Below are 72,089 nucleotides of genomic sequence, written 5' to 3' on the forward strand. Positions count from 1 at the left end.
CTCTGTTTCTTTCATCACCTCCCACTCCTGCTCCCAGAGAGTCACCACTACAAAACCAAGTCTTTTCACATAGTCAGTCTTGAGCTGCGTCTTGTAATAAAGAAACCCAAAAGTTGTCCCCATCATAGGATTTTGTGCTTTTTCACAATAATAGGTGACACTACCGCAGACAAAACACCCATGAAACTCAAAGGCCACGCTTACCCCATCAACATTGGCATAACCGTCTAAAAAGTAGGGGCCTACCTGTAGTTCCCCACCCTGTAAAGCCTGCCGAATCTGTATATTTTCTTTGTGAGAGGTATACAACAGCCACTGAATAGATGGGGTTGAATATCTCTTTTTCTACCTGTGATCATTGTCTGGAGGGAGAAGAGCTACCGTGTTAGGCTCCAAAACCAAAATCCTGTACATAGCCATGGAGACAGATGCCAGCGTTATGTACCGAAATGGATCTATACACAGTTTTATCTCGGTGAATTTACCAGGTTCTTTCTCTACTATATCTCCCATTTCCGTCATTTTCATAATCTCTTTTCCATATAGGATACAAGCCTGTCTCAAAATTTTGACATCCTGCTGACAGGAATACGCGAGCTCATTCTGCAAGTCAAACGTCTCATATCTGTGGTCCCGATACCAGTCAAGAAACTCTGCTTTCTCCCTGGGCATCATGCTTTCCACACCAGAGTGCTCCACACCGGGCATAGGCCCCGTGTAATTTTGATTTTCTAAAGTGTTAAAAAAGGTGGAAAATACACTTTGCACCCTTCAAACCCCGTCGCCTGCAGGAGCTTGCTGAGCTTCATGGGCAAGAAGTTTGAAAAGAGTCTATCAAATGAATGCCCAGGGCTTTCACTTCCACACACATTAGTTTACTACCCTGAGTGATCAGTTCTATGCACATCTTTTCCCTCAGTAACTGTCTCGCGATGAAGTATGCATCGTAACCTTTGGAACTGTGCGCTAGGAACGTGTAATCCCAGAACTATTTGCCAACAAAGGTCTAAACAAACAGAGAAAGACACTTGTTGCCCTTAAATTCCCAGGATTTCTCAGGCTTTAGGGACATAGCAAAAATGTAACTGGGCGTGTGAAACCCAATCTCCTGCGTACATTCAAAATCATAAAAAAAAAATATACTTTTCCGAGGATTCAGGCTTTCTAATGCTCTCCAGAAAACACAGGTGACTGTCTACATCACCAGCGATCAAACCCTGACCTTGCTTACAGTGCCTCCCTTCACACCTGTGCCGCTTGTCCACACAAGACTGACATTTATCACACAAAGTTTTAGACAGGCATTCGACTCGCTTTTTCGATGCACAGTCGACATGTCTGTCTAAACGCCCTTTGGACCAACAATACAGTCTACAGCTAGGAGACCTCAGCTGCACGCCCATGCTGTCCAAGCACAGTACGCTCAAACAGAGATGGCAACGATACCTGCAAGAGTGGTCCTGACTGTACCCTGTGCGGCAAAACTCACAATAATTTTTCGCACCAAACAACTTTTTCACGTCCAGAACCCCATAGTAATGCTCATCATGCAAGAGGATGAAAAAAGTCTTGGGGTACATGTGTCCCCCCGTTTTAAAGAAGCCCCATCTGCCTTTTGCCGCAGACAGCACCACCTGTATGGTGACTCCTCAACGCTCTTCCAACGTTGCTACGGCACTGAGCAGAACCGTTTTTGGATCTGACCAGCCCAGTTTCCCATGCAACTTTCTCGCCCCCGCTAACGATTCCGCGTCCGTACATTCACAGTCGGACAAACCAGCCAAGAGCCCACCCGCAAAACCGGTGTAAGTCACGTCTACACTAAGCATTGTCTCTTTATATGCATGATTTGACTACTGAGGATAGAATTTAAAACTCTACGAGCGCCACCACCTCTGTTAGTTCCAACTGTCACAACGTCCCATCGAGATGCAACTCTGTTTTGCTCTGTAGCAGCTTTGAGGCCTGATTTAAGAAATCCTCAGCAGACAGCTCATCCCTAGTTCTTCTGACCGCAAACAAAGGGTTAGTTAAATTTCGCCTCTCTAAATGTAACTGAACAGAATCATCAGGGCCTACCCGACCATCAACGTCGTCCAAAACGAACTGTATTCCCCTGTGTATGGCTTCAACAACCTGCTGAGCTGAATTTATTTGCTCATGATTGACAAAACGAAATTCCTCACAATATACCGACTCCCCAAATCTAGGTAATTCACGTTGCCAACTTCTCACTCTCTCCATATACACCTCTGCATTTTCAGAGTTACTTGGGGGTTCCTCTATGGGATCATCAGCGGCATCTTCTACATCAGAGGCTATTTGAGAGTCAGAGTCCAAGGGGCCTCCGTGAGGGTCATCAGGAGTAGATCGGGACTCTTCTAGAAAGCCCCCTGGGGTATTTTCTAAATCAGACTCTGCGTGAGAGTCGGGTTCTGCTTCCCCATTTTCAGGCAAGCCAGTTAGAGAGCCTCCAGTAGGGGGCATCTCTTTTTGTTTTTTTTCCTCATTGCCTCTTTAGCCTTTTCAAAAAATTTTACAGCAATTCTGGCCTGGAACTTTTTGGCAGCCCTTTGTTTGTCCACCAAGAGTTGTCCCCGCTTTTGTTTACACCTGAGCTGATGTGTATCCGTGAGGGTGCCCTTTTTACCCAGGCCCCTTTCCACGGCTAGTCACGCCTGCTCAGAGCCACCTTTTGGAAAAATTGAAGTATTTTTCAAAAGTCACCCGCCAGACCTTTTCCATTTTTGATGTCGTTTCCAGCCCTCCTTTCTTTTAGGCCCCCTGAGGATAGAGCAGTCACCAGTATACTGAACAAAGCGTCATATTTCCCCCAAATCTTCATCAGTTTTCTGAATGCAGCATAATTCTTTTCCCAAATACTAGAATATGGGGGAGCTGTGACGAGCTTATGGTGTTGGGAGAATGGTTTGTCAGCCTTGGTTTTTTATTCACAGCCATGGTGCTGTTGGGCTGGTGCAACCATGATACAGCCCTCACAATCTTCAAACAGCTTTTCCCGAAGGCAGCAATTAAGGACAGCAGAAACAGCAACGCGTACAATAGTCCGCATGACTTTTTTACGCTCACGACGTGGCACTGGCTCAGTGGGTTCCATGTCAAACCTCCTCCTAAACTCCTCCTAGCCCTCATCTTCGGAGTCCTCTTCAACAATTTGGATCGGCTCTGAGCAAAAACAAGGTGGACCCGGTTCACCTTCGCTGCTTGATGCGACGCTGTCTGGGGCCTCCGGGGCCTCTGGAAAGGCATCTTCGAGCTGTTGAGAGATTTACAGAAAAGAAACAGTGTAAGTTCCCACTGCTTGTTTTTAAGTTTACAAAACTCCACTCCCCACCCTCCAGTTCCTAACCCCATTTCACCCCATCATCAACCGCCACTTCATTCATTTACCTGAGCGACGTCTTTTCCATTCACCTTGTTCTCCGGTGACTCCCCCAAGCTTCGTTCACCTTCCTCCTCCAGGGGGGTGGACGTCAAGAGGCCACCATGCTCATCGGGGTGTCTCCACACAAGTCCAAAGGCCCTCAGGGCTAAAACAAAGTCCAAATTCTCACGGGGGTGCTGAAGGAGTCCATCTTTCCACGATTTCTAAAGCACGCGTTCTGGGTAAATGATGGCCTCTTCTGCCCTGGTGCTGGGACTTATGCAGTGATGGTGCTACACTCTGGTTGGCAGAGGGCACTGGGAGTAGTTCTTAGAGGGGTCACACAACCCTCTTCTGGGTGGGTCACCCCACCACGGAACACCCCCGATGGGTCAAATCTGCTCTCAGAGCGGTCCTATGCATCCAAAACCCATTGCGATTGGTAGAGGGAGGTGGGAGGAAGTCTTAGAGGGGTCACATGAACCACTTCCGGATGGGTCACCGCGCCCTAGAACACCCCTGATTGGTCAAATCTCCTCACTGGGCAGTCCTATGTGGCTGAAACCCCTCCTCATTGGCAGAAGGGAGGTGGGTGGAGTTCTTAGAAGGCTCCGATGAACCACTTCCAGAGGGTCACCCTTCCCTGGAACTCCCCCGGATTAGTCAGATCTCCTGTCGGGGAGGCCTACGGAGGTGAAACTGAGCCTGATTAGTAGAAGGCAGTGGGAGGAGTTCTTCAAGGGGGTCACATGACACACTTTGCTTCCAGTCATGTGTCCGCCTTGACTCTGGAAGTAATACCCCCATGAGTGGGACTTCCGGTGACAGGTGGTCGGGGTTGAAAGGGTCAAGGGGTGGGATTTAAGGGGTAAAGAGGAGGGGTGAGGGTTTGATTGACGGTAGGTCCCTTATACTACTACCAGACACCCTTAGAGGCCCTTGCCTTTCGAAAGGCTAGCTTTGTAAATTTAGGACCAGTTGTTCTTGAACGAGAGTCCTTGGACATTTGGGACTTCACTTTGTTTTGAAGCTTGGAGAAGGTTTGCTTCAGGCACATTAAGATCCGTTTGAGAACTGGAACTTTGTTCCTTGAAGGGGATGATGTCCTAGCTCTGGAGGCCTTTGGTGGCTTTGGAGGAGAAGCGTCAGGACTCCCAGTTGCTTTCTCCCCTGCTTGCAAAAGCCCTGTTGTACTTGTCGCAATGGACACCATCTTCGGTTGCTTGGGGGGAGCCCTTTTCCCCATTCCATCCTGCCTCTTGCTCCTGTCTGCTGGAAGGAGCCACACCACTGGCATCTTGTTGTGGTTGGATGATGCTGCAGAGTCTCCTGGAGTCCATCGCTGGGGAATTCCATGGGACGTTCTGGGCAAGTCAGCACCTGCAGAGCCAGCTGGTCTCTTCTGTAGAACCTTTCCACACTTCTTGCAGACTCTGATTGGTGGCTGATCCCTGAAGAGCTTTGAATTCACAGTTCCTTCGAACCCATGTGGAGCCGGGATGTCTCGAAGACCATGCAGCTCAGCAGATTCTTGTGTCTCCTCCCGAGTTTTCTTACCCTTCATTTTTCCTGGCTGTGTCTTGCAGCAGAGCTGGCATACTGAGATATGGCCTGCCAAGGGGCGGGAGCTGCTCAAAATTTCCATCACGTCCTTGATCTGCTTGTCATGTGCAGACTGCCCAGCAATGAGAGAGTCAAGAATGGATCTTGGTAACTGCCCAGAGCCTGGTGCCTCTGGGGCAACCTGATGGCATTGGGTCCTGGGAAGATCTGCCCTGCTCTCACCAGCCTGTGCCCCTGGCCTCAGGCAGGAGCCTTCTCCGGAGATAACCTTCCTCTCCATGTGCAGCTCCAGCTTCTCTTCAGTCCCTTTGGTGTCACACAAACTGGGAAGGGGCTTTCTCAGCTCGCTTCTATCAATGAGGAGTGTCACAGCGAGCGTCTTCTCTGTTATTACGGTTCCTGGAGGTGGCGATGTCAGATCCACCCCTGCTGGCAGAGTGCAGCGATCCGGGTTAGTCTGCTTTCCTGCCGTGCCATCACTCCTGCCCATCTCCATGGTGGTATCTTCCACTGGCGTTTGAGGACGTGTGGAAAAAGAGGAGCTTGTGCTTTGCTTCCCTGTCTCTGATGCGCTGCGATGGTCTGGGCTTTCTTTCCCTTTTGATGCTACTGCTCCGGGATGCTTCAAGGAGTAAGACCTGGCCATTTGCTGCCTTCTGTCTGTGGGTAGGGCATGTCCATCCTCCAGCCATCTCTTACTGGGGGCCCTTAGAGGCAACAGAAGAGCTGTGTGAGGTTTCTGCGGGGAGAGGGGTAAGCCCTGCTCATGCTGCAGTCTCTTTGTGTGCAAGTGACAGTCCAACTCCTCCCGGACATCATGGCTTAGGAAAGGGACCCTGCTTATGTTGAACTTCACCCTGGGGTCTCTGTCTGGTGGGCGCAGAGCAGGGGCATTAGGGATCATCTTGGCCAGTGACTCTGTGTATGGGGTAGGTGCCCCCAGTTGGCTCTGCAGATGCTTCTGTCGGATGTTGAAGTCTAAGCCATGGGCTGACATCTGGTCCAGACCCATGATCTGCTCTCGCCGGTCTCGTCTGCTGTGGACAGCAGGCCTGGGGAGAAGATGGTCTTGGATGGTATGAGTGGATCCTTCCCAGCCCGTGACACCCATGATCTCCCTTGTGTGGTAGAGGGGCTCTGACCGAGCCACGGAGGCTTCTCTCAGGGAAAAGGAGCTGGAATTCCAGGGGAAAGAGGTGATGGATTCCATGGAGGAATCAGAGAACCGGCTCATGGCAAATGTCATCACACTCGGCCTGTGGGAGAGAGCAGACAGGGACAGACGGGACATGGCCCTGCTGAGCAAAGGCAAGCCTTGGGAACAGCCTTCCAACTGTACTGCAATGGGGCAGTGCCTAGGCATGCATGGCACACCACGCTCTGACACAAGGACATCAACTGGATAATGAAGGACTGTGAGGGGGAGCTGGCACCCATTTTATCTTTAACGATAACCCCTTTGTCACACGCACAGGTGCAGCACCTAGCACAATGGGGCCTTGAGCATGATTGGGGACTGAGTGCTATTTTAATAGACAGATTAGCTAACAAAAATTGGTTTGGGTGAGGAAGATGTGAGCATGTGTATGTAACCCTTGTCAGAGGATGTTGTGAAGGCCAAGACCAGAAACAGGGTTCAAAAAAGAACTAGATAAATTCATCAATGACTATTAGCCAGGATGGGCAGGGATGGTGTCCCTAGTCTCTGCCTGAAGCTGGGAATGGGCGACAGGGGATGCATCACTTGATAATTACCTGTTCTGTTCATTCCCTCTGAAGCACCTGGCATTGGTCACTGTCGGAAGACAGGATACTGAGCGAGATGGATGTTTGGTCTGACCCAGTATGGCCGTCCTTAAGTTCTTATGTTCTAACCCACTGGAAAACTGTGCTCTTCTTGTGTCTGATGCACTAGAGGATAACCACCTACTACTGCTACCAGTTAATGGAGTTTCTTCTTTAGCTCCAGTGGTGGAGGTCTGTGCTCTGGTCCTGAAAGTCCTGGGTTTGAACCCAGCTGATGACTCATATTTGGGGTGTATCACTCCATGCACCTCTCACTGCTTGTCTGGTACCTCCTCCTGGTGACTCCGGGAATTAGCATTTGAGGTTAATGCCCCTTCCCATTGTCACACGTGGTCACATCGTCTCTCTCTCGGGTCTGCAACTCCTCTCTCGTTCCGGGAACTGTAGTGTCCTCTTCTTGACTCAGCCCCGTGGCTCGGCCACTCAGCGTTTCCCCCTCTTCCAGAGTACAGCCCTTCAATTATCTCTCACTCCCACAGTGACCCAGACCGTCTTCCTTTTCACTGCCCCACCCATATATGCCGTGCCCTCGGTGGCCGGTCGGGAAACCCAAGCCCGCAATTTACACCTGATTCCAGGCCAGGGACCCTCAACGCAGGAGTTTTGGGCTTTCCTCTCCCAGCCTTCACTGCTACTTCCCTGGACTGCTTCCTACTACTCCTGGTTCCCCTCCTTGCTCTGGGTGTACCAGCTCCAAACTGGGTGTACCAGCTCCAAGCTGGTACTTCCCCCTCTTCCCAGGGAGGGACTGGCCTTTCCCAGCAGTAGCCCCTATCTCTTGCCAGCTTCCTGGCTCTATAGGCCCCACCTATTCCTGCACAGCTGAGTCTGCTTGCAATCAATTCCCTGCTCCCTGACTCTTCCTCCGGGTGCACCCTGTAGGGTTCACACGTCTGCCTGGCCACCTTAGCCCCTTCCAGTCCTGGTGGGGTGGACAGCTCATCACAGAGCCTCCCACTCAAGACTGCTCCTCATAGGGGGAGGAGAGGAAGGTAGTACCTCCCCTGCCTCTCATGCAGCCAAGTGTACAGACTTTCCCTCTCTTTCTTTATGTCACCTACCATGAGTAGTTTCCCTTTCTCCCCCGTGCTGTCTCTCCGTCTCTGCTGCTGAGATTCCAGGTCTTGCACAACCTCTTGCAGGGTCTGCGCTGCAGCTACTAGCCTCCCCTACAGCTGCTTCATCTGCCCCACCGAGTCCTCCAGCACCCTCGCTCTCAGGGTCTCAGTCCCCACTGTCTTGTGGGTCACCTCGGCATTAATTCCTACCTGCTTCAGCTTCCTCCTCTGGGGGGTGTCTCTGCTCCCCCCAGTCTCACCTGCCTTTTGGCTTTCACCACAACATCTACAGGTTCACTAGGGGCCTCTCTTTCTCCTTTTCTTTTCTTTCTTCAGGCCTTTGCCTTTTTCTTGACTGTCTTTCTTTCCCCTTGGGGTCCGTTCCCAAAATACGGACCCTTTTGGCAGCGTTCAGCTGCTTTACAGTCTCGTTCTAGCCCCCTTGGGGTACTCATCCTGCATAATCTAGATCTGATCCCTTACATCAGGGCTGACCGTTAGGTACAGTCTCTCTCACAGTCCCCTGACATCAGGGTGACTGTCTCATAAAACGCTTCACTCGGTCTACAGTCCTCTGCACAATCCCTTTCCCACAGAGGTGACTGAGTACCCGCATTTCCCACCACATTGTCATGGAGGGCACCCCTCATTGCTTCTCTGGTGCCTCCTCCTGGTCACTCCGTGGATGGGCTCTTCAGGTCAATACCCCTTCCCATGTCGCACACCATCACTCCGTCTCTCTCTTGGGAGTGCAGCTCCTCTCTTGTTTCAGGAACCTCAGTCTTCATGACTCAGCCCGCTGGCCCTGTCACTCAGCGTTTCTCCCCTTTGGGATACAGTCCTTCAATTCTCTATGATTCTTCCAGTGACCCAGGCAGGCTTCCCGTTCATTGTCCTTCCGGTCTGTGCCATGCCCTCAGTAGCTGGTAGGGGAACCTGGGCCTGCCCTCTACTCCTGGTTCCAGTCCAGGGACACTACAGCCAGGAGTTCTGGGCTTTCCTCTCCCAGCCGTCTCCGCTTCTTCCCTGGACTGCTTCCTGATACTCCTCGTTCCCCTGCTGGGTGTACAACCTCCAAACACTCCCCCTTCTTCCCAGGGAGGGACTGCCCTTTCCCAGCGGCAGCCTCCGTCTGTTGCCAGTTTCCTGGATTTATAGGCCTGGCCAACTGATCCTGCTTGCAATCAATTCCCTGCTCCCTCACCTCACTTTCACTGGTGTCTCACCTTGGAAGCTAAAGCCTCTTAGAGGCTTTTTCCCTGTTATTTTAGGATCCTGGAGTGTCTGGTTTTCTCTGCTCCCTCCTTTCTACATTCACTATCCCCTCCCACACAGACCCCAGTCTGGTGCCCCCCATTCAGTTGCCTTACGGTATCAGAACTTCATCCAGGTATCTGGCCACGTACTGTGTCCTCCTCTCAACCAGCCTGAGGCTGTCAGCCAAGGTGAGCTTCTCCAGGGGCACACGGCAGCTGTGGAACAGAGAGAGCAGATAGTTGAGGGCAGGCCCTGCCCTCAGGCCCTCTTTCACCCAGGGGTGCGGCACTGAAAGGCTCCCTGTCCCATTCTGCACTGAGGCAACCTCCTCCCCTGCAATACCCAGGCCTTGGATGTTCTGGTTTGGGGTTAGCTGGATTGTTCGGTGATCCCTGTGCAGTGCTGAGAAGGTGGGAGTGTGTCCTGCTGGCAGCGTGTGGGTCATGTGCCTTCCGCACAAGCAAATCAACAAACAGGAGAATGGCCTACTCCAGCTACCAACTAATGCACCTACCTCCTTCGCTCGAAGAGGTGCTTTATGCTGCAGAGCTGAAGGTCCAAGGTTGAAGTCCAACTGGGAACCCATGCTGGGAGACTGGAGGTGGGGGTGGTGGAGGGGCCATTACAGAAGTGCTGCCGGATCCCTTTCACCCTACTCACCCTCCCAGAAAGGCCAGCCTTCCTCCCTGAACTCTCCACCTCACCTCCCAGGTGAGCACGGGGCTGCTCCCAGAAAACGTTTTCTCCCGCTCTTGCAGGGGAGGATGGTCCAGTCCAGTCGACACAATCTACCGCCCCTCCCCCACTCCAGATTAAATGAGCCACATGATGCTTGAAGAAGGGAATGACCCACTGTATGATGCATGGGGGTGGATAAGAGATGGCAGCTTCTGCTGGGTGAGAATGAATTTCATGATTCTAAAGGAGAATAGGTGCTTGCCTGGTATATAGGTCGGGGCAGGGGAGGGATTACTAGGGCTACTACCCCTGAGTGGGGATGAATTGCATGACGCTAAAGGAGGGGACTGACCCACTGCAGATTTATGGAGGGGGGCATTGCTTACCATGTCTCTACGGATGCACAAGCCTCCTCCATCTCTTCCTCACGGCATCCTAAAGCTGCCAGAAGTAGACAGAAAGGAGACATTGAGCTGCTTGGGCACCCTTTGCTTCCTAGCACCCCAGAGCCCCAGATTTCAGGGGCAGCATGTGAACGGAGCCCCAGCCAGTGCCTCTGCACGACTCTGGGCATGTCTGTGCCTTCGCAGGAAGAGGGGAGGCGAGTGCGGGAATAGACTTCTCTGCTTTGCATGGGGCCCGAGTCTGCCACCACAGCTGTGGGGTCAGGGACTGCTTACCTTTCTTTTTCTTCTTTTTGTGTCTGTGCCTTGTCTTCCTCTCAGAAGCCTGCCACACACAGAAAAAGCAGCAGGGTTAGAGAGAACTCCTCAATAAAACTGGGATAACAAGGAGCCAGAGGGGATTGCCATGTGGGGCCAGAGGGAAGTTTTTCCTTGTGGGAGAGTATTGCACTCTGAGGCATCATGGGTAGGCATTGTGCTTTCCTATGATTCAGCCCATATAGGGCACACAGCACAACCCATGACAGGGGTCAATGGAATAATCCAGGTTTCAGAGTAGCAGCCGTGAGCTGTAGCTCATGAAAGCTTATGCTCAAATAAATTTGTTAGTCTCTAAGGTGCCACAAGTACTCCTTTTCTTTTTGGAATAATCCAGGAGTTGGAGAAACAGGGATTGCTGGTACCAGGAGCCTGCAGAGTTGATCAGCGTTGAAGGAGAGAGCCTGCAAAGTTCTCCCTCCTGCAGAGATTCTAAAACTCTGCAGGTTTAAGGACTGCAGGGTATGCAACGAACCACAGATACCAGCCCCCGAATTCAGATCTTGGGGGAGAAATCTGACATCTGGACAACAGTGTTTCCTATTTCCATATTTAGGGAATGCATGAAATAGGGGTTTTATCTGCATGCATTTGCGATCACCATGCTCCTCCTGAGTGGTGAAGCCAGGAATGGGTTATGCAAATTCTCCCAAACAAGTGTGGATATAACCCCTATACCATCCTTAACAGCAGCTGTTTTACACCAAAAGAAAACAGTTTGGCATGAGTTCAGCCCACTTGCCTGGGAGCTGCTGAGCTCTCATGGGCTCTTCATGGTGACCTTAGGATCATTATCAGGACCACGTGGGTCAGTGGTGCTGGTTCTGGTGGCCAGTCCTAGGCTAGTCCTGCAGGTAGGGGTGTCATCTGACCCGGAGGCTGGAGAAAGCTGCTATCTCACATTTGAGGCTGCTGCTTCTTCTTCTTAGCGTATGCACAACGTGCCTCAAGTGGCACGTGACCAGGATTCATCAATGAATTTGGTCTGTTGGATCATTGGCTCATTGGATCATTGGCTTCCCCGGCCCGGCCTGGGTACTGCTGGGGTCAGGGAGTGCAATGTGAACATTGATCCATGCCCCTCGAGGCTGCTGAGATGCCATTTGTCAAAGGAATAGCAGTGCTGTTGCTGGGTCTGGTTCTCTGCCCACCACAGCAGCAGTCATTGGGATATGGTGCCTTGTAGATCCCACTCTTGGCACCACACCTGCCAGCCCCCATGGGGCTGATGAAGGTCTGCCAACTTCAGGCTTCAAACACTTCGCTACCTACCCACTGCAGGTCTTATTTCACCCTCTTGAGGCATTAACTCACAACAAAGTGTCCCTGGTTGACCGGGGACTGTTATGACAGTGCTAAGAGGACCAAGCACCCTGACTTCAGAGAGCATCACTCTGCTCAGCTCTGGGTCCTTTCTGTAGCACAAGTATTCTCAACCCAGGCCCAGACTGAGTGTGCTCCTTTCTGTGAGCAAGGACTTCTCCCCTGGCTCAAAATCTTCCTTTTAAGGATCTTCTGACCCAGACCCAGCTGTCATCAGGGACCATCCCTTTGGGGTGTGGAAGATACTCTCCCTGCATTCCAAAGCACTTTAACCTCCTCTTCTGGAGGCAGTGGGGAAGGGTGGGGCACCCTGTCATGAATTGAAATGGGAGGGTCCAAAATGATGAAAGGCCTGGAAAGACTCCTCTATACAGAGAGAGATTGAAAAGACTGGGACTATTTCAAGAGGGAACATGCTAGAGGTGTAAAATCATTCATAGATTCATAGCATTTAAGGCTAGAAGGGACCATTCGATCATCTAGTCTGACCTTTTGAATCACTCAGGCCAGAATATTTCATCCTGTATGGAGTCCTATCACTTGAGTTGGGCTCAAAGAATGGTTTCGAGAAGGCACTCCCTATTCACCCTCGAGTACTGCAGGAATTCGGATATGAAATTGCAGAACTACTAACTGTGGTATTTAAGCTATTGCTTAAATCATCCTCTGTCTGAGATGTCTGAAGGGTAGCTAATGTAACCCTGATTTATAAAAAAGGTTCCAGAGACGATCATGGCAATTGCAGGCCAGTGAGCTTAGTTTCAATACAAGGCAAATTGGTCGAAACTCTAGTAAAGAACAGAATTATCAGATACATCGATGAACACGATTTGTTGGGGAAGAGTCAACACGGCTTTTGAAAAGGGAAATCCTGCCTCACTAATCTCCTGGAATTCTTTGAGGGGGGTGTGATGGGTTGGACCCCCCATTGCGGGATGCCACCTGATGTACTGGGGTCCCACTGAGCCCATCTCTTCCACCAGCCTGGTCTCCCTCACCCTGTCCTGTTGCACACACACACTGGCAGGGACACACCCAGCTGTAGGATCACGCAGAGTATGCAATCAGCTCTCTTTGGGAAGACTCAGCTCGGTGATTGCCCAGCACTCAGGTGCAGGCACCCTCGGGAGTGTAAACCCAAAATTATATTCTCTTGCGCTGTACAGAGATCTATACAACGTAAGCTCATGACATTCTCTCCCTCCCTCAATGTGCAGGAAGATATGCATAGCTGCCCCCAACACCACCAGTTATGAATTGCACAAACTGACTTTTAGAAGAAACCAAAAATAAGTTTATTAACTACAAAAGGTAAATGTTAAGAGATTAGAAGGGATAGCAAACAGATCGAAGCAGATTACTGAGCAAATAAAACAAAACACACCACCTAAACTTAATACGCGAAATTAACTGCTTAATAGAAAGTACATTCTCACCCTAAATGTTGTTTTGTGCAGTTGCAAAGTTTCTTGAAGGTAAACTGCACTGCTTGCAGCTTAAATATCCAGCTATTCCTTTCACAGGCTAGATCTTTCTCACCTGGGCTCAGCCCCTGCCCTCCTCCCCCACAGTTTAGTTTCTTTCTTTCTCCAGGTGTTTTCAGCAGTCTTCCTTTTTGAGCAGGGAGGTGGTGGACAAGAACCCAGATTAACTCCAGTCCAAAAGCCTTAAATAGGATTTGGATAGGACAGGAATCCTTTGTCTTCCAGTTTGACCCCCCACTCCCTCCTAGTGGACAAATACCACCAGTCCATAATGATGCTCAGTACCGGGTGACATGATCACATGACCCTGCAGTGTCAAAGCAGCATCCCAGGAAACTTCTCAGGAAGGAGGAAGATTCGTATCTTCCAAGTCCTATTGTCCTTCCTAATGGCCCATCCAGGCTGTCTGCCTACTGTTTGGTGGGCATTCCCCTGGTGCAAGCACTTCTGTAATTGATACATAGCTCATATTCCTGACTTCAGATACAGAAATGATACATCCACACAAAAAGGATAATCACATTCAGTAAATCATAACCTTTCCAATGATATCTCACACGACCCATATTGCATAAAACATACCTTAGTTATGCCACATTCATCTAACAATATTTCTATGAAGAATATGGGGCATCGCAGGGGTGAACAAGCATGTGGACAAGGGAGATCCAGTGGATCTAGTGGACCTCAACTTTCAGAAAGTTTTTAAGCAAAATAAGTTGTTATGGGAGAAGAGGGAAGGTCTTCTCATGGACCAGTAACTGGTTTAAAGATAGGAAACAAAAGGTAGGAAGAAATTTTGAGTTTATAAAGAGAGATGAATAGCAAGGTCCCCCAAGGATCTGTACTGAGACCAGAGTTGTTCAACATATTCATATGTGATCTAGAAAAGGGGGGAAACAGGAAAGTGGCCAGATTGGCAGATGATACAAAACTAAAAGCTAGTTCAATCCAAAGCTGAATATGCCCTCCCTTTTCTAGATGTATAACTCTGTTTTGGGCTGTGTGAACATTCATTTTGTTTGAATGGGCCCCATTTGCCAAACAAACTCTCCAAAACTCTCTGTGTGACTGCCCTGTCCTCATCGTTATTCACCATTCTGCCAATCTTCGGGTCATAAGCAAATTTTTATCAGCAGCAGTTTTATAGTTACTTCCAAGTCATTGAAAAAAATAGTGACTAGCATCAGACCGAGTACTGATCCCTGCAGAGCCCCATTAGAAACACCCACATTCGAGGAGCCCGTTGACAATTACTTTTTGAGATCTGTCAGTTGGCCATTAGCCTGTACTCAGTCCATTTAACCTGTGCTCCATTGATATTGTATAGTTCTAATTTTTTAATCCAAATGTCCTGTGGTACTTGAATGCATAAACAGGGGAATCTCAAGTTGGAGGAGAGAGGTTAGAATCCTGTGTCCAGTTCCAGTATCTAACATTCAGAAAGGATGTTGCTAAATTGCAGAGGGATCACAGAAGAGCCAAAAGACTGATTAAAGGATTAGAAAACATGACTTGTAGTGATAGACTCTAGGAGCTCAGTCAATGTCGCTTAAAGAGGTTAAGGGTGGTTTGATTAAAAGGCTATAAATACCGACATGGGGAACAAATAATTACAAATGGGCTCTTCAATCTAGCAGAGAAAGGTCTAACATGGTCCAACGGCTGGAACTTGAAACTAGACAAATTCAGACTGGAAATAAGGCATATATTTTTAACGGAGAGTGTAATTACCCATTGGAACAATTTCCCAAGGTCCTGGTGGATTGATTCTCCATCGCTGGCAATTTTTAAAATCAAGATTGGATATTTTGATAAAAGGTATGCTCTAGGAATGACGGTGGGGAAGATCTTTGGCCTGTGCTATGCAGGAGGGTTAGAACTAGAAGATCACAATGGACCCATCTTGCCTTGGAATCTGTGAAAAACAACACCTTACAAAAGTCTAAGTTTGTCACATCTGTGTTTGACATGACCCATTTTCCATAAAACATTGTTCACCTGCTTTAAATATATTCCGGTCCTTTAATTCTTTAGCGATTGAATCCTATATCGCTTTGCCCATTATTTCAGGCTAACTGGCCTATAATAAGCCGGGTCAACCTCCCGTACCTTTTTGAATATTGACAAAACATGAGCACACTTCTAGCCTTCTGGAATTCCCTCAGTAATCCTAAATTTGTTCAAAATTAATGTCACTGGGCCAATAACCTCGTGAACCAGCTCTTTGAGGACTCTTTGGTGTAGATGATCCAAGCCTGCTGATTTAAAAATACTTATGTTTGGTTCTGCATTCAGCTGGCATCAGTCCAGCCTTTCCCTCTCTCGAGGATTCTCACTTACCTCCGATGTGGCGAGGCTCATCACAGCATGAAAGGCAAGAAACAGCACCGTGCATCTCAGGATCGTTAGGCAGGAGGCCCAGTTGAGATATAGGAGGAGTGAACTCATTTCCCAGGGCTCAGACACTAAGAACCACAGATACTCTCAAACCAGCAACAAGTACCCAGGCTACACCTGACTGCAGCTTGCTGCTCTGGCATCAGGCAGGCGCTGATGTCGTCTCTAGGTCAGAATGGGGCTGCCCTCCTGTAATCTCCCTCTCGCCTGTGAGCTGTCAATGCCGTACTTACATCAGGAGATAGGATGGGGCAACCGCCCCAGGGGGCTGAGCTGCTGAGGTCAGAATAAGGCAGGAGAGAGGGCATCCGATTTCCCAGGATAACCCCGGCTCTTTTCCGAGCTTTACGACTCTCAAGCCCCTAGGCAAGGGACGATTTCCCCCTCCTTGTGGGAACTCATAAAACCCCTGTGACTGAGGCAGAATCTCCCAGCCTGAAGTGAGAAGCAGCCCGGAAGTGATTATCTAGCGCTACGAGTGCAGACAAACTTTCACAGTATCGCCAGCCCAAGCATTCCAAAACCATGAATTGGGCCCCACCAAAATCATGAGAATGGCTTCAAAATAATGAGCTCTTCCAAACAAATTCCTCTGCGGAACTCTTCATTTGCCTGCTGGTGTCTAAGCCGGTAGGGTGCATTCAATTCACGTCCTCCAGCTTCTCTTTGCAGCCATGAGGGCTTGAAAATGGTTAACAAATAAAATAAAAAGCAGAGATTCTCAAATAATTCACTTGACTCCAGGCCTGGAAGCTTTAGGAAAAGCACCCTCTATCATAAGAAAATAAAGAGCCCTAGCTCTTATCTAACATGTTCAATCAGTAGATCTCAAAGCACTTTACAAAGGAGGCGTGGAACATTAGCCCCCTTTTAGAGATGGGAAACTGAGCCACAGAGAAGAGCAGTGACTTGCCCAAGATCACCCAGCAAGACAGTAGCAGAGCCAGGACTAGCACTTAAGCCTTCTGAGTTCCATCTAGTGCTCTATCCACGAGGCCACAGTGCATTTGAAGTAAGGGGTCATAGTCAGTACATTCCTGTGGTGCTTAGTTTGGGCTCTTCCAATCACCATTGTTATTGAAGTTATACGTTTTGACCTGTGACCTGTCCTGGCACAGGGGCATCATTATTAAAACGAGTTTCTCACAGCAGGTTGCATCTGAGTTCTTGTTCTGCCTGAACACAAGTTAACTGGACCATGTCTCCGATGTCCCCATGAGAAAGTTTAGAAGCCATTGAAGGCCTTGCAGTGCACTGACATACTGGGATTTTCAGAAAGCCTTTGACAAGGTCCCTCACCAAAGGCTCTTAAGCAATGGAAGCTGTCATGGGACAAGGGAGAGGGACTGTGAAGGGATCTCACAAAACTGGATGACTGGGCAAGAAAATGGCAGATGAAATTCAAGGTTGATAAATGTAAAGTAATGCACATTGGAAAGCATAATCCCAACAATACAGCTAAAATGATGGGGCTCAACAAGAGATCTTGGAGGCATTGTGGGTAGTTCTCTGAAAACATCTACTCAATGTGCAGCGGCAGTGAAAAAAGGAAACAAAAAGTTGGGAATCATTAGGAAAAGGATAGATAACAAGACAGAAAATATCATTTTGCCCCTCTAAGAATGCATGGTACAGCCACTTCTTGACTACTGCATGCAGATGTGGTCTCCCCACCTCCAAAAAGATATATTGGCATTGGAAAAGGTTCAGAAAAGAGCTACACAAATGAGTAGGGGTATGGAACAGCTTGCATATGAGGAGAGATTAATCAGACTGGGACTTTTCATCTTCGAAAAGACAAGTACAGGGGATATGACAGAGGTCTACCAAATCATGATTCGTGTGGAAAAAGTAAAGAAGGAAGTGATATTTTCTCCTTCTCATAACACAAGAACTCAGGGTCACCACATGAAATTAAGAGGCAGCAGGTTGAAAACAAACAAAAGGAAGTATTTCTTCACACAATGCACAGTCAAGCCAAGGAACTCTTTGCCAGAGGCTCTTGGGACAGCCAAGACTATAACAGGGTTCAAAAAAGAATGAGATAATTTCATGAAAGATAGGTCCATCAATGGCTCTTAGCCAAGATGGGCAGGGATGCCACACCACGCTCTGAGTGTCCCTAGGTTCTGTTTGCCAGAAGCTGGGAATGGGCGACAGGGGATGGATCACTTGATGATTCCCTGTTCTGTCCATTCCCTCTGAAACACCTGGCATTGGCCACTGTCGGAAGACCGGAGACTGGGCTCGATGGACCTTTGGTCTGACCCAGCGTGGCCGTTCTTCTGTTACAGCTCTTCAGTCTCCTTGATACCTGTGATGTCATAATCCTGCTCAGTTCTCCAGCCTTCCATGGAGTCTGGGTGGAAAGACAGGGGAGATGTCACCTCGTGAGCTGGGCCTGTAAGAGCAACCTGTGTTCAGGCAGAGAGGGGCTCCTGGGAGAGCAGAGTCAGTGCTCCGTTAAAGAGCCGGAGACAAGGGCCTGGCCTCAGTGTAACCCACCAAACTTTGATTACACCCGTACCCATAATAATTCCACTTTAGTGCAGGGCTAGTGAGCAGGTTCAGTCTGTTCTGACCGCGGAACTCCCACCTGTGGAGAACAACACAAATATGCCAATTGGGACAGTTGGGGATGCCAGTCACCTGAGTTGCTCCGATTTGGAGGAAAGACACCACAGTGTAGTAAAGCTGCTCAGACTAAACAAAAAAATCCTTCCCTTTATAAGAAGAAAATCTGTGGGTTAACTAAGACGCCTCATAAATCTAAACATGCTCTTATCATTACAGCAATACAGCACCTAGCGGTCAAAGAAAAATAATCGTGTCCAACAAACAGATTTCTTCACTACTGAAAGGCACATGGGCCACTAAGCCTATGCATTTGAAGCATGCGCTGCTTATTTGGCATTTATGTCCTCACACCCTCCTGAGCTGAGCAAGCAGCAAGCACCCTGTTCTTTGAATGGGCTGGGATCCTTCTCCTGGCAGTTCTCTGCTTGCTGCAGGTAGTCAAAGCAGGCCTGTGAACATCAGTCCTCAGGGCAGGGATCTTCACCGCCCCTCCGATACGGCTGTCTCCCTCTGGCGCTGGCTGAACTGGTGGAACAGGTTGGCACTCCCCTTTTTTTCAATTTGGGAGTGGAATTGGCCCTCCACCCTTCGAGATGCCCTACTGAGCATGTGTGACCCAAAGCAGCCCTCTATTCACACCCTACATGCTATGGTAAGAATCTTTGTACGAAATATGCCTTGTGAGGTACCATTTGAAAAGGAACGACTCTCTGGTCAATAAGATCATGTTGCAACGTCACATATAGAGTTAGGAGTTCCCCCTCTACGACATTACTTGGGAAAACCTGACAGCCCCTCCTAGGCAAACGTTGTTAAAGAGGTCTATCCTAAACAAAGGAATGGGGGTTTACATCAGCAGCAAACAGGGTCCTCAAGACAGCAGGGGAAGGAGACGGTAGCCAACAGAGCAATTTACTTTTCAGCAAACACAAGGGGGGGGGAAAGAAGAGCATGCGTCATGTTGACAGACCCTGGTTGTTGGCAGAGCAGCATCAAACCTGGGACCTCTGGAGCTTTGTGCATGAGGTGCTACCGCATGAGCTCAGAGCCGACTGGCTGTTAGCTAAGGCTGTAGAGCAGATTCATTTCACTGTCTCTAAATGGTCTCGGTGCCACTCGATAGGACAGAACACCACACCCAGGATGTATGCGGGTTTCACCTTACTTAGAAACTACTTGTTTACAAAATCAGACATAAAATACACTCAGCACACTCGTACTGAAAAATTGCTGACTTTCTCCTTTTGTCTGCATGAAATGTTAGTTTGTACTTCTTTTGCTCATGATTTTTATGTAGCCTGCTGGAAAACTAGGCAAATATCTACAGGAGTTGATGTACTCCCTGGAAGACCTCTGTGTACCCCATACCCCTGGTTGACAACCTCTGCTTTAGAAGAATCAACTTCCAAGACTCAATGGACTATAAAAGAAAGGGGCAGACAACCCCACATTCTTTCACTTAAGAAACCAAAAACACCAGCACCTTTGGGCCCCTGGAAGAGAGCCTGAGCAAGGAGAGAGACAGTCCCCATTTTGCCGCGAGACTGTGGATGAGAAAAACCATCTTCAACAGAGCCTGTGTCTTGCTAGATTAAGTTTTAGACCTTGAAAAGTGTACTTTGTTTTGTTTTACCTGCAACTCTTTCTATCTGCATTCCTTATACTTGACTTCAATGACTCCTATGTAGGTTTTGTTAATAGATTCATTTCAGTTTTACCCTAAACTAAGGCTGCGTTTCAAGGGAAGCGTCTAGTAACCCCCAGTTAAGTTAATAAGCTGTGAAGGGCTTTGGTGTCTTTAAAGGAAGAAACAAACCATATGATTTCTCTGGACTGTCCACGGGTTGAGGAAAATCCAGGACTGGGCGCTTGATTTGGAGCCCTGCAGCACAAAACACCACCCCTTAAGCTAGAGCAGAACCTCCGTCAGCTGGCACCAGGACAACACCCACACTTGTCTGCTTTGCCCATGGTGGAGAAATAATATTTATTGCTATGTTAAAAGAGTAATAGGTAAAGCAAAGCGTCACTCCCCGAACTCCTGCTTTTAATACACTCCTCTGGAAACGACTAACCCTCTTTTAATTGGATTTGATTTTTGCAGAGACAGAATGAATACAAGAGCGAAGGGGGACGCGGGGAGCTGCAAACAAACTCAGCTGAAAGGATCCGTTCCCATGACTCTGAACAACCTTCGTCCTATGAATTACCGGGTTTTAACCCCATTTGATGGCTCCTCCCCAATCTCAGATCTCAACCGTATGTTGCTTTTTATTAAACCCCACACCTGGGGCTGGATATTTAGGTAGCCACATGAAGTGGGTTGGAGGGTTTGGGGGACCAGGGAACCAGGGCCCCACTGTCCCCTCCCAGGTATTTGTGGGCTGAAGCCAGCCCCTGCAATCACAGGTCTCCCATCCTCAGAGCAGGAGCTCGGGGCAGAAGCACCAGGACGATGGTGGGGGAGGCATCTTCACAGCCTCCTGGTCCCAAAAGGATGGCACCAAATTCTGCTTTCTACCTATACACTCTGGAGACTCTTTCCTCTCTACTAATTGGCTTTTTGTGGCAACATCCTCTGAACCATCTCCCGGTGCCAGCCTCACTCTCCTGCCCTCCCTGCTCCTCCCTCCTTCCTTCCCGCCTCATCATTCCCCCCTCCCCACGCTGCCATGTCCCTTTCTTCCAGGGCTGGATTAACTTTTTGTGGGCCCAACGCCAAACATATTTGTGGGCCCCCCTGTTGACCGAAATAGGAGCTGAAATGAAAAGTGGCCCAGATTTTTTGGTTTTAGGTGTGTTTTTTACCCGTATTTATTACCGTATTTATTACCAGGGGCTTGTAAATTTTACATAAAACTTAAACCAAGAAAGGTACAACAGAATTTATTAAAGGGGGTGGCAAAAACTCCCGGGATAAACAAGGTAAACAGGTAACGATTAGGCAAATCACAAAATGAGGCAAGCTGTACCAATAAAGGACCTGTGAACACAATCGAGTGATGGTGACAGGACCATTTTTGGCAGCTTGATTTACAGATGTTTTTTCCCAAGGGTAGCACAGGACAGCAGGACTGCTGGATCCCTCCGATGGAACCAGGGAACCCAGGACAGGGTCAGGCGAGTGCTTTTTTAGGTAAGTTGCTAAAACCCTTCCACTCCTATTCTGCGTTGCTGTGCGTGTGGTGAGTGAATTCTAGACAGGTGGATTAGGTGTGTGGAGGTCAGTATGACAAGTAACCCTTGTGGGGTGAATGGCCTATCCTTAATTACCAAGTTTGTCTTCACCAGACACTACCACTCAGATGGGCCGCCCCGATCTGATTTGAACGCTGCCTTACCTAGACTTTTGGTCACTAGGCAGATTAGGAGATTGACAGCTCCTGTCATTTTCCGCCAAAAGAGAAAAAACACCAAACTGCAGGTAGGAGGGGACGAGAAGGGCTTACAAGATGGATGCTCAGTTGTTCTTTAGAGGAATTCGAGATGGCCTTATGATTTTATCTTTACACCCCTGGGGAATGAAGAGGCAAGGGGCAAGAGCACAGGGGGCAGGGTGGATTTGATTTAAATCACGAGTTAGGAAGACTCGATTTAATCATGGGTTTCGAGATAAAAGTGCCTTCTTGTTGGTTGTTATAACCTGAATACATATTCTTCACAACTCAGAGATACATGTAGGTTTCAGTTTTACAATGTACACACTACACACTTTTAAACCGTGCAGGAAGAGGCTGGGGTCAGGGTCTGGCAAGGAGCTAGAATGAGGGAGGGGGCTCAGGGTTGGGGCAGGAGGTTGGGGTGTGGAGAGCTTACCTGGGGCAGCTCCCATTTGGGGCAAGGGGTGCAGGTGGGTATGTGGGGGGAAAGGTGGAGGAGCTCCGTTTGGTGCTCAGGGTGGGGGTGGGAATGTCGGGGGGGGGTTGCAGGAGTCAGGACTGGGGTCTTGGTGTGTGTGAGGGGGTGCAGGCATCAGGGCAGGGGGCTGGGGGGGCATGAGGGTGGTGTGGGAGTCAGGGGAGAGGCAGGGCAGGGGATATGCCCCAATTCCACCCCCTTCCCCAAGGCCCCGCCCCCTTCTCCGTCCTCCCCACCTCGCGTGGGCATACAGCTGACTGGCGGTGGGGGGGGTCGCAGTGCGCTGGGGGCAGAGGCGGGGGAGGGGGAACTTGGCGGCTGTGGAGCCAGCCCGGCTGCAGCAGGACAGAGCCCGGGGAGCCGCAGCACCACAGGCCCCCCCGCCCCGGCCCCGCCCCCATTCCAACCCCTTCCCCAGATCCCCTGCCTGGCCTCCTCCCCCGGGCACGCCGCATTCCCCCCCCCCCCGCAAAGCTGGGAGGGAGGGGGGAGGAGCAGAGCGGCGGCGCGCCTCGGGGAGGAGGCGGAACAGAGGTGAGCGGGGCAGGGGCTCAGGAAGTAACCCTGGGGGGGGCAGAGGAACCGCTCCCCGCCCCAGCTCGCCTCCGCTCCGCCTCCGCCCCCGAGCGCGCCGCTCCCTCTCCGCTTCTCCCCCTCCCTCCCTCCCTCTCCAGCCCCGGAGCACCCCGGAGTCGGCGCCTGTCCACAGCACCAAGCTGAGCGAGCCGGGGAGCGCGGGGGACGGAGCAGAGCGGCTGCCGGGGCCCCTTAGGAGCGTGGGCCCGGCGCAGGGCTGGCGCCATGGTAAATCCGCTCCTGCTTCCTTCGTCTATGTGTAAACACTCTGCACACACAGCTAGAATAGATGGTCATTCATGATCCCCCTAAGTGCCTCTTATCGGAACTACAGGGGTTTCAAACGCATTGCCCCAGGTTTTTCCTCTCATTTCAGGAATAGGGGCCATATCCCTTGTCCTCAGTCACCTTTACAGGCTTCTCCAAATCCTAGCCCCTGCAGATCCAATTCAAAATTGTTCTCGTTGTTTTCCAAACTCATTTGACCACGAATATGACAGCCACCGATTCTCCCATTTGGTTGCTCTCCCTTTCTCCACTCTTGTTCTCTGCTCTCCAGCTCCACATAACTTTCCAGAGTTGGGGAGGGTCGCTCTTTTCACTTCGTCCCAGATTTATAGGGCATTCTCCCTTCCTTCAAGCTACTTCCTCTCTTCAGATCTTGCCTAAGGACCATCTTGGTTGTGTTAGTTTGACTCAGAATCCCATTCATCTTTCCCTTCCCTCCCATTATTTCCTACTCCCATTCTTCTCCAATTGAAACTAATGTGCAGTGATAATTACCTTTTAGTTTGACCAGGACTGCTCTTAAATTTCAGTTTCCTTTTCTTTTACTTTCCTCCATCTTTGCACATTAGCACTTCTATAGCACCTACCAGCCAAGGATTTCAAACCACTTTACAAACAGTTTTGCCTCTATACCCCTCAGAGGTATTAGCCTCATTTTACTGAAAGGGGAATGAGGTAGAGATAGGACTAATCATTCTAGGTCTCACAAATCCATGGCAGAGCCAGGAGCTGTGTTCCCTCAAAGCTGCACGGTCACCCAGGAGTGAATCAGGTACCGTGCACATCCGGGGGTGTGTGTTCAGGCACCCTCCCCCTGCTGCTCTGCAGTCACGTTGCTCCTGCCCTCTGCCTTGGAGCCCCTGGCGAGCTGCTCCTGGGACCCTCCTGCTTGCTGTGCAGAGCACGGCAAGGGCGGGAGAGAGAAGGGGGTACTGATGCACACGCACGCACACACACACCCACACCCACCTCCCAACACATACTTGTGTTATTGTTGTTACTTCTTGGTACTTCCTGCAATGCACATATATTCTTGGTAATTTTATTCTTTCAAAGTGCTGTTATTTGTGGTTTTATTTCTCTTTTATGCTTAAATTTAATTCTTTGAGTAGTGAGTTCTAAAATGCTTAACCTGTCCTGACTGGAGTAATTATCCCTATGGTAACATTTTAAAAATATATATATTATAGTGAGGTTTTTTGTTTCTACTGGTGGCGCACATCACCTCGATATTAGTGCATGTGGATGGAAAAAATTAGAGGGAATATTGATCAGGCGCTGTACTCAGATGAGGAGACTTCCAGCTTTGTCCTAGATTTTGGTTGCACCGTTTCCCCTGCCCTTCCTAGGTTGCATACTAACAGATGCCCAAGTTCTGCTACACACCTGCGCCCTTGCAGACCGCCATTAACATCAGAGGCGCCATGTGTGAGCAGCTGGGTCTGTGCATTCAGAGCTCATAGTGGAATGGGAGCCTCAGATTGTAAGATCTTCAGGGCAGGTATCGTGACTTCCTATGTGTGTGAATAATGCCTAGCATATTATGCGCATCATCAGAACACAAATTCCCCCACATTTAGGTGTATAATCTCAATAAACATTGGAGGCAACAAACCCTCCTTAACCAGGGAGAACGAGACTTAACATTTCTGAAAGTTCTAGGGTTCAAAATAAGCAGAGAAAGCCAACTCCTGAAAAAATATTTTCTGGAAATGAGAGGATACAAACCCAATTTTTAAGCAATCCTTTGCAGGTCACTGTTATATCAGTACATATTTGTTTAACTGCACCGGGATGCTGTGATCACCTTGTGTAATCGGAGGTACACATGTGCAGAGGAGAGCTTATCCACATGAAACCTACAGAATAAAAAGGCACATTTAGCAGAGGGTCGCTTGCTCTGAAATAAATGCTACAATACAGCTTGGCATAACAGACTAGGAGGCCCATGGGTAAAAGCATTAAAATAAATTCTGAACATGCATATTTGACAGCATGCAACGGAATTGTTACACCTTATCAGGTGTTTCAATCTTTGAGCAAATATTCACCCACCTGTAAGAGGAGGAAATTGAAAAGCTAAATATTTTCTCTGAAACATAATATACTTAGACATTAACAGAAAGATCTTATGAATAAGATATTGCTATTTGCTCCCTCTAGTGATTCCTATGGAAATGACATAGATCTCTACCCTTTCTAAAAAAAGAAAAGGAGTACTTGTGGCACCTTGGAGACTAACAAATTTATTAGAGCATAAGCTTTCGTGAGCTACAGCTCACTTCATCGGATGCATAGAATGGCTTTCTAACTAACTAATGATGTGAGAGAAACAAATTAGTATATCACTATAGCAAAGCATGTTATGAAAAGCGACGGTTACTCTAACAAGACCCAAGGATCTTCCATCATAGGGTATGTCTATATTGCAATAAAACACTCACAGCTGGCCCATGTCAGCTGACTTGGACTCATGGAACTTGGGTGCCCGGGTTATAAAATTTCAGTGTCGATGTCCGGGCTCGGGCGGGAGCCTAGGCTCTGGAGCCCGGCGATATCTACACTGCAATTTTATAACCCTGCAGTCCAAGACCCGCAAGCCCAAGACAGCTGACACAGGCCAACCGCAGGTGTTTTACGGCAGGGTATACATACTCCCAGAGTCTTACATCCTCAATTTGCAGAGCTGGTGCAAGACAAGCAGAGGCAGGGCACACTTCTTATACACTAGCTCCACCAATATGCCTCAGTCCACCCGCAAAAAGACCATCTCTAGGAATGGGAAGGGAGGACAGTCTATATGGCCCACTCAGTCGTTAGCCTCTCAGCTGAAATGGCTAACAAGGAAGCAAGTATCAATTAAGATGATGGGGTTTGTATGTGGAAGCCTGTCTACTGAAACAACTGGCCCGTTCCATTGATCATCTAACAGCTTTACAAGGCCCCAGGCAAATTTGGCCACTGCCAACATAGAAAATCTGGCGAGGATTAACACAAAGAGCAATCGATAGCATATCTGCAGCTAACAGTGAGTTGTCCTAACTGCCCTCTCTGATTATTTCCTTTTCCATGTAGGGGGACCAAACCTACGTCAACATGTGTGGTAGAGAGCAGTGCCCACAGCCAGCCCTGTGCGTGCGACCAGTTAGGTCTGCTTAGGTCAAGCACAGCTTTTGCCTCTCAGGATTCTGAGAGTCGCTCAAGCTCAACTCATGGAGCCAGAACAAAGGCAAGAGCTGAGACAAGAAGACAGGGAATACTTCACTCTGCCAGGCAGCGTGTGTATACAGTAGACATGATGGTGACATTGTGTATATACAAGTACAAGAAGAAATCAGACAAAGGGATTGGGTTGAAGACCCAGCATGCTCCTGCAGAGAGGATACTGATCTGGGGGTCAGGAGACCTCAGTTCTATTCCCATCACTGTTGCTGATCTGCCATGTGACCTGAGACATGTTATTTCACCTCTGTGCCCGTCTCCCCTATCACTGAGGCCCTACCAAAGTCTTGGCCATGAAAAACACATCACGAACCATGAAATCTGGTCTCCGCCCACGAAATCTGGTGTTTTATGTGCTTGTATCCTACATTATATAGATTTCATGGGGGAAACCAGCGTTTCTCAAATTGGGGGTCCTAACCCAAAAGGGAGTTTAGGGGGGTCGCAAGGTTATTTTAGGCAGGTCATGGTATTGCCACCCTTCCTTCTGCGCTGACTTCAGAGCTGGGCAGCCGGAGAGCAGCAGCTCTTGGCCAGGCCCCCAGCTTTGAAGGCAACGCCCCTCCAGCAGCAGCGCCGAAGTAAGGGTGGCAATACCATACCATGCCACCCTTCCCTGCTGCTGCCTTCAGAGCTGGGCGGCCGGAGAGTGGCGGCTGCTGACGGAGGGCCCAGCTCTGCAGCAGCAGCGCAGAAGTAAGGGTAGCAAGACCACACCAGGCCATCCTTACTTCTGCGCTGCTGTTGGCAGAGGTTCTGCCTTCAGAGCTCAGATCCCGGCCAGCAGCTGCCGCTCTCTGGCTGCCCAGCTCGGAAGGCAGCGCCGCTGCCAGCAGCGCAGAAGTAAGAATAGCAGAACTGCAACCTCCCCGACAATAACCTTGTGACCCCCCCCCACACACACACACACACACAATTCCTTTTTGAGTCAGGACCTCTACAATTACAACGCTGTGAAATTTCAGATTTAAATAGCTGAAATCATGAAATTTACAATTTTTTAAATCCTATGACTGTGAAATTGACCAGAATGGACCTATTCCTGAATAGCTCCATGTGTGGGCACACCTATTCCATGTGCACACAAGCCATGTGGATAGCTCAGTGGTTTGAGCTTTGGCCTGCTAAACCCAGGCTTGTGAGTTCAATCCTTGAGGGGGCCATTTAGGGATATGGGGCAAAAATTGGGGATTGGGCAGGGGGTTGGACTAGATGACCTCCTGAGGTCCCTTCCAACCCTGATATTCTATGATTCTATGACAAACGCTTCGGGGGGCAGGGACCAGCTCTTACTATGTGTGTGAGAAAGTACCTAACACAGTGTGTCCCCAGCCTCGGTTGGGACCTCTAGGTGCTACTCTATAACAGCCCTCCGTGACTGTGTTTCAACTAGTTAATATTCTGAATAGCACCTATAGTAACCAGAAGAGCCTTCCACTGAAGTTCACTATGAAGGCATTTCATTTCACAAGCATAAAGGACTTACATGGCTCTTTTCAGTACCTACCAAATATCTTCAGGCCAGCCATATTTTATCAGGTCTTCATCTGCAGGCATTAAAAAAAGAATACTGAGCAAAGAAGGATACCTCCCCCAGCAGCCAGCCAAACGGCCCATTGAGAGACCGGCAATGAGGGGAAATGATTGCTTGAGTTAGGGTCCTGAACTCATTTTGACACACCACTAGTTACTTTTTAAAAGCTAAAGGGCCTTAATATCAAGAGTGGTTGCCCTACAATATGGCACCTGGAGAGCGAGTGTGATGGAACCGCAAATAAGGCCTGAAACACACATTGCTCTCGGGCACAAAGGTGCGAAGGCCAAAACTCTGAACAGTTCTAATTTCTCCCCCTTTTCCTCCACTCCAGTCTCAGGGGGGTTTTTTATTGGGAGACACTGATCTTTGCATAACTTATCCTTTCTGTCTTCTGCGAATCTTAGATTCCGACAATATAAATGTACTAATTTCTCTCTCTCTCTCTCTCTCTCTCTCTCTCTCTCTTTAGTGGCTTGTCATACATCACTTAAAGAGTTCTCTAAAAAATACATTGATTGCACGATGTTGACCTGTAGAAGGGATGTTACACGCTAGAAGTTATAACATTAGTTTGGCAGCAAAAGCAAGGAAGGAGGGAAATAGAATTCACTGCAGACTACCAGCCCCTAACACAGAACTGTTACACTTCAAAGGATGGAACCTCTGAATGGCTTCAGTAGACTGTCCTTTAAAACTTAGTACCAGACACTGTTAACATCCCCACAAACTGGAAGTAAACACAGAATATTCGCTTCTGCGTTTTAAAACTCCTCTCCCACTTGGACATGCTTTTCATCATTTGAATGAAAAAATGTGAAAACGAAAGGTTAATCATCCTGTCAAGGGAATTATCAACATTCTGCAACTGCATGCTCTGAATGCTGCCAATAACCAGGCTAAACGGGTATTCAGCACTGAAAACTCACTTACATTTTTATTGTTAGGCACGATCCTCTATTTTTATGTGGTCCTATTACAATATAATGCCACAGGAAGCCTCAAACTATTAACCACCTCTGAAACGTTGAGCTTGTCTACAGGGAGTGAAGCAAACATTGACCTTTTTCGATAGAGCATAGCTTGCAAAGTTGCTAATATTGTCTTCTCATATTTTAGATCCTTTGGGACAATATTAAAAGACCCCCAGTCCTTGCCAAATTGCACAAATAGAGTAAAGAAATGATACTTCTTTGGTTTCCTACAGACTGGCTCCATGTTGCAGGGAGATCATCCCAGAAGAGCTACAACTCGAACTTGCTTTTTATTTTCTACTCCCGCGGTTGGAAAGAAGGTGCACTGCAGAGGTGCCCAGCTCACGGGTACATAATGGCCCAACCTGTGGCATCTGAAGTGCTGACTGTGACAAGCGCTGCAGGCTTCAAGAAAACATAATGAAGTCCTGGAACATTCTTCCAGATAAATCTCTATTAAAATTAAATATTCAAAAGGACATGAGCCTCTTCTTACCGGATCACTTTATATGGAGTGGTCCCAGCAGGGACAAAATGGCACAGGTATTTCTTATATTCACACCCACCCCCCAACCCCTCCGGCCCCCGTCCCTCCACTGCCCAGTAGCAGGCAATGCCTGGCCTGCTAGAAGCTGCCTTTGTAAACGGCTCTCTAACTGCAGCCGCAACCCTCTGTATGGCCACCCAGCTCCCTGGGGGTGCATCCACACTCTTTGTAAACCCGGGGCTGCCCGATCCGTTTCCGTGACTGCACTTGAGTGTCCAGGCTGCATTGTGAGCCTGGGTTTCCAGTCGCTGGAGTCGGGTCTCACAGCTGTGTTAGCGCGTCCCTCTGCGCTACACCCACCTTCTGACTCGGGCCTGTGTCCACACTGCTCAAGGACAGGGCGTGGACCCGAGTCACAGCAGGGCTCAGCTCTGACCCATGCCCCAGCCAGGACCGAGGAGCCACATCCTGGGTGCTCGCTGGCCCGAGTCAGCCTGATGTGTGTGTGAACGGAAAGGGGCTTGGGCTCAAAGCTGAGCCAGAGCCTGGGCATAGCCTGGGAGGCTCAGCCACGCAGAGTCGTTAATGCCAGCGAGATTGCTGCTCCTGCTGGGGAAATGGGCCATCCACAGGGAAATCCCTCGGCAAATGGGCACCATGAAAAGCCAGCGTGGCCCAGGCCAGCCGGATCTGGAATCGCAACTCTTGGATTTGCAAGGCATGGTCATCTCCCTCTCCCCTGCCCTTCTCCTAGACATCCCCACTGCTTAGAACTGAGGGGGATCCTTTTCCCTCCCTCTGAGAACCTGCTACTGCCTCAACACCAGCTCGGAGGAGACCCTCCACCCCCAGTCGCCAAGCTACAAAGTCGTCCCTATCCCAGCATTACAAGGGAGGAAAGCCAGGGTCTGTCTTCACTGCAGGTGGGCGGAGCCTCCCAGCCCAGGTAGTCAGACTCTTGCTAGCAATCACAGTGCGGACCTTGCGGCTCAAGCCGCAATACAGAATCCAGAAGGATACAGAAGGACCTAGACAAATTGGAGGATTGGGCCAAAAGAAATCTGATGAGGTTCAATAAGGATAAGTGCAGGGTCCTGCACTTAGGATGGAAGAATCCAATGCACAGCTACAGACTAGGGACCGAATGGCTAGGCAGCAGTTCTGCGGAAAAGGACCTAGGGGTGACAGTGGACGAGAAGCTGGATATCAGTCAGCAGTGTGCCCTTGTTGCCAAGAAGGCCAATGGCATTTTGGGATGTATAAGTAGGGGCATAGCGAGCAGATCGAGGGACGTGATCGTTCCCCTCTATTCGACACTGGTGAGGCCTCATCTGGAGTACTGTGTCCAGTTTTGGGCCCCACACTACAAGAAGGATGTGGATAAATTGGAGAGAGTCCAGCGAAGGGCAACAAAAATGATTAGGGGTCTAGAGCACATGACTTATGAGGAGAGGCTGAGGGAGCTGGGATTGTTTAGTCTGCAGAAGAGAAGAATGAGGGGGGATTTGATAGCTGCTTTCAACTACCTGAAAGGGGGTTCCAAAGAGGATGGCTCTAGACTGTTCTCAATGGTAGCAGATGACAGAACGAGGAGTAATGGTCTCAAGTTGCAATGGGGGAGGTTTAGATTGGATATTAGGAAAAACTTTTTCACTAAGAGGGTGGTGAAACACTGGAATGCGTTACCTAGGGAGGTGGTAGAATCTCCTTCCTTAGAGGTTTTTAAGGTCAGGCTTGACAAAGCCCTGGCTGGGATGATTTAACTGGGAATTGGTCCTGCTTCGAGCAGGGGGTTGGACTAGATGACCTTCTGGGGTCCCTTCCAACCCTGATATTCTATGATTCTATGATTCAAGCCCACCCAACTCTACAGGCTTGAGATCCCCGGCTCTGAGCTCCCAGCTATTGCTTGCGCACTGCCTTGTGGCCGTGTAGCCGGGCTGGGCGGCTCGCTCCCAGCTGCAGCGTGGACACCCCCTTTGGCACACGCAGCAGACCTGGATTAGAACCCCAAGGCTGCTTCCTCACTTCTCTTTCAGCTCCCCCCGCCAGATCCTCTCCTGGACCCTGCCCCCCCACACCCCCAGTCTCAGAGCTGTTGGTGCAAGAGCATCTCCCATCAACTGGAGCAGCCCTGCTGCATCCACTCCCCATCTGCTGCACTCCTGACACACTCCCACACCCCCTTTGCTAGTGCACGGGTAGTGTCGCTTTGTGTTTGCACTCTGGGGACCCAGTTTGTCTAGAAGAGGCTGTACAAATAAGGCCCTTTGTCATTGCATTGTCTGTTCTCCGCCTGGGGCCCCCAGCAAGCAGCCAGTACCCATCTCCCATCTCAAACACCTGCCCTGGAGACAGAGTCCTTGGGTGGGGGTGGGGGGGTTCCTCCAGGGCCAGGGGTTGGGGAGTGGCCAGCAGCGCATGGGCTCTGTTTGCATTGGTGCTCCCTGTGCGGAGCACAGAGTCCCCCCCAACCCCGCCCCCTCGCTCAGCACTAAATCCACTGACCAAACCCAGCCTCTGGATTACAGCTGCAGGGCCAGGCCAAGTCAGTTCTGCTAGGGCATTCTGAAAACGTTTTCATTGCTTTCACATTTCCCATGACTTTTTTTTTCCTATGAAAAACCTAAACCAAAAACTCAACGAAAAACTCAGTGTTTGGTTAAACAAAAATGTTCCCTTTTAAAAACACGCGCGTGTTCCAGCTAATCAGTCAGAACAAAATAATTCTGAGTATCGGGGGTCGCCGTGTTAGTCTGTACCCACAAAAACAACGAGGAGTCCGGTGGCACCGAAAAGACTAACAGATTGAATTGGGCACAAGCTTTCGTGGGTAGGCTTTTCGTGGGGGTTTCTACCCACGAAAGCTTATGCCCAAAATAATGCTGCTTTCCCAAGCCCCCAACCTGACCGTTGGGTCCCAAAAACGAAGCGGTTTCAGGTGTGGGGCCTGTTTGCTTCATCAACAAGCTGGGAGTTGGTCAAAGAGGTATTTTTCATCCACCCCCCCACAAGTTACAATTTTAAAATTCTCCCCCATGTGTGCTCTGCACCCCTGGGTGCCCCTGGATTATTCCTGAGCCGTAGCAGGGGGTTTCACCCTCACCCCTGCTCCCCGAGAGGCCAGAAGCAGTTTCCTCCAGGAGCAGATCCTTACCATCCTGCTGGTTTCACTGAGGTCTGGTCTCTGACCAAAGCAGGGCACCTGGGCTGTGGCTCCAGGTGAAGGGGGGCTGTGGTGTGTGGGGGGCTGTGCCCAGATGGGGCAGAAGAAGACGAGCAGTAGCGGGGCGTGGGGAGACGGTTCTCCTGACCTGCAAGGGCAGCGGAGAGCAGCCGCTGAGTCAGCCTGCCTGGGTGCAGTACCTGTTTGGGGAAATTTGTGTCTCTAAGATGCCACAAGTACTCCTGTTCCTTTTGCGGATACAGACGAACACGGCTGCGACTCTGAAACCTGTTTGGGGAAGTGTCTGGCCAGCAAAGCACCTCCCTCCTCCAGGCGAAGAAGGGCTAATGAGAAACCGCTCTCGCCTTGTCTCTGCAACCTGCCCCCTGCCCTCCTCTGAGCAAGCCAGACCCCAGGACACAGGGGGAACCATGGCAGATCTGATCTCTCAGACCCGGTGCCCCCCGGGCCAGCTGGAACCAAAGAGGGTGGACCAGCCACGCGCGGGGCCTCCCCAGGTGGCCGGCGTGTTAGCTCCAGGTCTGGCAGGAAGCAGATTGGCACCAGGCTCACGCCTCCTGCTGCCTCCAGGAGCCACCTAGGAAAGATACAGGACACGGACAGCTTGGGATCAGCCCACTGAATGGCTCAGTCCTGGAGTTCTGCTCATCCAATCAGGGAACAGAAGTCAAGTCATATGACCCGAGTGTCCAATCCACACACTGTGAGTTTTAACGAGCAAACTGATTCCTGAATAAGAATTATTCATTGAACTCACCCCGTGATGATGTTTGAAATGGGGATAAATTTGAGTACCTTGTAAGCTTCTTACGGAGAATTTCTGAAGAGGAAAACGGGACGGATTCACAGCCTAAATTATCCCCCAGGAATTATTTGCTTGGCTATAAAGAGAAGTGTTTCCAAACCCCCCAGACATCGCCAAGTAAAGCCGACCCAATTCATTCCAGCATCACAAGTCAGGCCTCCCAAATCAGGAGATTTTAAAATGATCTGGGGGATTCTCTTTATTTGCCTTCTACTTTTTGAACCTTGCGGGGGGGGGGGTCACATTTTCAAGCATGACGGGCGAGATATTTCCTATTTTTCAAATGAAAGTGGAGATTCTTGTCGGCTCGGGGGCGGCCCCACTCTGGGGTGCTCCCTCCGCACCAGCCCTTCCCTGAGCCCAGGTCAGTGCATTGAGTTCACACCAAAGACAATGTATTAAACAGCAACGGTGAGGAGAATAAGGAAAAATGGAAGAGGGTGAAGAGGAACAAGGGACCCGCCCTGTGGCCTCGGGGGCACCACCACCGGCGTCTCCGGGACGTAGGGAAAGTTCACCGGCTCTTCCTCACACCCCCAGCCTCCCTCCCAGGCCCGGGCTGGGCGCGGTGACACCGCGGGTGGCACCCGGCTCTGGCGCTGGCCACGGGCCCTCAGGCGCGAGCTGGCCGGGCCCCCCGACGGCGCGGCTGGTCTGCACGGCCCCAGCCCCCGGCTGCCCCGGCTCCCCAGCTCTGGCCCCGCTCCGGCTGCTGCTCTGCCCTTAGCTCGGCCCCACTCGCCCCCGCAGCTCCCCTCACACGCAGGACGGGACCCCGGGCTCCGGCTCCCTCGTGGGCTGGCCTGCCCTGTCAGTCGGGCTGAGCTGGAGCGTTGGCATCTCCCCATTGGCCCTGGGGACTGTCAGTCTCAGGACCCTGATTTCTCTCCCTCCATTCCCCTTTCTTTGGGGACTGGGAGAGGCCAGCCAGAAACCCCTCTGAGTGTCAGTGGGGGCCAGCAGCCCCCTCCCGCCGGCCTAGAGCCGATCTCCAGAGCAGGCCCCGTGGACTGAACCGGAAATCGGGTTCAAAACTCACACAGGGAGCCCCTGACGCTTGGAGCTCCAAACAGTCCTTAGATCTGGCGGAGGTTCCCCCCTTCCAAGCTCTTCATCCACCCACCCTCCAGTCCCTCTTCCGACTGCACGGGAAGCCCGGGGCTGCCCTGACAAAACCTTCAGCACATCTGCCAGGGACCGGGTTGGAACGGTTCCCATCCCATACAGCTTGATATCAGTCTGTTTGCCCCAGGGGCCTCGGTCTGTGTGGTGGTTTTGCTTCACTGTGGAAACCAATGCAGATTGCCCCAGCGCCTCCTGTCTGCAGCTCAGGCTCCCCTGGGACATGGGGTTTACTGCAGGCGAAGGGGGGATGCCCCTTGATCACACAGTGGCCCAGACTCCCTGACTGGACGCCTAGGCACTACCACAGTGGGCTCTATCCAGAGCTAGAGCTGGGCACATAATGGATATTTCCGTTCAGTGGCACTTATGAGAAATACATTCTTTTGTTTGGGGTCAAACTGAATGTGAAGCTTTTCAGTGACTCAAGGACAGGCTGTGGTGGGTCTATTCCAGAGCAGAGATTTGAACTGCTGTCTTTTACAGCGAGGGGAAATGCACCCGAACCACTGGACTAAAGACAGAGCAGTTGCAACAACACCAGGACCACCACCTTTCTCCTTCTCTCCTGGCCCTTTTGGGACTGGCCAAAACTGTGTGTGTCAAATGCGCAATTCATTTCAGGTCACTCAGAAGTGCGTTTTTCATGTAATAATCCTCCTCATCCAAAGAATGTCACCCAGTTTTACACAGAACACCAAAAGCTAAATTCACAACGGACTGAGGTGCGGTGACACTGAACGTCACCATGCCGATCTTTTGGATGATTCACAAACCCTGCGTTGGTGCCTGGGCTCCCTGTAGAACAAGTGGGGAGAGACAGACACCTGAGAAAGGGAATCACAAAAGCTGGCAATGGAGAAGACTCCAGGTTCAAGTCCCACCCTCTAGCTGAGGGGAGAAGAATTTGAATGGGGATCTGCCACCTGTCAGGTGAACACAGTGGGCTTTGGGACAGCCTGACAGGGGCTCCCTCAATCACTCCCTGTCAAGGTTCCTTCCCCACTCTGAACTCTAGGGTACAGATGTGGGGACCTGCATGAAAACATCCTAAGCTTACTTTTACCAGCTTAGGTTAAAACTTCCCCAAGGTACAAACTAATTTTACCCTTTGCCCTTGGACTTCCACTGCCACCACCAAACTTTATCTGGGTTCCTGAAAAAAACGTAGTTTGTAAACGTCTTTCCCCCCCAAAATCCTCCCAACCCTTGCACCCCACTTCCTGGGGAAGGTTTGGTAAAAATCCTCACCAATTTGCGTAGGTGACCACAGACCCAAACCCTTGGATCTTAGAACAATGAAAAAAGCATTCAGTTTTCCTACAAGAAGACTTTTAATAGAAGTAAAAAAGTATCACCTCTGTAAAATCAGGATGGTAAATACCTTACAGGGTAGTTAGATTCAAAACATAGAGAATCCCTCTAGGCAAAACCTTAAGTTACAAAAAAAACACACACACAGGAATATTCATTCTATTCAGCACAGCTATTTTCTCAGCCATTTAAAGAAATCATAATCTAACACATACCTAGCTAGATTACTTACTAAGTTCTAAGACTCCATTCCTATTCTATCCCCGACCAAAGCATCATACAGACAGACACAGACCCTTTGTTTTTCTCCCTCCTCCCAGCTTTTGAAAATATCTTGTCTCCTCATTGGTCATTTTGGTCACGAGGTTACCTTTAGGTTCTTAACCCTTTCCAGGTGAGAGGATTTTTCCTCTGGCCAGGAGGGATTTTAAAGGGGTTTACCCTTCCCTTTATATTTATGACACTCCCGCTGAAGCTATTCTATCGTGGGGGAAATAACTACAAAAAACCATTGGTGCAGGGAGATTGGACATTGGGTCTTCCACCTCCCCATCCTTCCTTCAACCTATGTAAGCTCCCGTAGAGGAGCCTGATTGGGTCCCACAGCCAAGTTAGGTGGCAAACTCCTACCATCCCTGGTGTGGGGGCTGCAGGGTGCATGCTCAGAAACACAGATGCCCTGTGAACTTTTACTACAAAAAATGTTTAGGACGCTGCAATAGTGAGCAGCAGCTGAGCGGGGGGTTGGAAATCCCAGTGGGGCCTGATTCTGGCAGTTAGGTGCCTAAACGAAAAGTTAGGCACTTAAGCCCTTTGGTGAATCTGGCCCCAAGAAGGAGGCAGAGCTGGGAAGAGATATGAGCTCATCGGAAGAAGAAATCACAACTGGGATGGGCTCAAGAAGGTTAGGGGCTTACTACCCGGTATCCCCTCGGAGCCATTCCCATCTTTTGGAAAGCAAAGAAGTTCCTCCTAGACTTTAAGGCCAGGAGGGACCATTGTGATCATTTAGTCTGACCTCCTTCACCATGCAAGCCAAAGAACCTCACCCATCCCCTCCTTTAATAGACCCATAACCTGCCCGGGCCCTTATGTCTTGGGGCAAACCAACCAGGACTTGGTTTTGTCATCAGTTGATCTCATCAGGTTCCTTGGGCTAGATACCACAATAATTCCCAGGCTTGAGAAGCTCCTTGTACAGGTATCAGCTACGACACCTTCCCTGGGCCCTAGTGCCACCCCATCCAGCCTCTCCCCACGCCCACTGATGCTGAGGATGGCTAGCCACTGGGTTGCTTGTACTTGAGGTTTGTATCCCTTTAAGACCGGAGAGTCCTGCTGTAATAGTACCTGCCTCTCTCAGAGGGTTAGCAGAACCTTATCTCCAGCCACTTGTCTGCTCCCAGATACCAGGTAGATGGCCCATGTTCAGCTCTCCAAACCTTGGCCTTGCTATGTCCCTGTGCTGCAGGTAATTGAGCCCAGGAAGCTCAGCTAACATGTGCAATGCAGGCACAGTTGCAGGGCACCTCATTTATCCAAGCCTCAGCTCTTGAGATCTCTGTTTTCCACAGCTTGGCCGTGGCCATTCATTATGCTCAAGCTCCCTTTAATTATTGGTATCTATCTCCCCCGCTCCGACACCCCAGGCCCATGACATCTCAGCTCTTGGAAGGTGTGATGTAGAGAGGGGAAATGGGGGTTGGTCATCACTCCAGGTGGATGGCAGTCCCCTCAGGTCTGTGGCCGATCTCTCCTTCTTTCTCTCTTTGGTTCAAGGACCTCACTTCCTGCCTACCCCAGTCCCTCCCTTGGGTTTTGGGTCTGCCACCTTGGAAATTCCAAACTCTGTCTTTCCATCACCCCAGGAAAGACCTGCCCTTTATCACCCAGTAAGTTTCTCTTCTGAGCCCTGTGCAATCTAAGTGCCCCATGGAGTCCCCTGCTTTCCACTAGTATAAACATCTCTGGGGCTTTTCCCCCCACTGCCACCACCCTTCCATGTCTAGCACCAGGTCAGTTTCTTAAAACTTGGAGGGTTTGCTCTTATCCTCCTCCATGGATTGTTGGCTTTTCTTCACACTTGTGGCCAAAACATCTGAAAGGACAAGACTTATCCCATGAATCTGCAAAGGAATGATTTATTCTCAAACTAAATGAGGTAAAGTAACAAATCCAGTGAGCTATTCACACCCTCAGTCTCATCCAACCCCAGGCCTGCCTTTCACCTTGGAATCTGGGGTTAAACGTCATACCCCAAGGACAGTCTCTTATACACCGGTCTCTGTGTCCCAGGACAACATGCAATTGTTCTCAGCCACTTTGGTCCATGCTTACCAGGCCCGCTGGATGCGAGGGAGATGGTGGAATTTGTGGGCCCCTTCTGTGAGTGGGAATGCTGGCAGGGTGGGATTCAGTAATATGGAAACTGGAAGTAGTAGAAGGGCCCTACTGTCAAACAAACCCTAACCCCGCCCCTTGTCCCCTGAAACCCCGCCCCTTAACCCCTTAAGCCCCGACCACCTGTCACTGGAAGTCCCACCAATGGGGAATATTACTACCGGGATGAAGGCGGACATATGACCGGATGCAAAATGTGTCATGTGACCCCTCTAAGAACTCCTCCCACTGCCCTCTACCACTCAGGATGGGTTTCACCCCGATACGCCCGCTGCAAGAGGAGATTTGACCAATCAGTGGTGTTCCAGGGCAGGGTGACCCATCTGGAAGTGGTTCGTGTGACCCCTCTAAGACCTCCTCCCACCGCCCTCTACCAGTCGCGATAGGTTTCAGCCGCATAGGACCACCCCGAGAGCAGATGTGACCAATCAGGGGTGTACAGGGGCGGGTGACCCGCACCGAAGAGGGCCACGTGACCCTTCAAAGAACTCATCCCAGCGCCCTCTGCCAATCAGAGCACAGCACCATCACCCCATAAGTCCCAGCGCAGGGGCAGAAGAGGGCACCTTTTACCAAGAATGCGTGCTTTAGAAATCGTGGAAAGATGGACTCCTTCAGCACCCCCGTGAGAACTTTGGAGTTTGTTTTAGCCTCGAGGGCCTTTGGACCTATGTGGAGAAAGCACTACATCAGGGACAGGTCCGACGACGGCCCTTTGACTCACCCGTTGATGGATACGCCAGAACCTGAAACCCAAACTCTTCTGAGGCACCCCGAGGATCATGATGGTCTCTCATTGTCAGCCCCCCGAGAGGTGGAAGGCAAACGTAGCTCGGGGGAGTCACCGGAGGACAAGGTGAATGGAAAAGACGTCGCTCAGGAAATGAATGATTAAGAAGTGATGGCTGATGATGGGGTGTAATGGGGTTAGGAACCGGGGGGCTGTGTAAATCTAAAAACAAGCAGTGGGGTGCTTACACTGTTTCTTTTCTGAAAATCTCTCAACAGCTCGACGATGCCTTTCTAGAGGCCTTTGAGAACTTCTACAGCGGTTGCCCCGTGGGAGTAAATATTTCATGCATCCACTGGTTTTGCTCATGTCTGAGACACAGATCTCAAGAGGAAAATCCAGAAAAGGACAAAATGGAAGAATCACTCCCTTATGGTAGGGGTCATGGTGTCCATTTTTACAGGGGGCTGTAAAAGGTCATGTTAAACCAGGCGATTAATAACACTTTGTTAAATGTGTCAATATGAATGTGTTCCCCTTCATATTTGTGTGAGTAAAAGACGGTACCAGTAAGAGTCATGTCTACACAAGCAGCTCTGTGTAAGAAAATATATTTGACCCCCCCGGGGAAGTTGGGAGCTTCGGCAGGGTGAACCCTCTTTTTCAAGTGGCCAAAAAGCAGAGTAAAACTTTAAATGAAGACGGGTAAGAGCTTGGCTTTCAGACCAGGACGCTTACACTTGACACAAACCGGCTCGAATATGTTTTAAAAGAAATAAGACCATTGTTTCAGGTGTGGATGTGTAATGGCAGGCAGATTTGATGGATATGCACCGGTCCTCCAAACGCAACAGTGGTTTTAAGTCCATCTTAACAGTCGTAGACATTCTATCCAAATATGCCTGGGCCTTCGGCCTAAAAGACAAGATGAGCGGTGAGGTATCCAAGGCCTTTAAAGCTATTTTCAACAAAGGTCGCGTGCCTCAAAAATTAGATTCCAATCGGGGGAAAGAATTTTTAAACAAACCTTGAAGGAGACTGTTAAAGCGGCATGGAGTTCACCATATTGTTACTAATACTGAAGTCAAAGCAGGGGTTGTAGAGCGATTGAAGAAAACTTGAAAAACTAGGATGTGGAGATATTTTACGAGGGTGAGACAGTTACTGGATCTTTTTACCCTGAAGAATTACAAAAAGTAAACCCCAAACGAGACAGGATTTACAGGGTTGAAAAACTGCGAGCGGCGAAAGGAAAAGGGAGAAAAAAGCAGCTACTGGTGAAATGGTTGGGGTGGCCCGATGAGTTTAACAGCTAGGTGAAAGCTTTCCAACTCTGTGACATTTAGAGCCAAACAGAGAGAGAGAGAGGGAGAGAGAGAGAGAAATGAGGGAGGGCGGGTTTTACATTACTTTGCCCAGCAATGCCAGCTCTGCAGCTTTTCCTCAAAACACCAGCTCCAAGGTTACAATAGGACTAATTAAGCCCTTGGATCTCCCGGGTGCCTGGGAGGTGGGGTTAGTGGAAAGACAGTACCCGCACAGCTGGAACACTATCCATGAAGACACCCCTTTCAAAATCACCTTTGGAGATATGAGGTGGAATTTCATCCTACGACGAGGTTATTACTCGACCATACCCGAATGACTGGATCATATGAACAGCACCGTGGCTCGTCATTCTGCACCACCTGAGGTGGTCATGAACTACGACCCTGTGGGTATGAAATTGAGACTTAAATCTGCCAATTTTACGTCCATGTTTTCTACCAGCGGGGAGCTAGCTAACATTCTGGGTTTGGGCCCCAAGCGCAGCGCCCCAAAATTTCCCATCACGGCAGACATCACAGGGGGTTTCAACTCCTTGTATCTGTACACAGATATCATACAACACCAGTTTGTGGGGGACTTTTCTGTTGCCCTGTTATGCTGCGTCCCCGTCCGAGGAAGGAACAACGAGTTTCTCACCATCACTTATGATAAACCTCACTACGTCGCTGTCAGTAAAGACCACATTGACACCATCACCACTGAACTAAAGACAGATCAGAACAGACGCGTCTCATTTTGCTTCGGCAAGGTGATCGTGAATCTGCGTCCGCGGAGAGAGCGAGGTTTCTAAAAAGCAAACTACTATTTTGGCGATCCTAAAAAATTACGGTGACCCCGCAATCAACAGGAACTATTACAAAGCCCAGGCTGGATACGCCCTTCCTGGATGTCATGGGGCCCCCGTGATATACGGGGTTGGTGTGGGTGGAAGATTTCGTAGCCTCTTTTGAAAAGCTGTACCACTTTTGAGGAGGGGGCTAGAGATTATTAAAGTCCACGTAAAAACCGTCGCTCAAAACATAGCTACAGACGTGGTAGGTCATGTCTCCCACGCTGTTCTGGAGAAAGTGGGGAATACAGTTTCACAGGAAGGATTGGGGCTGATGTACATTAAAAGGAGCAAGAGCACGAGAAATGTGTCATACCCGCAATGCTCAGGTCCCCCAAAACCCTTTAAAAGAAGGTCTTTGACCCGCAGGGCCAGCCACAAGTGAAAGTCCAAGAGGAAGCCTGGGTGAAAGAGATATATTTGAATTAACATGGCTTTTGTTCACTGCGGGTCTGAAGAGTGGACCACATCCGAACTAGACTTGTTCCAAATAGCCCCTACGCAGACCAGCATTGAGAAAAGCATCTACATCGAGGTGCCGCCTCTGTCGGTCATTATGGAGTCTGCCCCCATTGACTTTTTTATAGCAGGGAATGGTGTAGATTGTATGGATTTAAACAACCCGCTGCTGGAGCTGTGTTGCAAGATTGTAAAAGGAGACGAAACTGAACTCACCGTGGATGCCAAGTTGGGCCTGGTGAATTACCCCATGGCCTCTATTTTTAGTCAGTGCGATGTCACGCTGGGAGACCGCCTTGTAAGCCAAAGCAACAACTGTTACCCTTACAGGGCCTTTATAGAATTCGTGCTCAATTACAGTGACAAAACCCTCGCCACGCAGTTTTCCACCGGCCTGTTTTACAAAGACACTGCCGGACAACAGGAAGAAACTCGAGTTGGACCGAGGGAATCTAGGGTTTGTGAGGTGCGCAGAGCTGATGGCCCAGAGCAGGACAGTAGAGCTGCTGGGTCATCTGCACAGCGACCTGTTTTTTCAAGAAAAACTTTTGTTGAACAGAGTGGATGTGAAAATTAAACTGACGTGCAGTAAAGACGCTTTCTGTTTAATGGGCAGTGCTGCTGAAGGCTTTAAACTGTGCATTGTATCACTGTATCATTGTATCAGTGTCCCTTTTTGAAGGAAGTACGGGTGTCCCCGAGTGTCGCATTTGCCGAGCGAGTGTCGAGATTTGTAATTTATCCCTGGGGTTTTTGAACAGAACCATGTACTTTGTGTTTAGGTTAATCTTGCGACTCTTTTTCCCCTGACAAAATATGCTTTGAACTGCTAACATAATGCTCTGGTTTCTGTGATGCACATACTTGGTAAAGCCTTTCTCGATTTCAGCGCTTTCACAAGCAGAGTTCATCAGATGGTTCATCAGACAATCATCTTTACTTTACTGGTAGGAAACAAACGGTCATCGTCACAAGCATCAGGCAGCCCCTCCACAAAATTGATAAAGGGATATTTACAGAGCAATTCTGTATACAGAGGTTGCCAACAACTGTAACACCACACGATATTCTCAGGCACAACAGACAGCGTTTGTTGGGCATTATCCAACATATTTTTTATAAAGTAACTTTTCTGGCAGTTGCTAGGCCCCGTGAGAATTGCAGAAAAGGGGTGTTTCGAAATTATCCATTTTTAAAAACCATGGGGCAGGGTTTTAAACCCTCTCCTTGACCTTCTTGTTGTAAACGACTTTCTGTGTTTGTTTTCTGAAGGGTTTTTGTCGCTATTTGCCACTGATTTTTGTTCCTTACGACAGAGGGCTGCTGCACCTCTGTCTTTTTTGAGGTGCTTTCTCGCAGGCCCGTGCAATAGTCCAGAACTCGATCTTTCATACTGTCAAAGTTGATCTTTTCACAGTTTGCTACGTTCAGGGTAATACCTTTGACTTTCCTAAGGCCTTTCCTCCCGACAGCTTATACCCATATGTTTTTGGGCCTTCCAACACAAAGTCGGTGATGTGTGGATCAGGCGGGATCTCGCTTGTGAGGTCCCCTAAATAACCCCCCAGAGAGGGATTCTAGTCACGCTCCCTTTTCACAAATGTCACCAAGTCAGTGTCGTGGTACAGACACCGCTCTTGCAACCTGTCTAGGAGGTTGTATAGTTCTAAGTGGGCATAAGCGGTGGTGAAACAGGCTATGAAGACTGGTATTGCCAGAGACAGAGTGCAGGTCTTTTGCGTGCTTCCAAGACACACACGCGGTTTCATCCTCGATAAACTCGCAGGATGAAACCTCGTAATTGGGGGAAAACAGGTTCTGAAAGAGTTTGTCAGGATCTCTCACGATGCTGGTGTTGGGTAGGTTTGTTCTTTGTCCAAACTGACCCCACAGAGATTTTAAAAACAGTTTAGTGATTTGGCATTTAGCGGAGTTTTAGACAGGCATTTGACTCGCTTTTTCGATGCACAGTCGACGTGTCTGTCTAAACGACAATACAGTCTAGAGCTAGGACACCTCAGCAGCACGCCCACGCTGTCCAAGCACGTTACGCTCAAAAGGAGCCGGCAACGATACCTGCAAGAGTGGTCCTGACTGTACCCTGTGTGGCAAAACTCACAATAATTTTTCTCACCAAACAACTTTTTCACGTCCAGAACCCCATAGTAATGTTCATCGTGCAAGAGGATGAAAAAAGTCTTGGGGTACATGGCCCCCACCCCGCCCATTTTAAAGAAGCCCCGTCCGCCTTTCGCCGCAGACAGCACCACCTGTATGGTGACTCCTCAACGCTCTTCCAACGTTGCTACGGCACTGAGCAGAACCGTTTTTCGATCTGACCAGCCCAGTTTCCCATGCAACTTTCTCGCCCCCGCTAACGATTCCGCGTCCGTAGGTTTACGGTCGGACAAAACGGCCAAGAGCCCACCCGCAAAACCGGTGTAAGTCAGGTCTACTAAGCACTGTCTCTTTATATGCATGATTTGACTACTGAGGATAGAATTTAAAACTCTATGAGCGCCGCCACCCCTGTTTGTTCCAATTGTCACAACGTCCCATCAAGATGCAACTCTCTCTTGCTCTGTAGCAGCTTTGAGGCCTGATTTAAAAAATCCTTAGCAGACAGCTCATCCCTAGTTCTTCTGACCGCAAACAAAGGGTTAGTTAAATTTCGCCTCTCTAAATGTAACTGAACAGAATCATCAGGGCCTACCCTACCATTAACCTCATCCAGAACGAACTGTATTCCCCTGTGTATGGCTTCAACAACCTGCTGAGCTGAATTTATTCACTCAAGATTGACAAAACTTGAGTGAAACAAAATATTCCTCACAATATACTGACCCCTCAAATCTGGGTAATTCACGTTGCCAACTTCTCACTCTCTCCATCTACACCTCTGCATTTTCAGGGTTACTTGGGGGCTTCCTCTACGGGACCATCAGCGGTATCTTCTACATCAGAGGCTATTTGAGAGTCAGACTCCGAGGAGCCTCCGGGAGGGTCATCAGGATAGACGGGGACCCTTCTAGAGAGCCCTCTGGGGAATTTTCTAAATCAGACTCTGCCTGAGAGTCGGGTTCTGCCTCCCCATTTTCAGACAAGCCAGTTTGAGAGCCTCCAGGAGGGGGCATCTCTTTCTGGTTCTTTTTCCTCATTACCTCTTTAGCCTTTTTAAAACATTTTACAGTGACCGTGGCCTGGAACTCTTTGGCAGCCATTTGTTTGTCCACCAAGAGCGGGCCCCCTTTTTCTGAACACCTGAGCTGATGTGTACCCTTGAGGGTGCCCTTTTTACCCAGGCCCCTTTCCACAGCTACTCACAACTGCTCAGAGCCACCTTTTGGAAAAATTGAAGTATTTTTCAAAAAGTCACCATCGCCAGAGCTTTTGCATTTTGATGTCGTTTCCAGCCCGCCTTTCTTTTAGGCCCCCGAGGATAGAGCAGCCACCAGTATTCTGAACAAAGCCTCATATTTCCCCCAAATCTTCATCATTTTCTGAATGTAGCATCATACTTTTCCCAAATACTAGAATATGGGGGAGGTGTGATGAGCTTATGGTGTTGGGAGAATGGTTTGTCAGTCCCGAGTTTTTATTCACAACCCTTAGAGCGCGTGCTCCGGGTTTGTGAATGTGGACGTTTTCGCTCACAGTTTTCTCAGGGCTTGGTGTGGTGGTGGCCTCTGAGGAACTGGAGGGGTGTTTGCGTGGTTGGTTTTTGTTTTGTCCTTGGGTTTGACGTCTAGGAGGTTTCGACTGCCCTGATGCTTCATCTGCACCCTTGTGCTGTTTTGCGTTAGCCTTCTTAAAGGTCTCAAAGCAGATTCCTGGTTCTTTGGCCGTTCTGGTGGACGTGTCCCTGTCGCTTCGACTACAGCATTGCCAGGAAAGCTGCCCATGCCTATGTGGCGGGGAAAGACATTTTACAAAACCGAACGTTACCATCTTTCTCACCCACACCTATGTATATACTTCAAATACAAAACCTCATAAAACAACCAAACCAATAAGCAAAATATATTTACTGGGCTTCATCCATCCTTCAGTCACTGACGCTGGTCAATTTTCCTTTTCAGCTGGCTCTTTTCCTTTGTCTTTTCTGCTTGTTTACCCTCTCATGTTTTGACCGCACTGTGAAGCAAACAACATTATAATAAAACACATGGAACTGTCTTGTAAACTTAAAAAAATAAAATATTCATTCGGATGTTTTTCTATTTAAAAAGTCACAGCTTTAAAGCAAAATAATCCCTTTCAGGCTGTACAACAAACACAGGTTTAGAGTTGATTTCTACCAATTGAAACAACTAACCCACAAACATTTTTTTAAAATACATCTCATTTTGCAAAATAAAAACCAAACTGCTTTTAAAATCCATTCTAAAACCCATTTTGCACAAAAACCCTTGTTAGTTTTAAAAACACCATTACCATCAGTTTGCAACCAAATACTTTTGAAAAAAACTACCCCATCTCTCTCTCTCACACACACACACACACACACACACACAGCAGCTTCATAAACACATCAAACCAGGTTTGCAACCAAAAACTCAGACACACACACACACACACTCCAGCAGTTGAAAAACACCAACAGTTTGCAATCAAATACTTTTCAGTAAACCCACATGCATTTAAAAGGCACACGGTTGTTCTGTTTCCCCGCCCCGCCCCGATGTGTGTTTGGGCCTTCAGGTTAAAGAACAAGCAAAAATGTTAAGTTAGGATTACTCTCTATACAACCTGTGTAATACCTGAAGTTTGTTTTTTGTCTGTTTGTTTTTTCTGTTTTTTTAATATAACAGTATTAAGCACAACTATAGTTAAAATGGTTTTTACCTTGGCCTGGTGGTGAAATGCAGCTTAAAGTTACCGGTTCCACGCTAAACAGATCACACTGCAATAAAGATAGGCACCATTATTTACGAAGACAGCATGGCCAAAGAATGGCCTTATAGAATATATTTTTTTCAGAGTTAAAAACAGGGAGCATACCTCCTCTTGCAGTCCAGCAGCAATTCAAGAGAGTTTCTGTTGAAAGAGACAGTCTCCAAGCTACCTGAGGCTTTTATACCATCGTAACTCTTTGTTTCAAAATAACTAGCAGGGTGATTGGATCCCCCCTCCCTAGCATTCCCTTTTGTGATCTGGGGTGGGGGAATAAGTTGTCTGCACAACTGGGCTGCTTTTCTTTTCTTTTCTTTTCTTTTCTTTTCTTTAAAAGACATACAGCTCCGTGAAAAGAAACCAAGGGCCAGAGACCTTCTAACAGAAACACAGATATTCACAAAGCCCTTTTTTTCTTTTTTTTTTTTCAATTTACAGCTACCAAGTTTTATGTTGCTGTTTGACCCCTCACCATTTTCTAACTTAATCCTTTTTCATTTCTTACAACTGGTCTTTTTCTGAAGCAGGGTTCTGTAACTTTTTGTGCAGACCAGACGGTCAATGTAACGCTGGAAGCAGCATCTTCCGGTTTGCTCATTTTCTTTCAAACACGGTCAGGGTCTGCACTAAATTGCACAGCATTTATCAAGGTCACCCCGTGCGCTAAATGGTCACCCCGTGCGCTAAATGGGTGAGGCACAGACATTGCACAGCATTTATCAAGGTCACCTCGTGCGCTAAATGGTCACCCCGTGCGCTAAATGGGTGAGGCACAGACATTGCACAGCTTAACCTATGGCAAGAACAGTGTTTAATAGGCTTTCCAAACACAGCTCAGCACACCGGCCCCGGAGCTGGCAGTTTATATCCACTGAAGTCCAAATCACACAGCCATGGTGACGTTGGGCTGGCGCATCCATGACACAGCCCTCACATCTTCAAACAGCTTTTCCCGAAGGCAGCGATTGAGGACAGCAGAAACAGCAACCCGTACAATAGTCCGCATGACTTCTTTACACTCACGACGTGGCACTGGCTCAGTCGGTTCCATGCCAAACCTCCTCCTAAACAACCTCCTAGCCGTCATCCTCGGAGTCCTCTTCAACAATTTGGATCAGCGCTGAGCAAAAACAAGGTGGGCCTTGTTCATCTTCGATGCTTGATGCGACGCTGTCTGGGGCCTCCGGGGCCTCTGGAAAGACATCGTCGAGCTGTCGAGAGATTTTCAGAAAAGAAACAGTGTAAGTTCCCACTGCTTGTTTTTAAATTTACAAAACTCCCCTGCCCCTCCGGTTCCTAACCCCATTTCACCCCATCATCAACCGCCACTTCTTAATCATTCATTTACCTGAGCCATGTCTTTTCCGTTCACCTTGTTCTCTGGTGACTCTCCCAAGCTTCGTTCGCCTTCCTCCTCCAGGGGGGTGGACAACAAGAGGCCACCACGCTCATCGGGGTGTCTCCACACAAGTCCAAAGGCCTTTGGGGCTAAAACAAAGTCCCAAGTTCTCACGGGGGTGGTGAAGGAGTCCATGTTTCCACGATTTCTAAAGCACGCGTTCTTGGTGAAAGATGGCCTCTTCTGCTCCGGTGCTGGGACTTATGGGGTGATGGTGCTGCACTCTGACTGGCAGAGGGCACTGCGAGTAGTTCTTAGAGGGGTAACACAACCCTCTTCTGGGCGGGTCACCCCACCACGGAACACCCCCGAAAGGTCAAATCTGCTCTCAGGGAGGTCCTATGCAGCCAAAACCCATTGCGATTGGTAGAGGATGGTGGGAGGTGGTCTTAGTGGGGTCACACGAACCACTTCCGGATGGGTCACCCTGCTCTGGAACACACCCAATTGGTCAAATCTCCTCTCGGGGTGGTCCTATGCGCCTGAAACCCCTCCTGATTTGTAGAGAGCGGTGGGATGAGTTCTTAGTGGGGTCACACGAACCACTTCCGGATTGGTCAGCCCGCCCTGGAACACCCCCAATTGGTCAAATCTGCTCTCAGGGCAGTTCTATGAGGCTGAAACCTCTCCTGATTGGTCGAGGGCAGTGGGAAGTTTCTTTGAGTGGTCACACAAACTACTTCCGGGTGGGACACACCACCCTGGAACACCCCCGATTGCTCAAATCTCCTCTCGTAGAGGCCTATAGGGGCAAAACTGAGCCTCATTGCTAGAGGGCATTGGGAGGAGTTCTTCAAGGGGGTCACATGAGACACTTTGCTTCCAGTCATGTGTCCGCCTTGACTCCGGAAGTAATACCCCCCCATGGGTGGGACTTCTGGTGACAGGGGTCGGGGTTTAAGGGCTCAAGGGGCGGAGTTTAAGGGGTAAAGAGGCGGGCTTAGGGTTTCCTTGACAGTAGGTCCCTTATACTACTACCAGACACCCTTAGAGGCCCTTGCCTTTCAAAAGGGTGGCTTTGTAAATTTAGGATCAGGTGTTCTTGAACGAGAGTCCTTGGACATTTGGGACTTCACTTTCTTTTGAAGATTGGAGAAGGTTTCCTTCAGGCACACTAAGATCCCTTTGAGAACTGGAACTTTGTTCCTTGAAGGGGATGATGTCCTAGCTCTGGAGGCCTTTGGTGGCTTTGGAGGAGAAGCGTCAGGACTCCCAGTTGCTTTCTCCCCTGCTTGCGAAAGCCCTGTTGTACTTGTCGCAATGGACACCATCTTCAGTTGCTTGGTGGGAGCCCTTTTCCCCATTCCATCCTGCCTCTTGCTCCTGTCTGCTAGAAGGAGCCACACCACTGGCATCTTGTTGTGGTTGGATGATGCCGTAGAGTCCCCTGGAGTCCATCGCTGGGGAATTCCATGGGACGTTCTGGGCAAGTCTGCACCTGCAGAGCCAGCTGGTCTCTTCTGTAGAACCTTTCCACACTTCTTGCAGACTCTGATAGGCTGCTGGTCCCTGAAGAGCTTTGAATTCACAGTTCCATCGAACCCATGTGGAGCCGGGATGTCTCGAAGACCATGCAGCTCAGCAGATTCTTGTGTCTCCTCCTGAGTTTTCTTACCCTTCATCTTTCCTCGAAGTGCCTTGCGGCACAGCTGGCAGACTGAGACATGGCCCGCCAAGGGGCGGGAGCTGCTCAACATTTCCATCAGGTGCTTGATCTTCAGGTCGTGTGCAGCCTGCCCAGCAATGAGAGAGTCAAGAATGGATCTTGGTAGCTGCCCAGAGCCTGGTGCCTCTGGGGCAACCTGATGGCATTGGGTCCTGGGAAGATCTGTCCTGCTCTCACCAGCCTGTGCCTCTGGCCTCAGGCAGGAGCCTTCTCTGGAGATAACCTTCCTCTCCATGTGCAGCTCCAGCTTCTCTTCAGTCCCTTTGGTGTCACTCAAACTGGGAAGGGGCTTTCTCAACTCACTCCTATCAACATAGAGTATCGCAGCGAGCGTCTCTCTTAATGCGGTTCCTGGAGGCGGCGATGTCAGATCCACCCCTGCTGGCAGAGTGCAGCGATCAGGGTTAGTCTGGTTTCCTGCCGTGCCATCACTGCTGCCCGTCTCCATGGTGGTATCTTCCACTGGCGTTGGAGGACGTGTGGAACAAGAGGAGCTTGTGCTTTGCTTCCCTGTCTGCAATGCGCTGTGATGGTCTGGGCTCCCTTTTGATGCTACTGCCACAGGATGCTTCCAGGAGTAAGACCTGGCCATTTGCTGCCTTCTGTCAGTGGGTAGAGCATGTCCATCCTCCAGCCATCTCTTACTGGGGGCCCTTAGAGGCAACTGAATAGATGGAGCCTTCTTGGAGCACAGCTGAAACGGTGACAGGTAGGGAGTCGCTGTGCCCCCACACGTAGGGTGAGAGAGCTGGCCTCTCTCCTCTGGGGAAGGAGACATGAAACTCCTTCGGGAATCCTGGATCCTCATGGGCAGTCCCCATCTTTGCTGCACTTGTATCTTTATAATGTGGAACGCCAGCTGCTTCTTAACGTCCCCTCCAAGGAAGGGCAGCTCCCCAAGGATGGGAACCACCTCAACCTCGGGCATTGCCTTCAGGGAGGACAGCTTGGGAACCGGGGGTAGGAAAGCCCGCAGGGATTGACACACGGCATCCGGCAAACCCCACTCCTGCTGCAGCTTCTTCTGCTGCAAATGCCAGCCCAAGTTCTCCCTGACCTCATCAAGCAGGAAATCAGTCTGCATCTCGCTGAACTCTACACCAGCTCCCATGGCTGGGATGGCATGAGGCAGGTTTTCCGGGGACTCTGGGTCCAGGGTGAGCAGCCCCCACTGCATGACGAGATGCTTAGGGCTCAGGTGGAGTTCCATGGGGTGGGCAGGTTGTTGTCCCAGTGTTGGGAATGCCGCTGGCCTGTGCTTCCCTGGCTCCCCAGGGGGGCAGAGTGGCCCAGGCAGGGCAGTCTCTCTCAGGAGGGGAGCATTTCTGGGTGACTCTCTCACGATCTTAGGAAATGCCTTCATTTGGATCTCCAAGCATTTCTGAGCCACATGATCCTGCAGCTTGACCACCGCTGTGGGCACAAGCCTGGCCAGGATGGCATCAGGGGATTTTCTGATGCTAGGGGCATTTTGGGGCAGGGATCCCGAGGGGCACACACATGGCTCCTGGATCTCCTCTGCACACTGAGGGCTGGCATCAGATCTCATGGGCTTTGGGACCTTTGCTGGAAATCCACATCTGGGCTGATCTGGGCTTAATTCCCATTGCTGCTTGGTCTCATGCTCACCCAGCAATGGCTCCCCGGGGATGCGGATTTGTGGAGTTGGAGGCAGAAGAGCTGTGTGAGGTTTCTGGGGGGTGAGGGGTAAGCCCTGCTCATGCTGGAGTCTCTTTGTGTGGAAGTGACAGTAAAGCTCCTCCCGGACTTCAAGGCTTCGGAAAGGGACCCTGCTCACATTGAACTTCACCCTGGGGCCTCTGTCTGGTGGGCGCAGAGCAGTGGCATTAGGGATCGCCCTGGCCAGCCACTCTGTGTATGCGGTAGGTGCCCCCAGTTGACTCTGCAGATGATTCTGTCTAATGTTGAAGTCTAAGGCATGGGCTGACGTCTGGTCCAGACCCGTGATTCGCTCTCGCCGGTCTCGTCTGCTGTGGACAGCAGGCCTGGGGAGAGGCTGGTCTTGGATGGGATGAGTGGATCCTTCCCAGCTCGTGACAGCCATGATCTCCCTTGTGTGGTAGAGGGGCTCAGACCGAGCCACGGAGGCTTCTCTCAGGGAAAAGGAGGTGGAGATCCGGAGGAAAGAGGTGATGGAATCCACAGAGGAATAGGAGAACTGGCTCACGGAAAATGTCATCACACATGGCCTGTGGGAGAGAGCAGACAGGGACAGATGGGACATGGCCCTGCTGAGCAAAGGCAAGCCTTGGGAACAGCCTTCCAACTGTACTGCAATGGGGCAGTGTCTAGGCATGCATGGCACACCACGCTCTGACACAAGGACATCAACTGGAGAATGAAGGACTGCGAGGGGGAGCTGGCACTCATTTTATCGACAACAATTACCCCTTCATCGCACGCACAGGTGCAGCACCTAGCACAATGGGGCTTGAGCATGATTGGGGACCGAGTGCTCTTTTAATAGAAAGATTAGCTAACAAAAATTGGTTTGGGTGAGGAAGATGTGAGCATGTGTATGTTACCCTTGCCAGAGGATGTTGTGAAGGCCAAGACCATAAACAGGGTTCAAAAAAGAACTAGATCAATTCCCCAATGGTTATTAGCCAGGATGGGCAGGGATGGTGTCCCTAGTCTCTCCCTGAAGCTGGGAATGGGTGAGAAGGGATGGATAACTTGATAATTACCTGTTCTGTTCATTCCCTCTGAAGCACTTGGCATTGGCCACTGTCGGAAGACAGGATACTGGGCTAGATGGATCTTTGATCTGACCCAGTATGGCCGTCCCTAAGTTCTTATGTTCTAACCCCCTGGAAAACTGTCCTCATCGAGTGGCTGATGCACTAGAGGATAACCACCTACTACTGATACCAGTTAATGGAGTTTCTTCTGTAGCTCCAGTGGTGAAGGTCTGTGCTATTGTCCTGAAAGTCCTGGGTTTGAACTTGATGACTCAAGTTTGGGGTGTGTCACTGGGTGCACCGCTCACTTCTTGTCTAGTACCTCCTCCTGGTCACTCCGGGGATTAGCGCTCGAGCTCAACGCCCCTCCCCATTGCCACACGTGATCACATCATCTCCCTCTCGGGTCTATAACCCCTCTCTCTTCCCCGACTGCAGTGTCTTCTTCTTGACTCAGCCACGTGACTTGGCCATTCAGCATTTCCCCCTCTTCCAGGGTACAGTCCTTCAATTGCCTCTCACTCCCACCGTGACCCAGACCGTCTTCCTTTTCACTGCTCCACCCATCTATGCCATGCCCTCGGTGGCTGGCAGGGAAACCTGGGCCCACACTTTTCACCTGGTTCCAGGCCAGGGACCCTCAACCCAGCAGTTCTGGGCTTTGCTCTCCCAGCCCTCACCACTTCTTCCCTGGACTGCTTCCTGTTACTCCTCATTCCCCTGCTGGGTGTACAAGCTCCAAACACTCCCCCCTCTTCCCACGGAAGGACTGCCCTTTCCCAGGGGCAGCCCCTGTCTGTTGCCAGCTTCCTGGCTATATAGGCCTGGCCTATTCCTGCCCAGCTGAGCCTGCTTGCCATCAATTCCCTGCTCCCTGACTCTTCCTCCAGATGCAGCCTGTGGAGTTAATAGGGCTAGCTGCCCACCTTAACCCCTTCCAGTCCTATGTAGGGTGGACACCCCATCACAGGGTGTCATTTGATTGCTTTTTCTTTCAAACATAGCAGGGAAAGGTTCTAAACAGTCGTCTGCTGGGAGATATTGCTGTACAGAAGGCTTTTCCCTGTTATTTTAGGATCCTGGAGTGTCTGGTTTTCTCTGCTCCCTCCTCTCTACATTCACTATCCCCTCCCACCCAGCCCCCAGTCTGGTGCCCCCCGTTCAGTTGCCTTACGGTATCAGAACTTCATCCAGCTGTCTGGCCACGTACAGTATCCTCCTCTCAACCAGCCTGAGGCTGTCAGCCAAGGTGAGCCTCTCCAGGGGCACGGGGCAGCTGCGGAACAGAGAGAGCAGATAGTTGAGGGCAGGCCCTGCCCTCAGGCCCTCTTTCACCCAGGGGTGCGGCACTGACAGGCTCCCTGTCCCATTCTCCACTGAGGCAACCTCCTCCCATGCAATACCCAGGCCTTGGATGTTCTGGTTTGGGGTTAGCTGGATTGTTCGGTGATCCCTGTGCAGTGCTGAGACAGTGAGAGTGTGTCCTGCTGGCAGAGTGTGTGTCATGCACCTTCCGCACAAGCTAATCAACATGGAGGATAACTGCCTGTGACAGCTACCAACTAATGCAGCTCCCTCTTGGACTCTAAGGGGTGCTTTATGCTGCAGGACTGAAGGTCCAGGGTTCATATCCTCCTGGGAACCCATGCTGGGGGACTGGAGGTGGGGGTGGAGGAGGGGTCATTGCAAAAGTGCTGCCGGATCCCTTTCACCCTACTCACCGTCCCAGAAAGGCCAGCCTTCCTCCCTGAACTCTCCATCTCACCTCCCAGGTGTGCACGGGGCTGCTCCCAGAAAGCATTTTCTCCCCCTCTTGGGAGGGGAGGATGGTCCACTCCAGTCAACACAATCTACCATCCCCCGCTCCCCCCCCCCCCCAGATTAAATGAGCTTCATGATGCTAGAGAAAGGGAATGGCCCACTGTAGGATGCATGGGTGGCTTAGAGATGGCAACTTCTGCTGGGTGAGAATGAATTGCATGATTCTGAAGGAGAATAGGTTTTAGAGTCGCAGCCGTGTTAGTCTCTATTTGCAAAAAGAAAAGAAGTATCATAGAATCATAGAATACCAGGGTTGGAAGGGACCTCAGGAGGTCATCTAGTCCAACCCCCTGCTCAAAGCAGGACCAATCCCCAATTAAATCATCCCAGCCAGGGCTTTGTCAAGCCTGACCTTAAAAACTTCTAAGGAAGGAGATTCTACCACCTCCCTAGGTAACAGATTCCAGTGTTTCACCACCCTCTTGGTGAAAAAGTTCCAGACCCCTAATCATTTTTGTTGCCCTTTGCTGGACTCTCTCTAATTTTTCCACATCCTTCTTGTAGTGTGGGGCCCAAAACTGGACACAGTACTCCAGATGAGGCCTCACCAATGTCGAATAGAGGGGAACGATCACGTCCCTCGATCTGCTGGCTATGCCCCTACTTATACATCCCAAAATGCCATTGGCCTTCTTGGCAACAAGGGCACACTGTTGACTCATATCCAGCTTCTCGTCCACTGTCACCCCAGGTCCCTTTCCGCAGAACTCCTGCCTAGCCATTCGGTCCCTAGTCTGTAGCGGTGCATGGGATTCTTCCGTCCTAAGTGCAGGACCCTTAGTACTTGTGGCACCTTAGAGACTAACAAATTTATTTGAACATAAGCTTTCCGTGAGCTAGAGCTCACTTCATCGGATGCATTTCGATGCAGTGAGCTGTAGCTCACGAAAGCTTATGCTCAAATAAATTTGTAAGTCTCTAAGGTGCCACAAGTCCTCCTTTTCTTAAAGAAGAATAGTTGCTTGCCTGGTATATAGGTTGGGGCAGGGGAGGGATTACTAGGGCTACTGCCCCAGGGTGGGTTATGAATCTATGAATGATTTTACACCTCTGGCATGTTCCCTCTTGAAATAGTCCCAGTCTTTTCAATCTCTTTCTGTACAGAGGAGTCTTTCCAGGCCTTTCATCACTTTGGACCCTCCAATTTCAACACATGACAGGATGCCCCACCCTACCCCACTGCCCCCGGAAGAGGAGGGTAAGGTGCTTTGGAATGCAGGAAAAGTACCTTCCACACCCCAAAGGGATGGTCCCTGATGACAGCTGGCTCTGGGGAAGAAGCTTCTTAAAAGGAAGATTTTGAGCCATGGGAGAAGTCCTTGTTCACAGAAAGGAGCACACTCAGTCTGGGCCTGGGTTGAGAATACTTGTCCTACAGAAAGGACCCAGAGCTGAGCAGACTGATGCTCTCTCATCTCAGGGTGCTTGGTCCTCTTAGCACTGTCATAACAGTCCCCGGTCAACCAGGGACACTTTGTTGTGAGTTAATGCCTTAAGAGGGTGAAATAAGACCTGCAGTGGGTATGTAGCGAAGTGGTTGAAGCCTGAAGTTGGCAGACCTTCATCAGCCCCATGGGGGCTGGCAGGTGTGGTGCCAAGAGTGGGATCTACAAGGCACCATATCCCAATGACTGCTGCTGTGGTGGGCAGAGAACCAGACCCAGCAACAGCACTGCTATTCCTTTGACAAATGGCATGTCGGCAGCCTCGGGGGGCATGGATCAATGTTCACATTGCGCTCCCTGACCCCAGCAGTACCCAGGCCGGGCCGGGGAAGCCAATGATCCAACCAACAGACCAAATTCATTGATGAATCCTGGTCACGTGCCACTTCAGGCACGTTGTGCATACGCTAAGAAGAAGAAGCAGCAGCCTCAAATGTGAGATAGCAGCTTTCTCCAGCCTCCGGGTCAGACGCCACCCCTACCTTCAGGACTAGCCTAGGACTGGCCACCAGAACCAGCACCACTGACCCAAATGGTCCTGATCATGATCCTGAGGTCACCATCAAGAGCGCATCAGTGCTCAGCAGCTCAGGCAAGTGGGCTGAACTCATGCCAAACTGTTTTCTTTTGGTGTAAAACAGCTGCCGTTTCAGGATGATATCGGGGTTAAATGAGCACTTGTTTGGGAGGATTTCTATAACCCACTCCTGGCTTCACCACTCAGGAGTAGCATGGCCATCCCAAATGCATGCAGATAAAACCCCTATATCATGCATTCCCTAAATATGGAAACAGGAAACACTGTGGTCCAGATGTCGGATTTCTCCCCCAAGGTCTGAATTCGTGGACTGGTATCAGTGGTTTGTTGCATACCCTGCAGTCCTTAAATCTGCAGAGTTTTAGAAGCTTTGCAGGAGAGAAAACTTTGCAGGATCTCTCCTTCAATGCTGATAAACTCTGCAGGCTCCTAGTACAAGCAATCCCTGTTTCTCCAACCCGTCGATGATTCCAGGGACCCCTGTTATGGGTTGTGCTGTGTTACACCAAAAGAAAACTGTTTGGCATGAGTTCAGCCCACTTCCCTCTGGCCCCACACGGCAATCCCCTCTGGCTCCTTGTTATCCCAGTTTTATTGAGGAGTTCTCTCTAACCCTGCTGCTTTTTCTGTGTGTGGCAGGCTTCTGAGAGGAAGACGAGGCACAGACACAAAAAGAAGGAACAGAAAGGTAAGCAGTCCCTGACCCCACAGCTGTGGTGGCAGACTCAGGCCCCATGCAAAGCAGAGAAATCGGGTCTCTTCCCCCACTTGCCTCCCCTCTTCCTGCGAAGGCACAGACAAGCCCAGAGTCCTGCAGAAGCACTGTCTGGGGCTCCGTTCACATGCTGCGCCTGAAATCTGGGGATCTGGGATGCTAGGAAGCAAAGGATGCCCAAGCAGCTCAATATCTCCTTTACGTCTCACTTCTGGCAGATTTTGGACGCTGTGAGGAAGAGTTGGAGGAGGCTTCTGCATCCCAAGAGACATGCTCCCCTCTATAAATCTGCAGTGGGTCAGACCCCTCCTTTAGATTCAAAGTAACCCTTGCCACAGAATGGTGTGAAGGCCAAGACCATAAACAGGGTTCAAAAAAGAACTAGATCAATTCCTCAATTACTATTAGCCAAGATGGACAAGGATGGTGTCCCTAGTCTCTGCCTGAAGCTGGGAATGGGCGACAGGATGGATCACTTGATAATTACCTGTTCTGTTCATTCCCTCTGAAGCACCTGGCATTGGCCACTTTCGGAAGACAGGATACTGGGCTAAATGGATCTTTGGTCTGACCCAGTATGGCCGTCCTTAAATTCTGTGTTCTAACCCACTAGAAAACTGTCCTCGTCGAGTGGCTGATGCACTAGAGGATAACCACCTACTACGGTCTCCCAGAGTATTCTTGTCAGCAAGTTAAAGAAGTATGGGCTGGATGAATGCACTATAAGGTGGGTAGAAAGCTGGCTAGATTGTCGGGCTCAACGGGTAGTGATAAATGGCTCCATGTCTAGTTGGCAGCCGGTGTCAAGTGGTCCTGGGGCCGGTTTTGTTCAATATCTTCATAAATGATCTGGAGGATGGTGTGGATTGCACTCTCAGCAAATTTGCAGATGATACTAAACTGGGAGGAGTGGTAGATACGCTGGAGGGGAGGGATAGGATACAGAAGGACCTAGACAAATTGGAGGATTGGGCCAAAAGAAATCTGATGAGGTTCAATAAGGATAAGTGCAGGGTCCTGCACTTAGGATGGAAGAATCCAATGCACCGCTACAGACTAGGGACCGAATGGCTAGGCAGCAGTTCTGCGGAAAAGGACCTAGGGGTGACAGTGGACGAGAAGCTGGATATGAGTCAACAGTGTGCCCTTGTTGCCAAGAAGGCCAATGGCATTTTGGGATGTATAAGTAGGGGCATAGCCAGCAGATCGAGGGATGTGATCGTTCCCCTCTATTCGACACTGGTGAGGCCTCATCTGGAGTACTGTGTCCAGTTTTGGGCCCCACACTACAAGAAGGATGTGGATAAATTGGAGAGAGTCCAGCGAAGGGCAACAAAAATGATTAGGGGTCTAGAGCACATGACTTATGAGGAGAGGCTGAGGGAGCTGGGATTGTTCAGTCTGCAGAAGAGAAGAATGAGGGGGGATTTGATAGCTGCTTTCAACTACCTGAAAGGGGGTTCCAAAGAGGATGGCTCTAGACTGTTCTCAATGGTAGCAGATGACAGAACGAGGAGTAATGGTCTCAAGTTGCAATGGGGGAGGTTTAGATTGGATATTAGGAAAAACTTTTTCACTAAGAGGGTGGTGAAACACTGGAATGCGTTACCTAGGGAGGTGGTAGAATCTCCTTCCTTAGAGGTTTTTAAGGTCAGGCTTGACAAAGCCCTGGCTGGGATGATTTAACTGGGAATTGGTCCTGCTTCGAGCAGGGGGTTGGACTAGATGACCTTCTGGGGTCCCTTCCAACCCTGATATTCTATGATTCTATACTGCTATCAGTTAATGGAGTTTCTTCTTTAGCTCCAGTGGTGGAGATCTGTGTATGGTCCTGAAAGTTCTGGGTTTGAACCCAGCTGATGACTCATGTTTGGGGCGTGTACCTGGGTGCACTGCTCACTGCTTGTCTGGTACCTCCTCCTGGTCACTCCGGGGATTAGCACTCGAGGTAAATGCCCCTTCCCATTCTCACACGTGGTCATATCATCTATCTCTTGGGTCTGCAGCTCCTCTCTCATTCCGAGAACTACAATCTTCATGACTCAGCCCGCTGGCCCTTTCACTCAGCGTTTCTCCCCTTTGGGGTACAGTCCTTCAATCTCTATCACTCTCACAGTGACCCAGTCAGGCTTCCCATTCATTGTCCTGCCAGTCTATGCCACTCCCTCAGTAGCTGGTAGGGGAACCTGGGCCTGCCCTCTACTCCGGGTTCCAGTCCAGGGACCCTCCATCCAGGAGTTCTGGGCTTTCCTCTCCCAGCCGTCTCCGCTTCTTCCCTGCACTGCTTCCTATCACTCCTGGTTCCCCTGCTGGGTGTACAACCTCCCAACACTCCCCCATCTTCCCAGGGAGGGACTGCCCTTTCCCAGCGGCAGCCCCTGTCTGTTGCCAGCTTCCTGGCTTTTTGGCCTGACCTATTCCTGCCCAACTGAGCCTGCTTCCAATCAATTCCCTGCTCCCTGACTCTTCCTCCAGATGCAGCCTGTGGAATTAACAGGGCTAGCTGCCCACCTTAACCTCTTCCAGACCTATGTAGGGTGGACACCCCATCACAGGGTGTCATTTGATTGCTTTTTCTTTCAAACATAGCAGGAGAAGGTTCTAGACAGTCGTCTGCTGGGAGATATTGCCGTACAGAAGGATTTGATCCGACTCCCAACCCCAGTTTGTAGTCTCTGCATTTAATTTCTGATAAGCCCTCACCTCACTTTCACTGGTATCTCACCTTGGAAGCTAAAGTCTCTTAGTGGCTTTTTCCCTGTTATTTTAGGATCCTGGAGTGTCTGGCTTTCTCTGCTCCCCCTCTCTACATTCACTGTCCCCTCACACCCAGCCCCACGTCTGGTGCCCCCCGTTCAGTTGCCTTACGGTATCAGAACTTCATCCAGGTATCTGGCCACGTCCTGTACCCTCCTCTCAACGAGGCTGAGTCTTTGAGCCAAGGTGAGCGTCTCCAGGGGCACGTGGCAGCTGTGGAATAGAGAGAGCAGATAGTTGAGGGCAGGCCCTGCTCTCAGGCCCTCTTTCACCCAGAGGTGCGGCACTGACAGGCTCCGTGTCCCATTCTCCACTGAGGCAACCTCCTTCCCTGCAATATCCAGGCCTTGGATGTTCTGGTTTGGGGTTAGCTGGATTGTTCGGTGATCCCTGTGCAGTGCTGAGAAGGTGGGAGTGTGTCCTGCTGGCAGCGTGTGGGTCATGTGACTTCTGCACAAGCTAATCAACAAGTAGGATAACGGCCTACTCCAGCTACCAACCAATGGAGCTACCTCTTTCGCTCGAAGGGGTGCTTTATGCTGCAGAGCCGAAGGTCCAGGGTTCATATCCTCCTGGGAACCCATGTTGGGGGACTGGAGGTGGGGGTGGAGGAGGGGCCATTACACAAGTGCTGCCGGATCCCTTTCACCCTACTCACCGTCCCAGAAAGGCCAGCCTTCCTCCCTAACTGGTGGACACCCCATCACAGGGTGTCATTTGATTGCTTTTTCTTTCAAACATAGCAGGGGAAGGTTCTAGACAGTCGCCTGCTGGGAGATATTGCCGTACAGAAGGATTTGATCCGACTCCCAACCCCAGTTTGTAGTCTCTGCATTCAATTTCTGATAATCCCTCACCTCACTTTCACTGGTGTCTCACCATGGAAGCTAAAACCTCTTAGAGGCTTTTTCCCTGTTATTTTGGGATCCTGGAGTGTCTGGTTTTCTTTGCTCCCTCCTCTCTACATTCACTATCCCCTCCCACCCAGCCCCCAGTCTGGTGCCCCCCGTTCAGTTGCCTTACGGTATCAGAACTTCATCCAGGTATCTGGCCACGTACTGTGTCCTCCTCTCAACCAGCCTGCGGCTGTGAGCCAAGGTGAGCTTCTCCACGGGCACACGGCAGCTGCGGAACAGAGAGAGCAGATAGTTCAGTGCAGACCCTGCCCTCAGGCCCTCTTTCACCCAGAGGTGCGGCACTGACAGGCTCCGTGTCCCATTCTCCACTGAGGCAACCTCCTCCCCTGCAATACCCAGCCTTGGATGTTCTGGTTTTGGGTTAGCTGGATTGTGCGGTGATCCCTGTCTAGTGCTGAGAAGGTGGGAGTGTGTCCTCCTGGCAGCGTGTGGGTCATGTGACTTCTGCACAAGCTAATCAACATATAGGATAACGGCCTACTCCAGCTACCAACTAATGGAGCTACCTCTTTAGCTCAAAGGGGTGTTTTATGCTGCAGAGCCGAAGGTCCAGGGTTCAAATCCTCCTGGGAACCCATGCTGGGGGACTGGAGGCGGGGGTGGAGGAGGGGCCATTACAGAAGTGCTGCCAGATCCCTTTCACCCTACTCACCGTCCCAGAAAGGCCAGCCTTCCTCCCTGAACTCTCCACCTCACCTCCCTGGTGTGCACGGGGCTGCTCCCAGAAAACGTTTTCTCCTCCTCTTAGGGGGGAGGATGGTTGAGTCCAGACGACACAATCTACCGCCCCTCCCCCCGCCAGGTTAAAGGAGCCGCATGATGCTAGAGGAAGGGAATGACCCACTGTATGATGCATGGGGGTGGATTAGAGATGGCAACTTCTGCTGGGTGAGAATGAAGTTCATGGGTCTAATGGAGAAGAGTTGATTGCCTGGTATACAGGTCGGGGTAGGGGAGGGATTAGTAGAGCTTCTACCCCTGTGGCAAGGGTTACTTTGAGTCGAAAGGAGGGGACGGACCCACTGCAGACTTATGGAGGGGGGCATTGCTTACCATGTCTCTAGGGATGCACAAGCCTCCTCCATCTCTTCCTCACGGCATCCTAAAGCTGCCAGAAGTAGACAGAAAGGAGACATTGAGCTGCTTGTGCACCCTTTGCTTCTCAGAACCCCAGAGCCCCAGATTTCAGGGGCACCATGTGACCGGAGCCCCAGCCAGTGCCTCTGCACGACTCTGGGCATGTCTGTGCCTTCGCGGGAAGAGGGGAGGCAAGTGGGGAATAGACCCGATTTCTCTGCTTTGCATGGGGCCCGAGTCTGCCACCACAGCTGTGGGGTCAGGGACTGCTCACCTTTCTTTTTCTTCTTTTTGTGTCTGTGCCTCGTCTTCCTCTGAGAAGCCTGCCACACACAGAAAAAGCAGCAGGGTTAGAGAGAATTCCTCAATAAAACTGGGATAACAAGGAGCCAGAGGGGATTGCCATGTGGGGCCAGAGGGAAGTGGGCTGAACTCATGCCAAACAGTTTTCTTTTGGTGTAAAACAGCTGCCGTTCAGGATGATATCGGGCTTAAATGAGCACTTGAGGCTGCTGCTGCTTCTTCTTAGCGTATGCACAACGTGCCTCAAGTGGCACGTGACCAGGATTCATCAATGAATTTGGTCTGTTGGTTGGATCATTGGCTTCCCCGGCCCGGCCTGGGTACTGCTGGGGTCAGGGAGTGCAATGTGAACATTGATCCATGCCCCCCGACGCTGCCGAGATGCCATTTGTCAAAGGAATAGCAGTGCTGTTGCTGGGTCTGGTTCTCTGCCCACCACAGCAGCAGTCATTGGGTTATGGTGCCTTGTAGATCCCACTCTTGGCACCACACCTGCCAGCCCCCATGGGGCTGATGAAGGTCTGCCAACTTCAGGCTTCAAACACTTCGCTACATACCCACTGCAGGTCTTATTTCACCCTCTTGAGGGATTAACTCACAATAAAGTGTCCCTGGTTGACCGGGGACTGTTATGACAGTGCTAAGAGGACCAAGCACCCTGACTTCAGAGAGCATCACTCTGCTCAGCTCTAGGTCCTTTCTGTAGGACAAGTATTCTCAACCCAGGCCCAGACTGAGTGCACTTCTTTCTGTGAACAAGGACTTCTCCCCTGGCTCAAAATATTCCTTTTAAGGTGCTTCTACCCCAGACCCAGCTGTCATCAGGGACCATCCCTTTGGGGTATGGAAGATACTTTCCCTGCATTCCAAAGCACTTTAACCTCCTCTTCCGGGGGCAGTGGGGAAGGGTGGAGCACCCTGTCATGAGTTTTAATAGGAGGGTCCAAAATGATGAAAGGCCTGGAAAGACTCCTCTATACAGAGAGAGATTGAAAAGACTGGGACTATTTCAAGAGGGAACATGCTAGAGGTGTAAAATCATTCATAGATTCATAGCATTTAAGGCTAGAAGGGACCATTCGATCATCTTGTCTGACCTTGTGTATCACACAAGTCAGAAAATTTCATCCTGTATCGAGTCCTATCACTTGAGTTTGACTCAAAGAATGGTTTCGAGAAGGCACTCCCTATTCACCCTCGAGTACTGCAGGAATTCGGATATGAAATTGCAGAACTTCTAACTGTGGTATTTAAGCTATTGCTTAAATCATCCTCTGTATGAGATGTCTGAAGGGTAGCTAATGTAACGCTGATTTATAAAAAAGGTTCCAGAGACGATCCTGGCAATTACAGGCCAGTGAGCTTAGTTTCAGTACAAGGCAAATTGGTTGAAACTATAGTAAAGAACAGAATTATCAAATACATCGATGAACACGATTTGTTGGGGAAGAGTCAACACGGCTTTTGAAAAGGGAAATCCTGCTCACCAGTCTCCTGGAATTCTTTGAGGGGGTTGTGAAGGGTTGGACCCCCCATTGCGGGGTGCCACCTGATGTACTGGGGTCCCACTGAGCCCATCTCTTCCACCAGCCTGGGCTCCCTGACCCTGCCCTGCTACACACACAAACTGGCAGGGACACACCCACCTGCAGAATCACACAGAGTATGCCATCTTCTCTGTTTGGGAAGACTCAGCTCCGGGAGTGCCCAGCACCCTCTGGGGTGTAAACCCCAAATTATATTGTCTTGCGCTGTACAGAGGTCTATACAATGTAAGCTCATGACATTCTCTCCCTCCCTCAATGTGCAGGAAGATATGCATAGCTGCCCCCAACCCCGCCAGTTATGAATTGCACAAACTGACTTTTAGAGGAAACCAAAAATAAGTTTATTAACTACAAAAGGTAAATGTTAAGAGATTAGAAGGGATAGCAAACAGATCAAAGCAGATTACTGAGCAAATAAAACAAAACACACCACCTAAACTCAATACGCGAAATTAACTGCTTAATAGAAAGTACATTCTCACCCTAAATGTTGTTTTGTGCAGTTGCAAAGTTTCTTGAAGGTAAACTGCACTGCTTGCAACTTAAATATCCAGCTATTCCTTTCACAGGCTAGATCTTTCTCACCTGGGCTCAGCCCCTGCCCTCCTCCCCCCCAGTTTAGTTTCTTTCTTTCTCCAGGTGTTTTCAGCAATCTTCCTTTTTGAGCAGGGAGGTGGTGGACAAGAACCCAGATTAACTCTAGTCCAAAAGTCTTAAATAGGATTTGGATAGGACAGGAATCCTTTGTCTTCCACTTTGACCCCCCACTCCCTCCTAGTGGACAAATACCACCAGTCCATAATGATGCTCAGTACCGGGTGACATGATCACATGACCCTGCAGTGTCAAAGCAGCATCCCAGGAAACTTCTCAGGAAGGAGGAAGATTCGTATCTTCCAAGTCCTATTGTCCTTCCTAATGGCCCATCCAGGCTGTCTGCCTACTGTTTGGTGGGCATTCCCCTGGTGCAAGCACTTCTGTAATTGATACATAGCTCATATTCCTGACTTCAGATACAGAAATGATACATCCACACAAAAAGGATAATCACATTCAGTAAATCATAACCTTTCCAATGATATCTCACACGACCCATATTGCATAAAACATACCTTAGTTATGCCACATTCATCTAACAATATTTCTATGAAGAATATGGGGCGTCACAGGGGTGAACAAGCATGTGGACAAGGGCGATCCAGTGGACCTAGTGGACCTCAATTTTCAGACAGTTTTTAAGCAAAATAAGTTGTTATGGGAGAAGAGGGAAGGTCTTCTTATGGACCAGTAACTGGTTTAAAGATAGGAAACAAAAGGTAGGAAGAAATTTTGAGTTTATAAAGAGAGATAAATAGCAAGGTCCCCCAAGGATCTGTACTGGGACCAGAGATGTTCAACATATTCACAAGTGATCTAGAAAAGGGGGGAAACAGGGAAGTGGCCAGACTGGCAGATGATACAAAACTAAAGCTAGTTCAATCCAAAGCTGAATATGCCCTCCCTTTTCTAGACGTATAACTCTGTTTTGGGCTATGTGAACATTCATTTTGTTTGAATGGGCCCCATTTGCCAAACAAACTCTCCAGAACTCTCTGTGTGACTGCCCTGTCCTCATCGTTATTCACCATTCTGCCAATCTTCGGGTCATCAGCAAATTTTTATCAGCAGCAATTTTATATTTACTTTCAAGTCATTGATAAAAATAGTGACTAGCATCAGACCGAGTACTGATCCCTGCAGAGCCCCATTAGAAACATCCACATTTGAGGAGCCCATTGACAATTACTTTTTGAGATCTGTCAGCTGGCCATTAGCCTGTACTCAATCCATTTAACCTGTGCTCCATTGATATTGTATAGTTCTAATTTTTTAATCCAAATGTCCTGCGGTACTTGAATGCATAAACAGGGGAATCTCAAGTTGGAGGAGAGAGGTTAGAATCCTGTGTCCAGTTCCGGTGTCTAACATTCAGAAAGGATGTTGCTAAATTGCAGAGGGTTCAGAGAAGAGCCAAAAGACTGATTAAAGGATTAGAAAACATGCCTTGTACTGATAGACTCTAGGAGCTCAGTCAATGTCGCTTAAAGAGGTTAAGGGTGGTTTGATTAAAAGGCTATAAATACCTACATGGGGAACAAATAATTACAAATGGGCTCTTCAGTCTAGCAGAGAAAGGTCTAACATGGTCCAACGGCTGGAACTTGAAACTAGACAAATTCACACTGGAAATAAGGCGTTCATTTTTAACACTGAGAGTAATTAACCATTGGAACAATTTCCCAAGGTCCTGGTGGATTGATTCTCCATCGCTGGCAATTTTTAAAATCAAGATTGGATATTTTGATAAAAGGTATGCTCTAGGAATTACGGTGGGGAAGATCTTTGGCCTGTGCTATGCAGGAGGGTCAGACTAGAAGATCACAATGGACCCATCTTGCCTTGGAATCTGTGAAAAACAACACCTTACAAAAGTCTAAGTTTGTCACATCTGTGTTTGACATGACCCATTTTCCATAAAACATTGTTCACCTGCTTTAAATATATTCCGGTCCTTTAATTCTTTAGCGATTGAATCCTATATCGCTTTGCCCATTATTTCAGGCTAACTGGCCTATAATAAGCCGGGTCAACCTCCCATACCTTTTTGAATATTGACAAAACATGAGCACACTTCTAGCCTTCTGGAATTCCCTCAGTAATCCTAAATTTGTTCAAAATTAATGTCACTGGGCCAATAACCTCATGAACCAGCTCTTTGAGGACTCTTTGGTGTAGATGATCCAAGCCTGCTGATTTAAAAATACTTATGTTTGGTTCTGCATTCAGCTGGCATCAGTCCAGCCTTTCCCTCTCTCGAGGATTCTCACTTACCTCCGATGTGGCGAGGCTCATCACAGCATGAAAGGCAAGAAACAGCACCGTGCATCTCAGGATCGTTAGGCAGGAGGCCCAGTTGAGATATAGGAGGAGTGAACTCATTTCCCAGGGCTCAGACACTAAGAACCACAGATACTCTCAAACCAGCAACAAGTACCCAGGCTACACCTGACTGCAGCTTGCTGCTCTGGCATCAGGCAGGCGCTGATGTCGTCTCTAGGTCAGAATGGGGCTGCCCTCCTGCAATCTCCCTCTCGCCTGTGAGCTGTCAATGCCGTACTTACATCAGGAGATAGGATGGGGCAACCGCCCCAGGGGGCTGAGCTGCTGAGCTCAGAATAAGGCAGGAGAGAGGGCATCCGATTTCCCAGGATAACCCCGGCTCTTTTCCGAGCTTTACGACTCTCAAGCCCCTAGGCAAGGGACGTTTTCCCCCTACTTGTGGGAACTCAAAAAACCCCTGTGACTGAGGCAGAATCTCCCAGCCTGAAGTGAGAAGCAGCCCTGAAGTGATTATCTAGCGCTACGAGTGCAGACAAACTTTCACGGTATCGCCAGCCCAAGCATTCCAAAACCATGAGTTAGGCCCCACCAAAATCATGAGATTGGCTTCAAAATAATGAGATCTTCCAAAAAAATTCCTCTGGGGAACTCTTCATTTGCCTGCTGGTGTCTAAGCCGCTAGGGTGCATTCAGTTCACGTCCTCCAGCTTCTCTTTGCAGCCATGAGGGCTTGAAAATGGTTCACAAATAAAATAAAAAGCAGAGATTCTCAAATAATTCACTTGACTCCAGGCCTGGAAGCTTTAGGAAAAGCACCCTCTATCATAAGATAATAAAGAGCCCTAGCTCTTATCTAACATGTTCAATCAGTAGATCTCAAAGCACTTTACAAAGGAGGCGTGGAACATTAGCCCCCTTTTAGAGATGGGAAACTGAGCCACAGAGAAGAGCAGTGACTTGCCCAAGATCACCCAGCAAGACAGTAGCAGAGCCAGGACTAGCACTTAAGCCTTCTCAGTTCCATCTAGTGCTCTATCCACGAGGCCACAGTGCATTTGAAGTAAGGGGTCATAGTCAGTACATTCCTGTGGTGCTTAGTTTGGGCTCTTCCAATCACCATTGTTCTTGAAGTTACACGTTTTGACCTGTGACCTGTGCTGGCACAGGGGCATCATTATTAAAATGAGTTTCTCACAGCAGGTTGCATCTGAATTCTTGTTCTGCCTGAACACAAGTTAACTGGACCATGTCTCCGATGTCCCCATGAGAAAGTTTAGAAGCCATTGAAGGCCTTGCAGTGCACTGACATACTGGGATTTTCAGAAAGCCTTTGACAAGGTCCCTCACCAAAGGCTCTTAAGCAACGGAAGCTGTCATGGGATAAGAGGGAGGGTCCTCTCATGGATCAGTAACTGGCTGAAACATAGGAAACAAAGGGTAGGAATAAAGAATCCATTTTCACAGTGGAGAGAGGTAAATAGTGGTGCCCCCAGGGATCTCTGCTGGGAACAGTACTGTTCAACAGATTCATAAACGATCCGGAAAAAGGGGTAAACAGTGAGGTGGCAAAATTTGCAGATGATACAAAACTACTCAAACTAGTTGAGTCCAAAGCAGACTGCGAAGGGATCTCACAAAACTGGGTGACTGGGCAAGAAAATGGCAGATGAAATTCAAGATCGATAAATGCAAAGGAATGCACATTGGAAAGCATAATCCCAACTATACAGCTAAAATGATGGGGTTGATTAGCTGTTACCACTCAAATGGCCTTCCTAATGTCCTTCCTAATGGCCCATCCAGGCTGTCTGCCTACTGTTTGGTGGGCATTCCCCTGGTGCAAGCACTTCTGTAATTGATACATAGCTCATATTCCTGACTTCAGATACAGAAATGAAAACATCCACTCAATGTGCAGCGGCAGTGAAAAAAGAAAACAGAAAGTTGGGAATCATTAGGAAAAGGATAGATAACAAGACAGAAAATATCATCTTGCCCCTCTAAGAATCCATGGTACAGCCAGATCTTGACTACTGCATGCAGATGTGGTCTCCCCACCTCCAAAAAGATATATTGGCATTGGAAAAGGTTCAGAAAAGAGCTACACAAATGAGTAGGGGTATGGAACAGCTTGCATATGAGGAGAGATTAATAAGGCTGGGACTTTTCATCTTCGAAAAGACAAGTACAGGGGATATGATAGAGGTCTACCAAATCATGATTCGTGAGGAAAAAGTAAAGAAGGAAGTGTTATTTTCTCCTTCTCATAACACAAGAACTCAGGGTCACTACATGAAATTAAGAGGCAGCAGGTTGAAAACAAACAAAAGGAAGTATTTCTTCACACAATGCACAGTCAACCCAAGGAACTCTTTCCCAGAGGCTCTTGGGAAGGCCAAGACTCAAATAGGGTTCAAAAAAGAACGAGATAATTTTAATTTCATGAAAGATAGGTCCATCAATGGCTCTTAGCCAAGATGGGCAGGGATGCCACACCACGCTCTGAGTGTCCCTAGGTTCTGTTTGCCAGAAGCTGGGAATGGGCGACAGGGGATGGATCACTTGATGATTCCCTGTTCTGTCCATTCCCTCTGAAACACCTGGCATTGGCCACTGTCGGAAGACCGGAGACTGGGCTCGATGGACCTTTGGTCTGACCCAGCGTGGCCGTTCTTCTGTTACAGCTCTTCAGTCTCCTTGATACCTGTGATGTCATAATTCTGCTCAGTTCTCCAGTCTTCCATGGAGTCTGGGTGGAAAGACAGGGGAGATGTCACCTCGTGAGCTGGGCCTGTAAGAGCAACCTGTGTTCAGGCAGAGAGGGGCTCCTGGGAGAGAGGAGCCAGTGCGCGGTTAAAGAGCCGGAGACAAGGGCCTGGCCTGAGTGAAACCCACCAAACTTTGATTACACTCGTACCCATAATAATTCCACTTTAGTGCAGGGCTAGTGAGCAGGTTCAGTCTGTTCTGACCGCAGAACTCCCACCTGTGGAGAACAACACAAATATGCCATTTGGGACAGTTGGGGATGCCAGTCACCTGAGTTGCTCCGATTTGGAGGAAAGACACCACAGTGTAGTAAAGCTGCTCAGACTAAACAAAAAAATCCTTCCCTTTTTAAGAAGACAATTTGTGGGTTAACTAAGACGCCTCATAAATCTAAACATGCTCTTATCATTACAGCAATACAGCACCTAGCGGTCAAAGAAAAATAATAATAACAGATTTCTTCAGTACTGAAAGGCACACGGGCCACTAAGCCTATGCATTTGAAGCATGCACTGCTTATTTGGCATTTATGTCCTCACGCCCTCCTGAGCTGAGCAAGCAGCAAGCACCCTGTTCTTTGAATGGGCTGGGATCCTTCTCCTGGCAGTTCTCTGCTTGCTGCAGGTAGTCAAAGCAGGCCTGCGAACATCAGCCCTCAGGGCAGGGATCTTCACCGCCCCTCCGGTACGGCTGTCTCCCTCTGGCGCTGGCTGAACTGGCGGAACAGGTTGGCACCCCCCTTTTTTTCAATTTGGGAGTGGAATTGGCCCTCCGCCCTTGGAGATGCCCTTCTGAGCATGTGTGACCCAAAGCAGCCCTCTATTCACACCCTACATGCTATGGTAAGAATCTTTGTACGAAATATGCCTTGTGAGGTACCATTTGAAAAGGAACAACTCTCTGGTCAATAAGATCATGATGCAACATCACATATAGAGTTAGGAGTTCCCCCTCTACGACATTACTTGTGAAAACTCGACAGCCCCTCCTTGTCAAACGCTGTGAAAGATGTCTGTCCTTAGCAAAGGAGTGGGGGTTTATACAAGCAGCAAACAGGGTCCTCAAGACAGCAGAGGAAGGAGATGGTGCAGAACAGAGCAATTTACATTTCAGCAAACACAAGTTGGGGCGGAAAGAAGAGCACATGTAACGTTGACAGACCCCGGTTATTGGCAGGCAGGATCAAACCTGGGACCTCTGGAGCTTAGTACAGGAGCCGCTACCGCATGAGCTCAGAGCCGACTGGCTGTTAGCTAAGGCTGTAGAGCAGACTCATTTCACTGTCTCTAAATGGTCTCGGTGCCACTCGATAGGACAGAACACCACACCCAGGAGGCGTGCGGGTTACATACTTCCCCTCGCTGAGGAAGCACGTCCCGAGCTCAGAGACTTCCCGGTGAAATCCCAGACGAGCCCCCACTTGTACCTTTGACAGACCCCTGTTGGCGGCGAGCGGGATTGAACCTAGGGCCTCTGGAACATACTGCATGAGTCTCTACCGCATGGGCTAAAAGCCGACTGGCTCTGAGCTGAGGTTGTAGCGCGGACTCATTTGATCTCTCGCTCAGTAAGTGGTCTTGGTGCCACTAGATGGGACAGGACACCTCACCCAGGAGCTGTGTGGGTTACACATGGAGCCTTCACCACCAGACTTCAGGTCGCCTTCCTCATAAGCTTGGATAAACTTTCCTTTGAGGGGTGTACTGTAGAACAGTGGCTCTCAACCTTTTCCGTCTACTGTGCCCCTTTCCCGAGTCTGATTTGTCTTGTGTACCCCCAAGTTTCACCTCACTTCGAAACTACTTGGTTACAAAATCAGACATAAAATACAGATGTGTCACAGCACACTCTTACTGAAAAATTGCTGACTTTCTCCTTTTGTCTGTACGAAATGTTAGTTTGTACTTATTTCGCTCGTGCTTTTTATGTAGCCTGCTGGAAAACAAGGCAAATATCTGCAGGAGTTGCTGTATTCCCAAGCAGACCTCTGTCCACCCCGTACCCCTGTCTAAACTACTGCTTTGAAGAATCAACTTCCAAGAGTCAATGGACTATAAAAGGAAGGGGCAGACAACCCCACATTCTTTCACCTAAGAAAAGAAAAACACCAGCACCTTTGGGCCCCTGGAAGAGAGCCTGAGCAAGGGGAGAGCCAGTCCCCATTTTGCCGCGGGACTGTGGATGAGAGAAACCATCTTGAACGGAGCCTGTGTCTAGCTAGACTAAGTTTCAGACCTTTAAAAGTGTTGCTTGTTTTGTTTTACCTGTAACTCTTCTATCTGCATTCCTTATACTTGACTTCGATGACTCCTATATAGGTTTTGTTAATAGACTCATTTCAGTTTTACCCTAAACTCAGGGCTGCGTTTCAAGGGAAGAGTCTAGTTACCCCCAGTTAAGTTAATAAGCTGTGAAGGGCTTTGGTGTCTTTAAAGGAAGAAACAAACCAAATGATTTGTCTGGACTGTCCACGGGTTGAGGAAAATCCAGGACTGGGTGCTTGATTTGGAGCCCTGCAGCACAAAACACCACCCCTTAAGCTAGAGCAGAACCTCCGTCAGCTGACACCAGGACAACACCCACACTTGTCTGCTTTGCCCATGGTGGAGAAATAATATTTATCGCTATGTTAAAAGAGTAATAGGTAAAGCAAAGCGTCACTCCCCGAACTCCTGCTTTTAATACACTCCTCTGGAAACGACTAACCCTCTTTTAATTGGATTTGATTTTTGCAGAGACAGAATGATGTACAAACCCGGCTGAAAGGATCCCTTACCATGACTCTGAACAACCTTAGTCCTATGAATTAGGGGGTTTTAACCCCATTTGATGGCTCTTCCCCAACCTCAGATCTCAACTGTAGGGTCATCTCTTATTTCCGTATGTTGCTTTTTATTAAACCCCACACCTGGGGCTGGATATTTAGGTAGCCACATGAAATGGGTTGGAGGGTTTGGGGGATCAGGGAACCAGAGCCCCACTGTCCCCTCCCAGTTATTTGTGGGCTGAAGCCAGCCCCTGTAATCACGGGTCTCCCATCCCCAGAGCAGGAGCCGGGGGAGCAGCACCAGGACGATGGTGGGGGAGACATCTTCACAGCCTCCTGGACCCAAAAGAATGGCACCAAATTCTGCTTTCTACCTATGCACTCTGGAGACTCTTTCCTCTCTACTGATTAGCTGTTTGTGGCAACATCCTCTGCACCATCTCCCGCAGACAGTCTCACTCTCCTGCCCTCCCTGCTCCTCCCTCCTCCCTTCCCTCCTCATGACGGGGGGAAGGATAGCTCAGTG

The sequence above is a fragment of the Natator depressus genome, chromosome 3 (assembly GCF_965152275.1).
Source record: "Natator depressus isolate rNatDep1 chromosome 3, rNatDep2.hap1, whole genome shotgun sequence".
In the NCBI taxonomy this organism is placed as follows: domain Eukaryota; kingdom Metazoa; phylum Chordata; order Testudines; family Cheloniidae; genus Natator; species Natator depressus.